General features: G+C 42.5%; 3 protein-coding genes across 4 annotated transcripts; all 3 read right to left on the bottom strand.

Moving 5' to 3' along the window:
* Nucleotides 1–2132: 2132 nt before the first annotated feature.
* On the bottom strand, nucleotides 2133–3009 carry LOC119657732 (putative per-hexamer repeat protein 5). The gene is made up of 2 exons (XM_038064775.1): nucleotides 2878–3009; nucleotides 2133–2821 (listed from the first exon to the last, which is right to left on the bottom strand). Exons 1-2 carry the CDS (start codon nucleotides 2933–2935, stop codon nucleotides 2151–2153), a joined length of 729 nt encoding a protein of 242 aa, XP_037920703.1. The 5' UTR covers nucleotides 2936–3009; the 3' UTR covers nucleotides 2133–2150.
* A 35472-nt stretch (nucleotides 3010–38481) lies between these two features.
* On the bottom strand, nucleotides 38482–56657 carry LOC119658468 (putative per-hexamer repeat protein 5). 2 transcript variants are annotated; one of them, XM_038065886.1, is made up of 2 exons: nucleotides 56487–56657; nucleotides 38482–39199 (listed from the first exon to the last, which is right to left on the bottom strand). In XM_038065886.1, exons 1-2 carry the CDS (start codon nucleotides 56542–56544, stop codon nucleotides 38556–38558), a joined length of 702 nt encoding a protein of 233 aa, XP_037921814.1. In that variant the 5' UTR covers nucleotides 56545–56657; the 3' UTR covers nucleotides 38482–38555. The 2 variants fall into 2 exon arrangements, with proteins under 2 accessions (XP_037921814.1, XP_037921813.1); XM_038065885.1 differs by lacking the exon at nucleotides 38482–39199 and adding an exon at nucleotides 39364–40226.
* A 10266-nt stretch (nucleotides 56658–66923) lies between these two features.
* LOC119657491 (putative per-hexamer repeat protein 5) lies at nucleotides 66924–67747 on the bottom strand. Its single transcript, XM_038064414.1, has 2 exons — nucleotides 67608–67747; nucleotides 66924–67551 (listed from the first exon to the last, which is right to left on the bottom strand). The coding sequence occupies exons 1-2, from the start codon at nucleotides 67663–67665 to the stop codon at nucleotides 66992–66994; spliced, it is 618 nt and encodes a 205-aa protein (XP_037920342.1). The 5' UTR covers nucleotides 67666–67747; the 3' UTR covers nucleotides 66924–66991.
* Between the last annotated feature and the right edge of the window lie 4342 nt (nucleotides 67748–72089).

Below are 72089 nucleotides of genomic sequence, written 5' to 3'. Positions count from 1 at the left end.
TTAACTGTGTTAACTGTTTGTTTCCAAAGAATGAGGATGGGGAGGACAGAACAGGGGTCAATGAAGAAACAAGATTTAGTGCTGCTATCAAAATCGTACAGCATTCTTCCGATGGGGACCTCTGTTTTCCTGTCGTCCAGTAGAGGGAGTTAAGCCGCAAAACTGCAAGGCTGTCTACAGTGCACGGCAAGGAAACCTTGGCGTGAATGACTTAAGTTCAGCAACAGCCAGATGCAGACGTCGGTGGTGGTTGGTGGAACACGGAAATCTGAAGTCGTACGGAAGGTCGCGGAAATCTCACAGTTGCCAGAGGAATTTATATCGTATCAGAGTAATAATCTCGGGCGAGTGCAATGCAGACCACATTGCCTCCTACAGGGTACTGTAATCCTGTGGTGTAACGTCACGATCTCGAATGAAGTGCTCTAACACACTTTAAGGCCCTGATTCAATTGGATTGTTGCGCCAACGATTGTTATTCCCGAGTTATCACAATCTCGGCAGATGCGGATTTTACCTAATACTAGCACTAAGTACCAAGCATTTAGGCTCGGACGATCCTACCTACTAAAAAACTAAAGGGGCGCTGGTGGTGGTGGTAGGTTAATGGGAGAATCCGTCGAGAACTCCCCGCAGCATCGAGCACGTATGTAAAATGGCGTACTTCTGCATGGTTTCAACCAGACTGTGCGAAAGTCCCAGGACGTCAAGGGAAGCCATGAGGGATTTAGGTACAATACCTGTAGCAGACAATATTATGGGAATTACAACCACCCGCTCGAAATGCCAAATTTTTTTGATTTCCCGAGCCAATGGCTCATAGTTCACCTCCTTGTCCACGTATTTCCGTTCAATGTTGCTATTATGGGGAATAGCAACGTCAATAATATACGCGGACCGACCCGTCTTGTCAACTAGCAGTACTTCAGGCTTATTGTGTGCAGCATGGCGATCAGTCAGAATTCTTATTATTATAATATCCAGACGCAGGACGGTACGTTCTGACGCTAACGGATCTGGTGCGGGACTGGAGGATCTTCGGCCAGAGGAAAGTATCCTTGACCGTGAAAGCGGCTAGGATGTCGGGCAGACACTCGGACTCATTTCGTGTGCCACGTCGGCAACGGAGGCGAGCTTGTTCAAAGTCTGGTTCTTGTTGAGTACGAGCATGCGCTGCCATTAAACTTGCAGGAAATCGTCGCTGACTCGCGAACCGCATGTCACTGGCTGTATTTTACTAGCTGGATTCAGAATAGGAATTATGAAGATGATTCATGCCCCTCCTGTCATATGGAAGCGGAACCCACTCTCCACTTTTTATGTGAATGCCCCGCCTACGTATTGAAACATTTCAAACTCTAATTTAAGTGCGTAGCATCATCTTCACTATAGGAAATTATCCTATACAAAAAGCTGCCTGAGGTGTTTCGTTAGACGGGCGATTTGAGTGCTCAGGGGTTATGCCTCTCATCCAATTTGAATACACATATGCCAATTATGAGACATTCTTCCCTATCCTGCCAGGCCCAATAACCCTATGCTACCAGAGAATCATCAGCCCAGATCAAAGAGACGTCACTTTAGGCAAATCGCAACAGATCAGATTTTCTGCCTGCCGCAAACGAATATGGCCATTAGTTGCACCATCTGTTCAGCGGCTTCAAAGACCGCTGTGCTTTGTCCATTTTCTGAGTGGTAGGTCTAGCCGCTTCCACCCTCGATATTTAAAGATCTACTCTAGCCGGTCTTCTGACTTCTTGACGATTTTTGGTTTACCTTAGTGATCTCTGTCTTGGAAGCAAAATATGGGAATAGCGATTCTTCTTACCAATTCTTAGGAAAGGTTGGTTTCCAGGGGAATATCTGTAGGGGGGTTTGGAATTTCCAACCGTACAAATAAAAGGTATGGCAGATTATCATTATTTAATTCACAAACATCGCGTCGTAGCACACTCAGAGGATGTCTACTTCCACGGCGAATGCCACACGTCAATATGATGAATTATGAACCTAATTTTCGTGAAGGGGCTAGAATTAAATTTTAAAAGTGAGAACTGACACGTTTTAACAATCACTCACTCATCTTTTGAATAAAATAAAGTAAAATATTGTGGAAAACTCCATCCATTTTATTCTTAATTTAAATAACTTTAGTTTTTCTTTTCTTGCTTCTTTTTGGAAATTCGAGGCTTCCTGCTTTTGGTACTTTTCTTCTTCATATCGACGTATTTTGTTGTTGATTTTTTATTGTTAGATCTGGCTAAACCAAGTCTGCGCCTAATCCCCCTACGTCTCAAAGGTCGTAAACGGCGACGACCCTGACCACCAGCTCCACCAGTTCCACCAGTTCCACCAGTTCCACCAGTTCCACCAGTCCCACCAGTTCCACCAGTGCCACCAGTACCGGTTCCGGCACCAGTGTTGGTCGCAGTTCCCGTTCCTGTACCTGTTGCAGTTCCTGTTAGAGTTCCTGTTGCTGTTGGAGATCCTGTTCCTGTGTCTGTGGGGGATGTGTAGGTTGGACTCGTAGGTGAGGTGGGGTAGGTAGGCGAAGTAGGACTTGTTGCACCTCCGGTTCCTGTTCCTGTAATTTGTCCTGTCAGAGTACCAACAAGAGTCGGTGCGACGGTGGTGCTGGTTGTGAGCGCCCGTTTTATATTTATCAAAGCTTGTAAGGCGCCGGTGCTAAAAAGAAGTCGTGGTGACCCACCCTCATTTGATTTTTCCGCGGATTTTCCAGGAGATTTCACAGGAGGTTTCACAGCGACTTTTCCACTGGTTGCTTTTCCATGTCCTTTCACTTTAACAATTTTGTAGTGACCTGAAGATTAAAATAGAATTAAGACCTCATATTACTAGTCCATCACCGTTACGAACCACCGAGACATTCAGCAAAAAATATTGCCACGATAAGGATGAGAAATAGTTTTTTCATCTTGTACTGAAGGAAGCGGTAGTCCCTCTTCGCGACACTTTTTTCTTGCTTGCCAAAACCAAAGACAAATCTTGTGAGACTGAGCTGGTCATCGGAATTCGTAAGCCTTTTATGGGCAAAAGATTCAATGGATCTCACAGAAAAGATGATATGCAAAATTAGATCAATAGTGTATAATTCGAAATGGCACATACAAGCAATACCTCACAATTAACGGTATGAGTGGTAAATGATGAAAAATAGATGTAAAGATTGTTTGAATAGTTAAGGGGCCAGCTCAAATTCGGACACCGAAAAAAAGCTGAGCTAATATTAATGAGCGGTAAGGGTATGAGGTTATATGTACTCGCACATTCCGTAAAAGCATATTTTCTGGAAAAAGTTAGTCGCAATCCAAACGAATTCGCATTGAGTGAATGTTCTTTTTTACACAGTTAAGGCAATAAATTAACGCAAATTCCAAACAAACATCTTCACCCAGAAATATTCGCATGTCCCCTTGGAAATCCATGGTTCATGGTTCGGCATATCTCAAAGAACCCAGTACCATTCTTAAATTTGAATCTGCTCAGTCACAAAATCGTCGTCTTGATAAAAGATGAAATGATGAAATAGAAATCTCTCCAATGAGCACTTTTAATGGACAAGACCCAAAATCACGTTCTTGGGCTAGCGTTCACCATATCCACTTGCCATTTGTATTTATTTTACGCCTGATATGTGGCGAATTTGAATTGAACATAAGTAAACTAGGCGAAGTGACTGAAATTGCTGAGTTGCGGTCTCAGCTCCCAGGTCAAAGGCAAACTGGAGATACTTGACTTGGTCTGATTTTAATTAACATCCCAAGTATGATGCATGCATCTGGATACAATTTCTAAGTCAATATAACTTTCTTTCTAGAAAACGTAAGTGGAATCATAATTATTTATGAAAGCGAGCGAAGAATGTTGTTGTTTACAGTGGCCTGGGAACCCACTTTCTTTATAGCTTCAGATTTGGCTTCCCGGTTGCCAAAACCCCCAATGAACTTTTATGCATCAATTAATTTCATTATAAGTAATTTCGTGATTGACTCACTTTGTTGATGTTATGAATTCTTACATTAGAAAATAATTCATATATACATATACATACATAGTATTAGCGAAATGAACAAGCTGGAATGGATATTCGGGCGATTTTTTTGCGCTTTAAATCCTCCTATTGTCCCCTTTTACTGAACGCCTTCAGTTACATTTTTAAGGTAAAACAAAACCTTATTAAAATCGGCTTGTCTGTCTGTCTGTCTGTCACACACATTTTTCTCGGAGACGGTTGTAGTAATTTTCTGTAGCTGCGACTGTATGGTGCCTAGGCTCCGGAATACCCTCCATTCCGATATTTGTTCAAATAAAGTTAATAATAGTATATTACCATAATTTTCAGTAATTGCCTGCCGAACCTCTCTTAGGTTAGCACCACGAAGCAGCAATGTAGACTATGATATGGAGCATGATCCTACCAAGTTTGGTGGAAATCGCACTATTACTAAGAAACTTATAATAGGGCAAAGTTGTCACTTCTTTGCAAATTCAAAACTGAGTGTCAATACCACTTGAAAGTGGATATTCTCACATAATATATGCATATATTAGTCCTACGTACTAATGGGACAAATACACACTCAAATGCCTTTATAAAAGAAATACACAAAACCTTTCATACCTGAAAAGTCCAGCTTCCGGTTTCCTGACTTGTTATCAAATTTATAAAGTGAAAACATAACAATTTATTGTATTAGATCGTTGGTATTTAGAGGTGGCGAGGAAGCAGACGGGACAGCAAACCTGTTGGTTGATTCATCACTAAATGGACGAGGAGAGTCTCCAAGTGGTGGCACCGGGAAATGTTGTTATCACATTGAGTTGCTGGTTGTGATGCAGTAGGCAAATGCTACGGGGTCTTGGACTTATCTGAAGTGGCTCCGGTGTCGAAGCTTCACCAGAAATTATCTGGTACTATAAGAACCGGGATAGATTCATGGGGTCGTGTTTGCGCCCATATCGATGGCGGAGCTTCTTGTGATTCCGAGCGTGTAGTTCCTTGTAAGTCAGTGTAATCTGGTAGCGCTGTGGCAGTCACCGTGGCATGGAACATGGAGGTTTTCACGTACAACCAAAAGGACTTCACTACCCAAGATGATTGATTGATTACTAGCGTACAAAAATACGTCAGCATGTTATCGGTGAGTGAGTTTAGTTTCGTACAGGAACTGCAACTCCAAGTACTTTGTCCTTTTGTTAGGTCCATTGAATGATCCCTAAAATCGTTTATTCAATGGCCTTCTGCTTCTGACGTTCGCACGCTTTTGAGAATCTAAACACATCTTCCAGCCGCAAATACTGCGCAAATTTGTCGCTGATAAAATAATCAATGATCCCACCATTGCGGATCCAGAACCTTCACGGGTCAGTCTGTCAGCCTTCACATTACAAGTGATGTTCTAGTACCCCGAGATCCACATCAGGAATTTTTCGTTCAATGAGCCAAGGTTGGAGTCAACTTCACACCAACTGACTTGATATGCGTTGTTTTTTATTGTGGAGAACGCTGCCTGACTGTTGAAATAGATTTTAATGGTTCAATCCCGTCATTTCTGTCGCAAATATTCTTCTGAATTAAAGTGGCATTTATCATTAGGAATAATTCATTTTTCTGGGAGGTAGCCTGATGTCTACATAATCGGGTTTTCCGAGGACACCACTGAACCGAATCCGACGTCCATGACTGACTACTCGGTGAAGATTATTGAGTCAATAATCCCTCATAATAACAACTCCGCCGAAGCCGGACCCAAGCCCGGTTGTGAAAGGAGGAGGGATGGATAGCTTCAGTCTGAATGGCTGTACGCCACCGCAGCGTCTCAGGGGGTAGGCGAGGAAAGTGCAGGAACTTTGCAGTCTTGCAGATTACTCACTAAGGAAGCTATCTCAACACCTGGCAGCTAGGGATAAAATGCACCACCAAAAATGAGAAGAAGGAGAAATTTGAGGTCCGGTTCGGATAACCGGCGGGAGTCGTCTGACTTGGTGACTGGGTCGGGCTCTCGTAATGGACAGCACGGCGTCGTAACCGCTAGTCGTGGGGGGGTTCGACGTCTAGGCGTCACGACGACCAGGAGCGCAGCTCCGCCTGCTGCAGCTGTTTCGCCACAATCTGTGGCGACCACTGCAGCAGGTTCGCGTAGGAAGCGGATGAAATGGACTGAAGAAATGAACCTCTTCATTATCCGCTCCTACTACGAAATAACGGCGGGGGCGGGTACAACATCTTACCGCCCCTTGTTGCACTAGAGATTCGTCGACCGTTTCCCGCAATTCGCGCACGTGACTGTGCAGCGAGTCGCAGATCAGTACCGCTTTATTACTCGCAGCGACACATTCCCGCCACCATCAGGGAGCGTGTTCGACTTGAAGTCATCGGGGAAACTAGTGACCGAGAGTCGATGGGGGCAGAGGCGGCGGCATCAACAACACCACGCCGCACTGCAGGTAACAGTTTCAGTACTCGCCGAAGCACTCTTCTCCACCGTCCAGCTGAAGTTTCCGCTGAGGTTCGGGACGAATTCCAAAGAGCGTGTATTGAATTCTCGGATATGGATCCTTTGCATAGACCAGGTATTCCCAGGCTCTATGCATCTCCAGCAACTCCGGGAATTCTATCTCAAATCAATGATGAGATTGCATCTCGACTGTGTGCTGATATGCCGCTGCTGCAACTACAATCACTTGTGTATTGTGGTGCAGTTGCGGCTATCAGATTGCACGGTCAAAAATTCGCTTTCGTGTTATTGGTTTGACTGACAAAAGAGATCCACCATGGAAAATTCGTCTGGAACGTCGGCGGGACTCACTAAGGCAGGACATTGCTAGACTGATTCAGATCAGCACTGGCAATGCCAGCCGACGGGTGAGAAATAAAGTGCAGAGGGTTTACCGGAACTATGCCATCCCCTGTGAGACATCCGTTGTTGAAATTCTGGACACACTAAAACAGAAACTTTCTGTCATATGCAGTCGGTTACGACGGTATGGCGAAAGTTATTCCAGACGTGTCCAGAATGCAACATACGCGAGGAACCAGCGGAGCTTTTTCAGATCTCTCAACGAATTCCAACAGAGCGCCCAGACAATACAGTTCTCGGTGACGGAAGCGAAAGAGTATTGGGGTGGACTTTGGGGGTTACCTGCCCAGCATGCTGAGCATGCTGAGTGGATCACCGCCGAAGGCACCCGCCATGCCAATACACCTGGCATGAATTTTGCGGATGTTACCGAAGAGGAAGTTCGACGAGCCATAAACAGCTGGAAGAACTGGAGAGGTCCAGGTCTGGATCGCGTGCAGGATTTCCGGTATAAGAAATTTACCAGCGTACACAGTCGGTTGGCACGCAGTATAAATGAGGTCATGAATCGGCCGGAGGAATTTCCACCTTTCCTCATTGCGGGGATTACCTACCTTATCCCTAAGAAGGACACGGTGCAGGACCCCGCAGACACAAGACCGATCACTTGCTTACCAACCCTCTACAAATTCATCACGTCCATTATTAGTAGAAGGATCAATGCGCACCTCGAGACCAACAACATTCTGTCCGAGGAGCAGAAGGGCTGCCGAGTTCGGTCAAGGGGTTGCAAAGAGCAACTTATTATCGACTCGGTAGTTGTAGGACAAGAAACTAGAGGCCAAAGAAACCTCTTCAGTTGCTATATCGATTATGCCAAGGCTTCTGATAGCGTTCCGCATTCCTGGCTAATCGACATCCTAGATCTGTATCGCATTGATCCGAAATTAATAAAGTTCTTGGCGACAGTCATGGAAGGGTGGCATGCCATCTTATCAGTCCATACATCTGAGGGTGCTAATACCCCAGAGCCCATCCGTATACGGAGGGGCATCCTTGAGTCCCCTTCGGTTTTGTATGGCACTGAACCCCCTTTCATGGCTACTGAATGATGCTAGAGGGCATGGTTTTGCAATAAAGTATGGCCTACGTGCTAAGTGCGAACTGACACATTTGATGTACCTAGATGACATCAAGCTGTATGCTGGTACTGACGACCATCTTAGAAGTCTGTTGCGAATAATAGATATGTTCAGCCGTGATATTCGGATGGAGTTTGGATTAGAGAAGTGTCGAATCCAAGCCATCCGCAAAGGTCATCACGAGCCGCATGCCGGACATAACATTGGTGACCTCCACATCGAAGCTATGACCAAGACAGACATCTACAAGTACCTAGGAATTCTGCAAGGAATCCATGCTCGAGTTGGTGATCTGAAAGATGCTCTGCTGTCCGAATTCCTGCGACGTGTAAAGCTGGTGCTGAAATCGCATCTCTCGGGGAAGAATAAAATAAGCGAATGTGTGCATTCGGAATATTGCCGTGGACGAAGACCGACCTGGAAAGCGTCCAGCGGCAGGTACGGACAACTACGTCTAAATTCCGTCCACTTAACTTGAAGGGTCGATCTTTCAATCCTCTGAGTGGGGTGAAGTCGGACCAAGAGCGGATCGATGAATGGAAGTCGAAGGCATTGCACGGTAAACACGTGAATTGTCTTTGGCAGTCATTTGTCGATTTGCATTTGTCGAACAGATGGCTGTGTGCTGGGGAGCTCTTTGCTGAGACGGAGGGGTTCATGTGTGTCATTCAGGACGGCGTGGTCGCCACCCGAGCTTATAAAAAGCTCATCATGAAAGAACGGGTGGAGAACGACCAGTGCAGAATGTGTGGTTCGGCGTTAGAGACGTTGGACCATCTCATTTCTGGCTGTACTGCTATGGCACCGGTGTAATACATCACCAGGCATAATGCTGTATGTAAGGTTATCCATCACCTTGCATAACCTTGCATACAAGCATGGGCTGATCACGAGAACATGCCCGGTTTACCGATATGAGCGCAAGCAGTACTTGATAGTTCTGCTTACAGCATGTATTGGGACCGGCAAGTTCTGACTGATCGCTACCTCTCGCTCCGCGTATATTATTGATGTTGCTATCCCCCATAATAGCAACATTGATCTGAAATACGTGGAGAAGAAGGTGAACTATGAGCCATTGGCTCGGGAAATCAAAGAAATTTGGCGGGTGGTTGTAATTCCCATAATATTGTCAGCTACAGTTATTGTACCTAAATCCCTCAAGGCTTCCCTTGATGTCCTGGGACTTTCGCACAGTCTGGTTCAAACCATGCAGAAGTACACCATTCTGCATACGTGCTCGATGTTGCGGGAAGTACTCGACGGATTTAATAATGCACTGGCAATGCCTGTACACGGGCGAAGGACAAAGTGCAGAGGGTTTACGGGAATTATGTCATACTCAGTGGTGCAACCCTACATACCGTAGGTGAAAATCTGGACAATCTCGTTCAATTGCGATTGCGCCAGTGTGGCGAAAGTCAGTCCACACGTGTCTTGCGTACGCGAGCAACCAGTGGAGCTTCTTCTGATGTCTCAACGAATCCCAACAAAGCGTCCAGACAGTACAGATTTCGGCAACGGAAACAAAAGTGTGTTTGGGTGGAATTTGGTGGCTACCCGTCCAGCATAACAAGCTTGCTGAGTGGATTAGCTCGGAGAACTGGACGGGTCTCCGTCTGGCTGTTTGGTATAAAAAACTTACTAGTATACATGATCGGTTGGCACGCAGCGTAAATCGGCCTGGGGAATTTCCTCCCCTCCTCACTGCGGGGATTACTTACCTTATGCCTTATCGATAACTTTCTTACCAAGCCTCTATAAATCCATAACGTCCATTATTAGGCCAACAACATTCTGTCCGAGGAGCAGAAGAGCCGTCTAGTCGTGTAAATGGGTTGCAAATAGTAATTCATTATCGACTCGATAGTTGTATGACAAGAAACTAGAGCCTAAAGAAATCTCTTTAGTTGCAACATCGATCACCCCAAGACTTTTGATAGCATCCCGCACACTTGGCTATGTCCGACATCTATATCGCTTTAATATCGAAACTAATAAAGTTTTTGACGACTGCCATAGAAGGGTGGCACATCACCTTATCAGTGCCCTCATCTGGGGGTACCAATACCTCTAAGCCTATCCATACACGGGGAACCATAGTCCAGGGGGATTCGTTGAGCCCCCTTTGAGTTTCTAATTAGATGACATCGACCTGTCTGCTGCTACAGATGACCACCTTAAAAGTCTATTACGAATAGTGGGTATGTTCAGTCCTGATATTCAGATGGAATTTGGTTTAGACAAATGTTGAATTCAAGCCATCCGTAAAAGTTATCACGAGCTATATGCCAGACATAGCTTCCACATCCAAGCTATGACCGAGACAGACTTCTACAAGTGCCTAATGGTCTTTCAAGGAACGCATGCACGAGTTGGTGATTTGAAGGATGCTGTCCGAATTCCTACGATGTGCGAAGTTGGTGCTGAACTTGCATCACTCGGGGAAGAATAAAATAAGTGCAGCCAATTTATTTGCTATCTCTTCACTCGCACATGGATTCGGAATATTGTTGTGGACGAAAATGTCCATTGGCGGATAGGGACGGCGGATCTCCAAATTTTGAGAGCGAATTCTGATGTGGAGCGGATGAATCTACCTCGGGACATCGGAGGTAGAGGTGTGATAGACATGGTGGTACAACACCACCGCCACGTTGACTTCTCCCGTGCTTAATTTTACCGTAAGGAGTAGGTGACTCCTTTGTATACGGCTTTTTGAAAGGCAGATTATGGGATGACTTTTAGGCACTTCTCTTCAAGGATTGATCTTTCAATTCTCTGAGTAAGATTATGTGTGTATGCCATCATAGAATAGCGTGGCCGCCACCGAGGTCACAAAAATGTCACAATGAAAGAATGGGGGAGGAGGGAATCAGTGCAAAAGCAATGACTGTAGACTTTAAGTAGATAGAATCGTTCGAATCTAAAAGCTTCGCATTTAATACTATTATAAAGTAAAATCCGGTATTTTCCGAGATTGTAACAGCTCAAGATATAATGTTGCACTGTGTCAGGGAAGTTCCATTGTGTAATATGCCTATTAACTACAGTATGTTGATCAAGCTTATCTCCGATAAGAATGTCCAAGTATTTAGGTCTCACATCTATTATTAAGTATTCTCCCAGGTGCCTTCACCTAGTTTCCCAGACACTATCAAAGAGCATGTATGAAGGTTTCGCCTCTCTCCTATTTTGCACACAGTGTCCGTAGATATACATAACTTCCCCAGGGGAAGCTGCAGCTCCGAGCACTCAGGCCATTGTTAGGCCCATTCTACTATCCCCGTAAATCGCCTATTCAATGGCTTTCCGCCTACGGCGTTCGCAGACTTATCGAATCTGAGAACATTTTCCAGAGGTAGAGAGTGCGCAGATTCTTCATTGAAGGAACCCTTACCAAGGTGTCTTCGTCTGAGATCTGAGGAGGCTGGGCAGCTGCATATAAAGTCTGCTCATTCTCCTCACTCACCACCCCAATCTTTTCAATATGGGAGTTTAAGGTGCAGTGTCTCGTTGAAAGCCCTACTAGGGCCTTCTTAAGGGACAACAAAAATGCCGCTATGGTGACTCCAGGTTCTTTCAAAAGGATTTTCGCCTGCCGGCAAGAGTTCAAATTGCTGCCCTCGGCTGCGTGAATCCGTGCAATTTCACCCTTCAGAGTTGACTTGGATGGCCGGTAATGCGAAGAGCTGTTTCGGGCTCCATCATTGTGGATCCAAACCCTCAGCGTCCTAGTCTGTTAGCCTCCTCATTACAAGCTATGTTCGAGTGCCCCGGCTCCCACATCAGGAATGTTTCGTTCAGCCGGCCAAGTTTCAGCAGCACCTGATGACAATTCCTCACCAACTGGCTTGATATGTCGTTACTATTTAGTGCTGATAGTGCTGCACGACTGTCGGAAAAGATTCGAATGGTGCGACTCCTCCATTTTTGTCGCAAACATTTTTCTGCTGCCTGGAATATGGTCATCATTTCCGAGGGGTCGGGCCAGTTCCATGATCGGATTTCCGGAGAACACCCCTGGGCTCGATTCGCCTTCCATGACTGACCCGTCAGTGAAGATTATTAAGTCTGTAATCTGAAAAGACTCATGGCCATTTATCGACCATTCTGCGCTTTTGGTGATTACGACAATAATCGGCCGGTATCAGAGCTACCAGATATTTGTCAAGGAATTTCCAAATAGACGGATGACTGTATGATTAGCCGCATTTCCAATGGTATCAAGTCTATATGTGTCGTTGGCTGCTCTCCGTTTCACCGCCAAGTGAATGCGGAGGTGGATTTAGGATAGCTTCATGTGCCGCAGTCGGCGTAGTTCTCATTGTTTCCATAATACTTAGGCAACCGAGCCTCTGAATCTGCGTTAGTAGCTTCCTGCTGCTAGCAAAGTTCAGTCTCGGCCACCTGACGATACACGCATACATAAAAATAAGTTTTATTATAGATGTATACGTCCAATGTATCCGTTTTGGTGAAAGTCCCCAGGTCTAAGATATATCGCAGTCTACATCACCATAGCGATCTGCAGGATTTCTGATATGGTTCCTCGATGTGGTGCTTTCACGTTAACTTGGAGTCGAAATGAACACCTAAATACTTGACTGTTTGTGACAGCAGGGTTTCTGGCACTGCTAAGCTGGGTAGCGTATAACTACCCCACTTGATGCTCCTAGTGAACGTAACTAGTCCAATCTTCCTAGTGTTCAACGTGAGTCCTTTGTGGAGGCACCAACTGTGGATTTCATGCAGAGTTGTATTCAAGCAGTCACACACTGTGTCGGAGGAGAGAGAACTCCTCCCTGTGGGCAGCCTCTAAGACATCCTGCCTCAATAGACTTCCCGCCGACCAGATTAACCAGATTAACAGAGATTCGATTCCATGCTGTCTTGCCTCTTCACAACTTGCCGCGAATGAGGCATAATTGGAGGCACCTTCGATGTCTATGAATGCGCATAAGGCGGATTTCTCTTCGGACATCGCCTTTTTAAATTTTGTGGTGAGTTCATGGAATGCTGTCACCGTGGATTTGCCTTCATAGTAGGCATGGTGCCTATGGTGAAGTGGCTACTTAGGAATGTATCTATTCCTTATGGACCGATATACTAGTATTTCTAGTCCTTTTAGTAGAAAGGACGTTAGACTGATTGTTCGGAAGCTTTTTGCGTCCATAGGTTTGCCTGGTTTGGGAATACATATTACCTTCACATCCCGTCAGTTAATTGGAATATAAGCGTGTGCTAGGCATGGTCGATATATATTTCGAATATGTAGACCCAGGGCATCCATTCTCTCTATAACTAGCGCAGGAACGATGCCATCCGGACCTGCAGACTTGTATCTATGGAACGAGTTAAATGCCCATTTTACTTGCTCCAGTGATACTACTTTGCATGCGAGATTTCATTCTGTAGGTTGAGGGATGTATGCACTTGTCGGCCCCGATATGAGATTTTGAATGCCGCCTGGAAAGTGCACATTAAACAAATGGTTTGCCATTTCTTCATCGCTTTCTGTGTATCTCCCGTTCTGTAAAGTTAAATAACCCAGCTTCTGGCTACGTTCTTCAACAAGGATCTGCTTCAGCTTTAAGGTTGCCTCAAGAGAGTTAGTCAATTCGCGAAAGCTTCTCCATGATGATCATCATCATGCTCTTCTCTAGAGCCTTCTGTACCTCTTTATTGCAATTCAAGTCAGCGGATGAATCACAGTTCAGAGCACTGCTTTGCCAAATCCAACCATGGTGTTTTACCTTTCTTTGGCGTTTTGAGCGTTGGGGCGTTGTGATCAACTGGGTTGTTTTCTCAATTCCAACAATGGGTTTGATGCACCTCCAGGGATTATGACTCGGGCGCTCAGTTCTATTTTATACGTCGCCCAATTTGTCTTGCGCGGATTCCTAAATGAAGCGGGTGGAGGTGGATCTATGTCCATTACGAAATCAATGCGTCTGTGATCTGAGCGTGTGATATCGTTTGATACTCTCCACTCTCCCACCAGAGTTGCAATGTCAGGGGATGCCACCGTGAAGTCGATGACCTCTCGCATGACCACATTGAAGAAAGTGAGTTCATTGCCCAAAATTAAATATTTGCAGATCGGCTCCTACCAGATACTCCAGTAGTCTCGATCCTCTTGCATTGATGTTAAAGCTTCCCTCGCATATGTGGTCAGCGTTGACATCCCACCCTGCTATAATCCCATACCTTTGCTTTTGGTATATTGGATAGCTTTGATGAATGTTTCACTGGGAACTTCTTGTGCGTCATAGGAGAAATATGCAGAGAACCGTAGTATTTCTTTATCGCCCTGTTGACTTTTTATGGTTAGTTTAGCCGGTGTGGTGTCGCCACCACATAGGTCGTTAACAAACATAGGTCGCTAGCCTGAAAGCATTTTGAGACTGCCATGTAAGTGCGGGGTTGATCACTTCCATTGGTATACAACAAGTCAGCATGTGGGAAGTTTAGGCGCCTGACTACCCCACCAACAACCCACGGTTCTTGTATGAGGTGTATAAATGTCTTGCAGGTATTGACTGATAAATGCAGTCGCCGCTTTACAATGCTGCAAATTTATTTGGGAAATATGGCATCTTATCTACGCCTGGGATGAAGATGTTATTAAGCCTTAGTAGCCACTTGGCTGTCGGTCAGAATAGCAATATTCTACTCCTTATAGTACCTTTGGAGGTTGTGCTTACTCATTGGCTAAAAGCACGCTTTCCTTGGAGTGAAGACCCTGACGCAAGGATTCGTCAGTGCACCTCAAACCTCTTATCGAGATGATGCCTCGTTGCCATACTTTCCCTTAGTATCAGTAATTTGGGACCGCCTAGAAAGAATATCATAAGGCTATGCTGCTCCTTGCCACCCTTGACCCCCGAAGCATTTGAGTTCCGAGAAGCAGATGTTCCCTGTTCTCCTGATTGCCAGTAAATGTCCCATCTTCTGCCTTCAGACAGACAGAAGATATTGCCTTGCCTTTGGTTATAGCTTTGTATAGCCTAGATGTTTCTATTGTTGGTTCGAACCTTCCCAAGAATTCCCTGAAGCTGTTTCGTTTTGCTACCCCGGTCATATTACTATACGTCGTTAGCGTATTTTTGTACCTCAGCCAGTCCCCCAAGTGCCTTGTCTTCTTTTTGTACCACAGATATTGCCCTTATAGACTTTTCAGGCTAGATCATCCTCATCCATATGAATTAAGTGACCCACCCACCGTAACCCATTGAGCCGGATTTTATCCACAACCTGACTGTCATGGTATCGCTTATAGATTTCTTCGTTATGTATGTTACGGAATCGTCCATCCTCATGTAGGGGGCCAAAAATTCTTTGGAAGATTTTTCTCACAAACGCGGCCTTTTTCGTGCTAAGAAGTTTTTTATTATTTCAAATAATTAATCGCTGGAAACACCGCATAATTACACTCAGTTAAGGTCATTGTCTTGTACAGTAAGAGCTTTGACCCTATGGTGGAATAGGCTCTGTTGGCTGCCAGCAACCGTGCGCGGATTTATCGTTTGCAATTCTCGACCGACTACATCCCCTATCTTTATTCTTACCGTCTGACCAGTGCGGTCGATCTGGATGAAGGCAGTTTGTACGTCTCGGGTCGTTATTCCCATGATGTCGATATCGTCAGCATAGGCCAGCAGTTGGGTGGACTTAAAGAGGATCATACCTCTTACATTTACAACGGCATCGCGAATCACCTTCTCCAGGGCCAGGTTAAAGGGGACGCATGATAAGGCATCCCCTTATCGTAGATCGTTGTTGATGTCGAATGGTCTTGCTTTTATTTGGCGTTGCTATTCTACTTATTGTTAAGGATAATTCCCCTCTTTGAAAGGTGTCATTGCATTCCAGATTTCGTGATTTACGTTGGAATCGCAGTCGAGAGGAAGTGCGCCTTCCTCGTATATATTTTAAACTGCGTTTAAGAATGATGTAAGCTCTTGGGTTTTTACAAAAGCAGTCCTAAATTATTTGCATATTTCCTTCCTGTACAATCTGCCTACGATGCACCCACGGTTTTTGAGGCAGGACTATTCCAATATCATTCTTTGAAATTGGCCTCGCACTTACTGCAGATGCAGCTTTTACATGCTGGAGTTTAGGGAAATTTTATTGTTGGGACCAAAGAAATTGTATTGCTACCAGGTCCTTATTGTCAGATGTCTCATTTGACACTTCATTAAGCAGCTTCCATTGGATATTGCCCATGGTGCGGTTTAATATATTTCAGTTTGGTTTCCGAAAGATTACCAGACTTTATTACGCATCTAGTTTTCTACTCTTCCCGCATTTCTTCACTTAACTACGTTATCCTATCCGATGCTATGTCCATCCTCTATGATTTGCCGTATTATCATCGACTCCATTTCTCTCGCGCACTCTTCCCAGGGTACCGAAACCAGTTTTTCAGTTTGGCTTGGATAGCTCTTCCCATAGTTTGGACATGTTTGTGCATTATATATGTATTCCGCTGGATTCATGCTTCAATTTTCGGTCTTCAAGAGATCCCAGTTTGGTTTTGATGTGGTATATCCTACTCCTTGACCATATTCAACCTTAATCATCAAGTTTTGAGAAAGTCGTAAAGTATGTAAGAAATATTTTTCTTTTTATTTTGAGGTTATTGACGAGGGATATTGCCACCCACACTTATTGATGTTTAGCCTTTTTCTTCCTGAGATTTTTAATGATGATAGCTGGAAATCGTTGGTAACTTGATAACTCCTTTTATAATTTTCTTTTGCACTGAGGGTCACTGGCACTGGAGGTGCACTGGCATCATGGCAAGGAAAGGATCCTTTCCGAACTTGTTCATTGTATGTGGATTAGTTTCAAAAAGATCGTTTCCGTTTTCTTCTCGAATAATTTTTAAATCTGAAATGGGAGTTCTCCATCATCTTAAATTTCTATCCTAAATTTCGAAGGGCCCTGTTTAGAACTTCCAGTATCACTTCACTTTGTCACTTTAGGGACAATGGTGAAAATGCACATCTACATACTTTACCCAGACTTTAGGAACTAGACCTCATTTTTAAGGTTTTGTGTAAAACAAAACCTTATTAAAATCGGTTTACTGTCTGTTCGTCACACGTATTTTTCTCGGACAGTATTGTAGCGATTCACAGCAAATTTGGTGGAAAGGGGGGAACTGTGAACGCTCACACATCGTTTTACGTAGAATTTAAGGGGGGTCCCCACGAATGTAAAAAGGGGGTGTACATTTGTTCACCAAATATAGCCATGTGAGGCACCAAATAAAAAGTCTCCATTAGTACTTTCCGAAGCCGATGTTAGTTTTGACATTTGTTGGAAAGGTGGGGAGTGCGGAGGGTTTAAAGTGATCATTTCTTTAATTACCCAACGGAAAAATCTGAACAAATCAAGAGGCTACTACTATATGATGCCTACGCTCTGAAATACCCTCCATGCCGATATTTGTTTGAATAAAGTTAATAATAGTATATTACTATAATTTTTAGTAATTGGCTGCAAAACCCCCCTTAAGTTCATCCTAGAACCATGAACCATGCAGCAATATAGGCTATGACATACAATTGGATCCTATTAAATTTGATGGAAATCGCATCATTATTAACAAGGTAATAATAGGTCAAATTTATCGCTTCTTTGCAAATTCAAGACTTTCAATGTCAATATCATCTGAATGTGGATATTCTCACATAATATATGCATGTATTACGTGCTAGGTACTAATGGGACAAATGCACACTCAAATATATTTATAAAAGAAATACACATACAAATCTTTTATACCTGAAGTGCCCAGCTTCCGATTTCCTGACTTATTAAATATATTTACAAACAGATCCTTAAGAAATATGAGAGACCTCTGGTTTCTTTGCAAGAATTTTTGTATCATGCCCTGCCCATGTCATGCATATCCCGTCAAGTTTGATAAGCAAGTAGGTTTCCCATTTCTACATCAAGAATGTGGGTTTTTTGTTTACTAATCGGGATGTTAAGAAACAAGGTTTCCACGTCAAATGACACCAATCGTTCATCTGGTGATGGAACGTCTAGGTACTCGTATATCTCTTAGCTTCTTGATGAGGTCCTCTCTATTCTCTGAGGGTAGTCCACCCATTTCCAGCAACCACTTGGCGCTCTTTTGGATGGGTTAGTTTTTAATTTCCCGAAATTCTTTTCCAGCTTTGTGGATCGTAGGTGGATCCTTTATTCTTGGTAGTATGAGGTTGGCAATCCTTCCTTTAATTCTATTTCTGCTCTTTTAACGAAATTTGTATGACCGGCAACCATGCCATCGAAGACGCCTCTCTCGCAATTTTTTCATGATCGGTGCAACCCCATATCGATCAGGGATATACTCAATTCGGATGTGTTCAAGGCGTGTTACGCCACTAGTCCAACGCGATATCTTCGTGTCCATTACTGATAGATACCGCTCATTGTCTTTTATAGTTGCCCAACACCCAGAACCATAGCGGGCGACAGAAAGAACGAACGAACAAGGCGACGACAGTTGTGGACCGCCACTTCAAACTTGTGCTTTAAGATTCTACGGGATAGATCTTAAGGTTGTTGGGCTATACGGGTCAACTTTAGTCTTGCCCTGCCTGATTTCACAGTCAGGATAATTCTGTTCTTTTTCCAATTTCGAATGCAGTGCGCGATAATTATCTGACAACTTACCTGTAATCGCCGAAACGTTCGCGTCGAAACGTTATGTACTCTTTGCAACCACAACCAGTGCAACGTCATCGATGAAGCCCGCCGTGATGATGGGCTCTTTGGGAACCGGAAGACTATCGTTGTATATGATATTGGAGCTCTGTGGCACACCCGCGGAGATAACGTGCTCCTGAAGTCTAGCATCGGTGCCATAGCAGACCCTCCGTTCTCAGAAGCAGTTGTCCAGAAGAGCCTGTGAGTCGTCCATCACAATTCTCCCCCACGGGTTTAGATCCACCTCAGAGCAGAACTTCGTAGAGCATTCCCTTTTGCACGGCTGGATGGCTGAGCTTGAGATATTTGCGGGCTTTTTGCACCTGATCGATCCTACCCACCTCTGGGCCGTTCATCTTCCTCGGCAGGCTACCCGAAGGCCGGCCAGTTCGCTATTACACAAGTATTTGGGTTTCCTACTGGGGAATGTGCACCTTCTAGGTAGGACGCGTCACATGCCTTAGAAATGTATTGTGTGGCATGTATAGCTCTTACCGTGCGGTCGCCAGCCTTAGTAGGTTCGTTCAGCCACACTTCCATCGATGTCTACTCATCCAGTGCTTTTGCGGCCCATCCTGATGTCGCTCTCCGCTCTCCGCTAGCTTTGTGTTTGCTATTTGAATACCTTGTAGCTGTCTCCTAAGTACGAAGTTAATTGCCTCGTGATCGCTGTGGACGCAGTCCTTGCTAACGTGTCAGACCATACAATGCGGCAGGGAAGGGCAAAGGCAAAGGTCAGGCCTACGATAGAAGTAGGTCCTTTCATAGTCTTTGTCCACGCGTTATTCTCTCTGCTTCCCACATTCAAGGGCATTAAAATCACCGGCAATCACCCTCGTCCCCTTGCGTCGTGAATAAGGTTGTCAAACATGTCTTCAAATTTAGACAATGTGAGACTCAGTGGGGCTGTACACGTATACGCCACTTTTTTTAGCCCACACTGGCTCACTCATGGTGAACTATATAGCTTGCCCATAGCGTCGTTGCACGAGTCGAGTCTATGTCCCATACGCTTCCAAGATGGTTCTTTGTGAGTAGTCTGCTCAAGTAAATCCTGAGCGACCTTGTAATGATTGAAGTTTACTTGAATGAACCTGATTTCTTAATTGCAATTAACACCTTTCGGCTGTATGCCAGTTATCCCTTCCTTTCTTTTCTTCGCATAATATGCATTTGGGGTGCCTATTGCATTCCTTGGTAATATGGTCTTTCTCCTCGCACCTTTTCAATCAATTCAAATTTTTTTCAGCAAATATAGTCATGCGGGGTATCAAATGAAAAGTCTCAATTAATACTTTTCTCAGAATCTAACCAACAGAAAAATTTGGAAGAATCATCAAGCTGCCACCGATATCCGTTCAAATAAAGTTAATAATAGTAAATTGAATATAGATTTGCAATATTTCCCTTAGATTGAGTTCAATGTCTCTTTGAAATCTGTAATGTCGGAAATCAGTTTTTGATCTAAAGATCAGTAAGTAGGGGCGCAGTGTTCCACTTTTAGTGAGGTTAAGAGGAAGCCCCGGTTATTCGATTTAGCATTGGAGTTCCCTACTACTAAAATCCCTTATCTACCAACCTTGAAAAAATCTATTAGATTGACATGTATAGATGGCAAACTTCATGGAACAGTAAACGAAAAGAACTACAGTGAAACCTATATTTATCGGGCAACTCGGTGCACGTCGTTTTGCCTGTTATTCAGAGGCATCCGTTAAATGGAGGTGCCACATATATGATGTAATAAAAGGCAGCAAAAAAAGTAAACAGTCCCAGCTGGGGATTTTCCGAAATTCTATTTAATGATTATGTACTTCCGAGAAAAATGGAAAACCCGGCGCCTGTTGTCCATTATTGAGAGGTAAAAATACCTGACATATTGATGTCTATTGGTGTCTGCCTCCGTTATTCCGGGAGTCCGCTAAAAAGAGGAACTGTTTTATTAAAAAACATATCTCTGGGTCCATGCAACAGACATTGTCTGGTATCAAGAGGAGCCCGCCAGGAGAGGTTTCAAGAAATCCTGCCCGTCTTGCAGGGTGATAGATGGGGGGACTTTCGTATGTCAGTTTATCACATTTCTGACCAGGATGGTTGTGCCACCATGGGAATTGACCATGAATTATTGTGGTATATTTAACCCCTAGCTTTGAAAGAATTTTTACTCTTTAGACGGAAGTGGTATGGATAGGCTACATGCTCAAAAAGCCGAAAGAATACTATTGGCAAGCACTCTGTGCAATGACATTCGCCTTCACTTATAGGTTGCTCTAGAATTCTGTGGCGTGTAGTTGTGAAAGAGAAGTACAAACTTTTTGGAATGTCTCGAGGGCAACCGATTGCCACGGTGTGTACTCGTTTTTGACATGTTATGTCCTTTAGATATGTGCACTAGAAAGGATCATTATAAATTGTATGTGGAGTACTGCACCAAGAATATAAATAAATAAATAAATAAAAGTGTTTGTAGTATGACCAAAAGGATATGTCATCGAAAAAGGTAATTCCGCCACTTTACTGTAATGCCATGATGAGGAGGGCGGTGATAAACAGACCATTCTGAGTGGCCGGTGAAGACCAAGAGGGGCGAGCTACCCCATAAATCTGAAAAGATGACGAAATTGACCGTGAAGTTCTGCACGTCAATATTGAAGGTCCATCGAAGTACTCCGTCGAAACGTGTTTGCACCCCGTGGTGTAGCCAGACTTGGGAATGTAGTCCGGGGGGGGGGGGGGGGGCTTCTTTGAGCAACTCGATCCCTCATGTGTCGTTAGACCAAAAATCCACGTATCCACTCCGATGGGTGGCTCCGCCCAAAACCTTGGAAAATAAACAAACCGGAGGATTTGCATGCATTTATCGAAATATCATTATGCGAGCTAAACTAGAAATACAAAAATTAGAAAGAAATAACGGCTTGACCGTGCACGTGGTGCCGTAAAACTCTTGACTTAAGTGCCGCGATCCAAACGGAGGATCCACGACGAATCTCATACTCAACCTTTCTTCTGCCTTCGATGTATGGTAAGGAGCGGCCTTCAAGGTTCCTGCACTGCCTTGGCATCTTCCGGACATTCTAGTGGAGGCTGTCCCTTTTCTACAGATGAATAGAGTCGAATAAAGTCCTCAAATCAAATGTTATCGAAAAATAGAGAAAAGAGAAAGTAGAAGGGAAATAAAAATTCATGCGTAAGATGCTTAGGTGAAGGGATAATAAATAGTGAAAGTAATAAATAATAATAAAACCAAAAAATTTAACGGATTTTCATGCCAAAATACAGAGCCCCCCCCCCCGCCTGGTAAAATTTGAAAAGTTAGAGGTTGTATACAAATGAAGAAGGGGATGGGAATTGTGAAATTGAGAGGGGTAATTGGAAGGCTAAGGAGTGTAAAAAAGAAATGTGAGAAAAAAAGGGAATATTACACATTATTGAATGCATTCCTTTGCCAGATTGACCTTTAAAAGCGGGAGGCGCCAAGCCGCGGACACTACATCACATATTTGTACGTTAATCCCAAGGCTGGGGCAAATTTGAGGGAGCGTTATCCTTAGTACAATAAAATGATCATACCTCAATTAAAATCAATGAAATAATTAATGGGTGCTATAATGCCATCATGGTAAACTCTTCATGATCTCTCCTAGTGGTGGATCTCCCTACAGGCTAATGAGGACATCCCCCAGAAGAGATGCGCAAGAGGACATTGTCAATAAATTAATCAATAATATTTCCGTTTTGATGCATATTTAAATTCTTCCAGTTGTGCGCTAATCTTCTACCGTCCCAGCTAATTCCCCCTTAATTCTTGAAGAACATTTTGTCTTACGTGGGCGGTAGCCTTAACAAGTACACTAGGAGTTAAAATTCTACTAGGCTACTAAGAGAGCAAGTTCCTTAACAACCACCTGTATTTGTACCTACAGCCAATCTGAGTGAAGGAAGTAATAGCCTTGCATTTTATATGCAGCTTATCGGACTTCTCCATAATTAAGGGAAACACAAACTTTCTTCATCAAGGAATCTATTCTGTGACTTCTTTTAGGAGTTATCACTAGATTTAGTCAGCGACCATATTAGGCAATGGGAATATTTTGAATTATGGTATAACTGACAAATTTCCCAGTGTAGATCTCATTATTTTTTAAACCTAAGTGAATTATATCTGCTATGATCACGCCCAACTCCCTAGTAGAAGTGATCGTTGTTATTTTTTGTTTGTCTCCTGGGACTCAGGAGGCTAACAGTCCAAACAAGACCTGATACTACCCACGACGTACACCAATAGGACTGATGGCAGGCACTTAGCCTATGTTTCCAGAAACACACTATCGTTTATGGCCAAAACCAGCCAAACATAAATTTATTAAGTTTGATTCCGTTTTTAATTAGCCTACACACTTCTTAACACACAAGAGTCATAGCCTGCCCGAACAGACTGGTGTTGCGAGCTTATGAGGTATTTGTCATCAATGTTTTGTTTGATAATACTTAAGTTGAAAAAAATAATTCATGCGATGATGCATGTTGTGTTTTTTAGTCATTATCGTAGTTGACAATCAGGTGAGAGTGAACACTGAAGCCATCCACAACACAACCCTCCGCGACACCTATAAGAGGGAAATGGATGCCGCAATAACTGCAGTCAACAGAGGACCTGAAGATGAAGCATCAACTAATGATCTTCACAACCACCTGAAGAACGTTATCATGGATACGGCCACAAATATACTTGGCCCCAGCCGCAAAAGGAGTCGGAACGGCTGGTTTGACGATGAATGTAAGCTAGCAACGGAACGGAAGAATGCCGCATACCGAGTAATGTTGCATTCTCAAAGAACGCGGGCACGCGCAGAGACTTATCACGAACTCCGTCGAGCGGAGAAGCGACTTCACAGACGGAAAAAGGAAGCCTGGGAGAACCAACAGGTCTGTGAACTAGAAAAGTACAGGGAGCAACCGCACCAGGCGCGGAAGTTTTACCAACAAGTCAGCAGGATGAAGCCTTATACACCTCGATGCTCATCCTGCCGAGACAAAGAGGGAAATCTGATTTCCGACAGAATGGGCATATTAGAGCGATGGGTTGAGTACTTTGATGAGCTACTGAACAACCAGAACATCGGCGAGTTGGAGGTCCCGGCAACCGAAGACGACGGACAAATACTGCCACCACCAAGTTTACGAGAAACAGTCCGTGCAATTCATCGGCTAAAAAATCACAAGTCGCCAGGAGCCGATGGAATTACAGCCGAATTGGTTAAATATGGAGGCGACCAGTTACACCAAGTGGTTCATCAACTTGTGCTTAAGGTATGGGACAGCGAATCAATGCCTGACGATTGGCAACGAGGCATAATCTGTCTCGTACACAAAAAGGGAGATATCATACAGTGCAGCAATTATAGAGGTATCACGTTGCTGAGTACCATCTATAAGATATTCTCCACTATCTTGCTAGGCCGGATAGCCCCATACGCCCAGAACATCATTGGCCCATACCAAAGAGGCTTCACTCCAGGCAAATCAGCAACAGATCAGATTTTCTCTCTGCGGCAGGCGATGGAAAAACTGTTGGAATATGGACAATAGTTGCACCATCTGTTCATCGACTTTAAAGCCGCCTATGATAGCATAGCCAGGGTAAAACTGTACACGGCCATGAGAGAATTCGGTATCCCGACGAAATTAATAAGACTGACTAGGCTGACCCTGACCAATGTGCGAGGCCAGATAAAAGTAGCAGGATCACTCTCAAGACCATTCGACATCAACAACGGTCTACGACAAAGGGATGCGCTAGTCCGCGCACGGTTGTTGTCAGCCAACAGAGCCTATTTCAGCTTACAAAGACTGTTCCGCTCGAAGCGTCTCACCATAGGGTCAAACCTCTTACTGTACAAGACTATGATCTTGCCAGTCCTCATGTATTCCTCGGAAACTTGGGTTCTTAGCAAGAAAAATTGCGAACTCTTGGCCGCGTTCGAGAGAAGAATCCTCCGAAGAATTTTTGGCCCCCTACATGAGGATGGACGATTCCGTAGCCTACACAATGACGAAATCTATGAGCGATACCATGACCGTCCGGTTGTGGATAAAATCCGGCTCAATAGGTTACGGTGGGCGGGTCACTTAATCCGTATGAATGAAGATGATCCCACCCGGAAAGTCTATAAGGGTAATATCTATGGTAGGAAAGGAAGACGAGGCAGACCCTGCCTAAGATGGAGCGATGGTGTTGGTCAGGACGCCAGACAGCTTTTAGGGATATCGAATTGGTGAACCTCGGCGCAAAACCGGCATGTCTGGAGTTCCTTATTAAGGCAGGCCTAGACCGGATACCGGTTGTTGCGTCGTTGATGATGATGATGATGATGATCGTAGTTGATAATGATGACCAGGATGCATTATAAGTTTTAGTACACAAAAAGATGAGATCCGGGAAAAACTGGATGCATTGTAGAAGCTTCAGTATTCCTTCGAGTGAACTAAAAGATTGTCTGCTTCCTCCTTTCGAACAGACCCCAGCCCAGACCAGAAAGCGGGTAGCAACTGGAAGCACGATCACATAGAGACTGCTCAGTAGTTTCTAAGGTATCTAACACCGTGTGGATCAGGTACGCGACTCTACTAACCATTGGAGCGCTTCTTGTGCTTCTTGCGGGAAGTTATTTTTAGAATATTCTGGTTCCTTTCACATTCCTCGTTTTTTTCTGCCTAAAAGAATATGTCTCCAATTAAAATTACATTTAAGAAATGCTTGCATCTAGGGTATCTGATGTTTGTGAAAGCCTGAAGTGTTGTGGTCTTATCACTACAATTTCACCGCTCAAAAAATCTAAAAATAGTGAAAAATCAACGTTAAGTTTTATCTGTTTTTTGTTTGCTCACATACGATGGCTTACCTGTAAGTTTGTCATAAACAAGCTGACTGTTTTAGATACTGACACCGCTAGTTTGTTTCGATTTTTCTATTGACCCTCAGGTAATTATCCGTCGGTTTCCAGTCTTTAATTAATTGCGCAGCCAATACATTTAAAATGCATCATGAATTACACCAATATGTGTTTACAAAAGTCTTCCTCGATTAGACCGAACTCTAGAATGGAATAAAAAGTCTGTTCGTAATCATAAAAAGCACATAAATCAGGGGTAGTAGTATGTTAGTCGTTAACAATCATATGTCGATTTTACGGAAGCTCTTGGGTGGGGCTTCAGCACCCACGTAAATCACCCCCGTCGATGCTAACTTCCTCATCAGACTGCCTATAAATTCGAAGTAAAGGTATATAAACTTTAAATAATAAATAGATAAGGTGACAATGCAGATCTTACCTTCGTCACGAATTCATTTGTAAACTAGCAAACATTTTCCGCATCTCCGCATTTCCGTTTTTACTTTTTACGTGTTCTAAATCATATTCAATGCGGCTGCTTATCCATCTCATCTCTTCGAGAGTTTTTCCTGTCTTTTTCCTGTCATTTGTGTCGTTTTCTTGTATTTTCCTGAATTATTATGAATATTAGATTATAAAGCAAGTTAAAAATATAACCTCAGTCGAGTACCGACCGTGAACCGGCATAGCATGCTGAGCCAAATTTTCAGTGCAAATCGAGAAGCCAATCAACGAAGCCGGAACCCGAGGTAAACTGCGTATTGGACGGCAGACTAAAAAATCGACCTGCAGAAAAAAGTTGGCGAAATTTAGCAAATTACTGAATTAAAAAAGCCAGGCCAGTCTGCAAGTTGGAGGAGACCCTGGCTAAGAAAAAGTTCCTGGAACAGCTGGTTGGGGGACTCCAAGCAACGATAGTCTCCCAGGAGGATGCACTCCGGAATACTTTCGGGGAACCATTCTGAAGGCAACCGCCGATTTACTGTTTACGAAAACCCATCCACAACCGCAGCAAAGCCAGCAGTCACTGCCACACCAGGCATCCCAACTACGCTAGTCGGGAGCAACACAAAGGTGGCACTCCACTGCTACCTTTTTGCTGCGTCACATGTGGCGGCATATACGCGCCTGGTGAGTTCTCCAATACGCTGAACGAAAGTCCTAAATGCGTGAACCGGGGGCAAGCCACCACCCTGCCAACTACCGGAAGTGCCCTAACTTTGTCCATGTTATGGCAAGGAGGAACGCTCAAAAAGGGGCCCCGCCATCGCAGACCAACCCTGCTCAACCAAATAAGCCGTAGGTAGGGTGGGGGTCTTCACAGTTGGCTATTCTTACATAGATCTAATGTCGTCAAATCTTAACCAGAATTACATTGAATTTATCATTGTATCAACTTGTTTACTACGGATATACGGTACCGTACTAGTCGTCTAGACATGCTCCAGAAATAGCACATTAAATGCATTTGAAACGAAATACCAAGTATGCGATAAGAATAAACACCTGTAGGTAAAATTGGATTGCGGATAAGATACATGAATATGATTACTCTATGTGAAAATGATATTAACGACACCAGGGGCGAAAGTCATCAGAATAGAATTAACTTATACACTTGTACATCTCATCATCATCATCAACGGCGCAACAACTGGTAGCCGCTCTAGGCCTGCCTTAATAAGGAACTCCAGACATCTCGGTTTTGCGCGGAGGTCAACCAATTTGATATCCCTAACAGCCGTCTTAGGCAGGGTCTGCCTCGCCCTCTTTTTCTACCATGCATATTACCCTTATAGACTTTCCGGGCTGGATCATCCTCATCCATACGGATTAAGTGACCGTCATGATATCGCGCATAGATTTCGTCGTTATGTAAGCTACGGAATCGTCCGTCCTCATGTAGGGGGCCAAAAATTCTTCGGAAGATTCCGCTCTAGAACGCGGCCAAGAGTTCGCAATTCTTCTTGCTAAGAACCCAAGGAATACATGAGGACTGGCACGATCATTGTCTTGTACAGTAAGAGCTTTGACCCTATGGTGAAACAGGCTCTGTTGGCTGCCAATATCTGTGCGCGGATTTCATTGTCGTAGCTGTGATCGGTTGTGATTTTTGACCCTAGACAGGAGAAATTATAAACTATATTAAAGTTGTAGTCTCCTATCTTTATTCCTCTCGTTTAACCTGTGCGGTTTGATGTTTTTGATTGGTTGGTTTTTGGTGCTAATTATGCCACCATGTATTTAGCCTTGCCGTCATTGATGTGCTGGACGAGATCTCGTGCTAATCGCCGCTGGCTCGATCTGTCAACATAGGTCACTAGTTTGGTGGACTTAAATAGGGTCTTGCCGCTTGCATTTACCTCAGCATCGAGGATCACGTTTTCCATGCCAGGTTAAAGAGGGCGCATTTAAGAGCATCACCTTGTCTTAGACCGTTATTGATGTTGAATGATGGTGCTTGTTTTTATCTGGCCTCGCACATTGGTCAGGGTCAGCCTACTCAGTCTTCTTAATTTCGTCGGAATGCAGACAGCGATCAGTAACACAGTCTTGTATTTATCAACAAATAGTTTATCCAACGGTGCTCATATCTCGCCGTAGGGTTGTCAGCCTTACTCAACCCCCACCCGGCAGGATCAGTTCGCACAATTTGTCCGGTTCTTAGGTGCGGGAGACTCGCCTTCATCCTTCTCCATCTCCAGCTTTTCGTTAAGAAAGAGCTCCTAGAGGTCGCCACTTGGACATGTAGATAGGATTTGGTAATAAAGTTGTTGGTGTTGGTTCAGCAGGCGTTTCCCAGGTTTTATGCTCCATCATGGGTACCAATCCACGTTTCGCCTTGGGACCTATACTACCCTTTGACCACCTTTCTCGGCGAATACAATTCGCAAATAGTGCTCCTGTGTGAAACCAACTTGCACTATCGCCATGGACCCTCATTTCAAAATTTCAACCTTTTCCAAACCGAAAGACACCGCAATACTGCTTCTACTACCTCCCACATCCCCCTAAAGTCATGGAGTATTGGATGCAAGACGAAAGACGATCGGTAGGTGAGTGGTAAGTTTTTCCGATCACCTGCACCGACATATGTTTGTTATGTTACGTATATACTTGCTAAAAACACTAAAGAGCCCAGGAAAGTAGGAGCATAAGATAAACCTGAAGATGTTCGTGGTGAATTAACAGGCGCATCACTGCTCCCTATTGAAAGCATAATTAGAACCGTGATTGCGTTTGCAGAACGTATATACATATGTTATATTTATACGATCTTATAAAAGACATTTAAACCAAATGCCTGAACTTCACTTTAAAGGCTTATTAGATTGAACGAGACCGATCCAAAGAAAGCGTCTAGAAGCGAGATTGCAGACAAAATAATTTCAGTCTAAACGATGTTTCCAGAAAAAGACCTGCTGTGTTCATTTATTAGTCTATTCCGGGTTATTTGCTTGCTGACAGATTAGAAATCATTACGTTATGAATTATAATCACAAAAATCAGTTAGCCTCCTATCGAGAATGTTCATTATCTGTGAAAAATCCAGCTTACGAAAAGTAACTCTCCTCCCTCCTGTATTCAGTCTAAAATATTACCCCCTTTTGTTTCTGGATATGGCTTAGACGTTCCACAAAGCCTGTAGCACTTTGGCAAAATATCTGCTACCTTGAAAAAAAAATTGTCTTTTACATTCAGAGGTCAAATTCGAAACATATCCGCTTAATTTTGCACCAAATTTGGGATGAAATTGCGTCACGCATTAGCGCAACCTGGATGAAATGGCTTTTCACAACTGGGGTTCTTTGCGGTCGACGTATCGCCGAACGTAACGTCGAAAATTTACTGTCACAGAGATCCTTGAATTGCCGCCGATGTTACCTTTATTATGCGCTGCCCTCCCCGGGTCTCATAGAGTAGGTCCTTTAAATAGTCCCTCAACATCTGCTACCTAAGCCGGGAGTATGGAAACGTTTTTCCAGTGTTTCAAGCATGTGGTAGCAACTTGCAGAATCGAAGGCGTTTCTTAAGTCTAGGGTTAAAAGGAACACCACTTGCCGACAGTGGCGACTGTGTACCTCTCCCAGTTTTACCGCTTGGACTACCTCGCCAATGGCTTCAATTGTGGAATGCTCCGCTCTAAAACCATATTGTGTTGGTGACAGTAGTCTCCTTCAGCACGTAGTCAGTCGTGGGTTGATGAGCTTCTCAAGCAGCTTCTCTGCGGTGTCCAACATACTTAGCGGACTATATGTTCTTTGATTGGACTAGCGATTCAATCGCAGTTCTTCGGTCGGTGAGCCTGGGTCTTGTCCCTGACTTACGCGCCTTGAAAGAGCTGCGTAAAATTTTGCAATTTTGACTTCAAAAGAAATGTACCACTAGCCGTGAAATCTTTCGTTAGACCGCTAACATTAAAGACTCCGCAGCGGAAGTTACGTGAGGGATAGTGCCCTCACAACCAGGGCTTTGGAATATCGGAGTCCTGCCAGTATTTAGGACAATAAGTTCTGTCCTGGCGGCTCCGAAATCTGTGTACCTCGAGAATCTGGTTGAGGCGTACCCATTTGAGGGCTCTAGCGTTGAATTTTCCTCCTGCTAGAATTCTGCCTTCCTTGTTTCTTATCTGGTCCTCCATGGCGTCGAGCCTATTCCGAAAAGCTTTCAAAAGTTCGTTCGGTGTTAGGTAAACGCAGAAAAACGTCGCTTCCGTACAACGAGCCCAAACGAAGCCGTCTCCTCGGCCATCGGCCCGCAATACCAGATGAATCAGCATACCACGATGGTGAACTCCTATCTCGGTGCTCCTAGCTGACGAGCAACAAGTCAGCTCTTCTTTGTTACACTATCTGCCCCATTATGTCTATCCACGTTTGCCTGCAGGATATGAATTATGATGCTTGGCTTCTCGCGTTCTGTAATTCTTCTTTGAAGTCCTGGCAACGCCCTGAACCGGAAAAATGAGCAACATCTTCTTTCTGCAGACCGTGGTCCTTGTAAAAGACTTAACACTTTGTGGACCCAACAGTATTCGCTTCGTGCCTTAGTTCGCCACATTTGTAACACAAAGTGCTTTTGTCCTGGCCCTTACAAGTATCTCCTATATTTCCGTATTCCCAGTACTTAAGATAGAGGGTTTCTTGCAATGGAGATGTTGACCCGCAATCTTCTCAGGAACACGACAACCGCCAACTTTTGTCCTCCGGGGTTGACAAATGTAACTCCTACCTTAAGGTTATTCACATTCGGGTAATCCGTTTTTATCGCTTTCGCCACCTCTTCTATGTTAGTGAGACAATCCAGATTCCTTATTTCAAGGATGCACATGTGTTTTAGGTTATGAACCACTGTTTTCGTGACTAGAATGCTCTGGACTGCCTCACAGAAAGTACTCTTCTTATCGGTCTTTGCCCCAAGTTCGACAAATATAGCGCCAGTTCGAGTTTGCCGGAGAGATTTAACATATACCCTAGCGTCTTATGGTTTGGCGCTGTTGCGAACTCATCGAAGAATTTCCGCGAAAGATCTCCCTTCTTTTGGCTTAATGAGAATGGTCTCTAATTGTGGTTTCCCCTTTTTCTTTTTATTTGGCACTGATATTACCATGGTAGCCGACTCCGTCTTTGCTACAGTGGAGCCACTGCTGACGTTATTCAACTTAGGTTGTTGTCGCTAAGATTTTTCTTTCTTTCGATGCTGCTTGGTCCACTTGGTTACCACCTTGCAGAATTCTTCTTGCTGCGTCCTCGCCGCCAGATCCACGCTGTTTTCCCCCGGTCCCCTTTTGTCGATTGTTCGTTCCCCCTCTGCTGGTCTGTTTTATGCAACTAGGGGCTGCATTAGGGATGTTCTTTTTCCTTTGTTCCTTTTCGGCGGCTTTCCAGGAGTTTCGTTGGTCTCCATTATGTTATTTTTGACATCCATGGAGATATTTCCCTGGTAGCCGCCTTCATTTTCCGTAGGACCGCCTCGTACTTTTTGAGTAGATTCTCCTCCTCCATCATTGTCTTTCGGATGAAGACTTAGATTCCCGCCTGGATGGTTATCCTTTTTCCCCGACGAAAGAGTGATAGACAGCTCGATGTTTGCTATCTTTTCTCGTGACCCCTTTTCCGAACTCGAATTCTGCTTTTTGATCGCTAGGATTCTTAGCCTCTACAGTATCACTCCCTTTTCCCCTTCCAGTCGCTTATGCCGTTGGGGCAGTGGTCTTTTCTATTTTTGTCAGTAGGTGACTGTTATGACTCGGCGCTTTTTGCAAAGGCATTTATAGTGGAATCTTCGGTTCTTGCTGCGAGAAGCAGTGAGTGGGGTGTATTTCTGCTCGTTCTAAAAATATCGGTTATTGGCGATTATGTCATCGTGTTTGTTGCTGCTGTTGTTGTGTTGGTGTTGTAATCCTAATTTGGGTCACAGTTGCAAGCCGCTATCTCCACTAAAAAACATGCGAGCAGGATGTCTCGCATGGATTGACACAAATCCTTATTGGAGTTTGTATTTAGAGCCGGGATCAAGCGCTAGCCAGGATTCCATACGAACGTAGTTCCAGCCCCGCCAATGTTATAATCGGGACGGAGCAAGCCGAAACATTAACTTGAAGGCAGTTTCCACGAGATGTCACTCTCGTCTACTAAGGCAACAGGATCCAACAGCTGTTAGCTCATGTTCAACATATTCCGAATCGCTTGCCAAATCATAAATCAATCTCGTGCCAGATCGTCTTCGTTGGGATGTTAGTTCACAAGTGGTTATCCGAGGCTACTAGCTGGGAGGTGTAAGTCGATTCTGTTTGGAAATAACAAGGATCGTTGCCCTTCAGCAACTTGGCCCTGTCTGTCCGAACCCGTTTAGCAAAATATATGTTGGGGATAAAGGGAATCCATGAGAGAATTCGGTATCCAAAATTAATAAGACTAAATAGGCTGACCCTGACCAATGTCCGAGGCCAGATAAAAGCAGCAGGACCACTCTCAAGACCATTCGAAATCAAAAACGGTTTAAAACAAAGGGATGCCTTATCATGCGTCCTCTTTAACCTGGCCCTGGAGAAAGTGATCCGTGATCTTGAGGTAAATGCGAAGGGTACGATCCTCTTCAAGTCCACCCAACTACTAGCCTATGCTAACAATATCAACATCATGGGAGTACAAACTGTCTTCATCTAGATCGAGGAGGCGGCGCGAGATCTTGGGCTGCACATCAATGGCAAGACAAAATATATGGTGACAACGTCAGCACCAAAAACCATCCAGCCAACAACATCAAACCGCACTGGCCAAACGGGAAGAATGAAGATAGGAGATTACAACTTTGAGACCGTTGAAAATTTCTCCTATCTAGGGTCGAAAATGCCCAGACCGGTTGATGCGTCGTTGATGATGTTGAAGATGGAGTTGAAACGATGTTATTCACCGCGTGCATGGCGGTTCCAAGTTCCAAGCTTCCCCACAAAATTCATGTCGATAGGTACAACTGTTTCAGAGGAAAATACGTGTAACAGATAGATAGATAGAGAGACCAGTAGACTTGTCGAACATAAAATACAAGCAGTTCTGATCAGGAAGAAAAGAAATTAGACAACGCCTAAAATTAAAGCTAATTGACTGTCAGCGAGCGCTTAAACACTTGGGAGTAACGGTCAACAGGTGACTCAATTTAAAACAGCAAATTGAGTGTGCGGCATCTAAAACGTCTTCCATCGCTCTAGGATATTACCGAACGTTAGTTGTCCAAGACAAAAATGGCGTCTTCTTATTTCGAGCGCGGTGGGAATCTATTGCAGAATGCAAAAGAGAGATGAGTCCGAAACTGGTGGTTGGGCATACCGCATCATTCCGGACATTCAAAGGTGGATTGGATGTGGCATGGGAAACTAACTTACGAGCTACTAATCGTCCATACCTACAACGATTTGGCTTCGACGATGACAAGATGTGTTGAAAGCCTTGAGAATGTGAAGCTTGTTGTATTATATTTCATTGCCCTAGTTTCACCAGCCATGAATCAAGATACGAGGCTGTCACAGTACTATGCTGCTTCACACCACCTGTTGATTTTTCATTATAGCTCCTCTTATGCGCAGATATTTTCGTAGAGTACAGTTATTGGGTGTCAGACCTTGATTCTCGGTTTGTTTAATTTTTGCGGGTTAGGATAAATTAGTAGCATTAATTTGTTATGCCTATATCAACTGAAGCCTATACGCCTCTCCTTTTACCATGAGCGGGCTAGGCTCCAGGACGAGGGGTCCTAATGCAGTGGTAGACAAATTGCGTATACTCCCCCTTGTGCTAGTGTTCCGTACGGAAGCACGGGCTTCATCATTATTCGGTATATCCAGCAAACTACCTGCGGTTTCAATCCCTCTCTATTCCTGGGTTCCTTTTTGTGGGGAAATATGCTTGCTCCTATTCATTACATATACAGGCTGTTCATTCCAATTCAAGTTCATATCCAGGCCTGATTTGAAAGCTGAAGCCGCGCATCACAAAGGGATGTTAGTTTGAGTTCATCCAGCTTTCTCTTTTTCATGAACGTCAGGAAACTGCTCTTGTAGGGATTTCCATCAGAACTATAATACAATAGACTTTGTCTCAATTACCGATAATAGCTGATAGATAGTCGTCCCATAAGAATTTCTCGAGTGATAACCACACTGGTTTCAAAGCATGGAGGAAGATATAAGTTAGACTTATTAGCTTATAAGCTTTAGTCTAGGTTTTACTTTGCCTTGGTTTTCCAAGAAAGGCCATCCTAACTGACTTCCTAGCTACCGGTATATAGATCAGTGCAACACTGGTTTCCGATATTTAAACTTGTTCTATAAATGGGCTTATACCGTTCAATTGAGTTTGACGCGCATTGCACCTAATTAAATATCATGGTAGAGATTGCGAATTTCCAGTCTTCTTTCCTTATCCAGTTGCTCAGAATTATTTTATTCAGCTTCTTTTCAATTTCAGAGCCTGTGGTTTCTGCAAGGATTTCAGGGGTTTCTCTATAAATTTGGTTGTGCTCAGACCGGGACGCTTCAGTATTCCCACGAACCTTTAGCTAGAATTCTCTGGAGACTCTCTGGAAATGATTCCATTTCCCTATTGAATCTCATCCCTGGATCCCTCTTGGTTCTCCGGATTTCTCGCGAACACATCTTTGAGCATCTGTATATATCAAAGTATATTGGTAGCTATTCTAAAGATTGTGAAAATAGTATCAATTACCTGTTCTTCGATGCGTTCCAATATTAGTTTACCTATTATGACCGCATTTAAGGCGGATGTTGTTTTTCGGAATACTATCGTTCAACTTTTTCTTCTACTTTCTGGGAAATCTCGGATTCCTACGAGTTCCGCATAAATGGAGCTAGCAACTTCGCCGGAGCAGTTTCGTGAGGAAGATTGATTTGATAGGGTCACACTAGACCTGCTCTCGCGGCCACCTACGAATCGGAGATGCAAATGGTTGTAATAAGCGAAACCCATACTAACACTAATAGCAATGCATGACCAGCTAATTTAACAGGTGGAGTGTATGAAATAACCTGCAACTGTCTTCGTATGGGCAGAAGCAGACAACATATTGCTGTTCCTCTTAACGGTGCCTGAGTTCGAGTGAATGCTGGAGATATTGGTCTTAAAGCAAAAGGACGGAGATAAACAGTCGTTGCAGTGATTTGAATGCTTGGACTGCTTTTTGGAGGCGTTCGCCCAGTTAGACATCATATTGGCTAACGACGATCAGGCTGATACTCACCGGATAAGAAGGTTCAATCAGGTTGCAGGCTTGAATTTTTTAATTCGGCATCAGTTGGTGGTGTGTCTTGGAATGTTACCGAATATTACACCCAGGGCAATCACCTCCGATCTTAAGAAGGAGCCAAGTGGTTGAAAACCCATATATCCAAGAGTGAGAAGCACGTTAGGTTGGTCCGGAAAAGCAATTGACCAGCAAGTATTTATGGAGGGGTTACTGGATCCGGATTTGATACCAGGTATATCCTCGCTTGCATAAAAGGAAACACATGGTGACAGCATGCGACTCATTGATACGGGGACCTTACACTTTCCCCAGTAAAAGGCTTAACTGCTGGTGGAGTAGTGAACTCGAGCCACGTAGTTCAGAAATCAATGGACAAGACTGCCTAGAAGGTAAAGCAGCCTGTTTAGAGGGGAGTTTGAAAAGACCTTAAGCTAGATATACAGCGGAGCAGAAGGGACGGCCGCAAACAACTCGGAGCAGAGGCGAATATAAATTTATGGATAAGCGCCTACAGGGTTGCAATAGATAGATTAAAAGGCTAAGCTACTCCGTAAATTCCATGTCCCTGTGCTAGCATATCGGAGGCGCAAATCACGAGTGCATCCCCGCGGTGAATTCACCTCTGTTGGCGAATTGAACGGCTGCAGACATAGTTGAAGGCCTGACAGGAGGCTGGGACAAGAAAATGTCAGCAGACAGACACTGAAACTCTCATTTGTCGCCAACGCGGGTTCTGCTGCACCATAAATTGTTTCGTGAAACGTTATTTTCTTTGCTAAACAAAAGGAATTCAGTCCAATTTGTCCCATAGATAGATCTAATTTAAACTAAATAAAATAAAATAAAATAAAATATCTAAGAGGAATAAAGTCTTAACAAAGAGAATTATTAGTTTCATCAGCGACGGCCAAAGTTTCTCCTTAGTGTTTATTTTCTCGGGAGAACACGCTTCGTAGCAGTTGCTGTTGTAGACTGGGAGACCTTGACGATATACCAAGTAAAGTCCATAAGTTGGCTGTTAAGTCGAGTCGGAGATATCTGTAGAATTGCTTGAAGCATGTTTGTTGGCTAGGATCTTTCTAGTAGACTCCCTGGTGACCCATTCTGCTACAATAGAAAGCGTTTACAGGCTTATCAGACCGTTGGCATCGACTCAGCTTCAGTTGAGCCAGTTCAACAGAGAGTTCAATTCACGAAGAGAGCCGTACTAGGAACTATTACGCAGTGATCGCCCTTCATGTGCAACGTATATTCAACTCTGCCAATTGGAACCTCATATGCAGGTCTTTAGCAAAGGCTGCTGTATCCAAGTAGCTTCGTTTTTTGACAACTGCCTGACAGGAAAAAGTTTCTGGTACGACACAATCAATGGACCTAGGCGATATATTGTCTTTAAGAGTGGCATGTCTTTGCACTGGGATAACTATTGTGCAACACCATGTATCAATGTCCTCAACGTTCCTGCTCCTTGGTGAGATATGGCAGTGGGTTTTGCCGTTGACATAGCGGTAATTTCAGAACTTCTCACCCCTGTTGAGTTGTATTCATCCGAAGCAGTCCACATTATACAGAAGTAACGCTGTGGGCAAAATAGAGGTGGTGTTTATCACGAATCGTTGTAAGAACATGGCTACTAGGATAATAAGGAAGGAGTCTTGTTAATTTGGACTACTAATACCAGCACAGACCAGACAAGGATAACGCCAAAAATGAAAGGACTGTGATGCATTCATAGGCTAATTATAGCTAGAATGGTGATCTCTATTTTGTTCTATGCAGCGACAGTTTGACGAACTGCACTGCATACTAAATGCAAGGTTCAAAAGATGAGTGCGTCCTTAAGAGTGTGCTGTGGCTTTTGAACCGTTTCAGATGAAGCGGTCTATGCGATAGTTGGAATATTATCGATTTACATTTTGACTGATAATGTGAAGCGATTCTCCGGTGGGTTCGGTTCCTCTTATCACCATCATTATCAAAGGCGCAACAACCAGTAACAGGTCTAGGTCTCCCTAGTAAGGAACTCCAGACACCCCGGTTTTATGCAGAGGGTCACCAATTCGATATCCCTAAAAGCTGTCTAGCATCCTGACCTACGCTGTCGGTCCATGTCATGCAGGGTCTGCTCCGTCTTCGTTTTCTACCATAGATATTGGCCATATAGACGAGGGTTGGATCATTCTCATTCATACGGATTAAATGACCCGCTCACGGTAACCTGTTAAGCCGCATTTCATCCACAACCAGATGATCTTGGTATCGCTCATAGGTTTCGTCGTTATGTAGGCTACGGAATCGTCCATACTCATGTAGGGGGCCAAAAATTCTTCGGAGAATTCTTCACTCGAACGTGGCCAAGAGTTCGTAATTTTTTTGCTAGGAACCCAAGTCTCCGAGGAATACATAAGAACTGACAAGATCATAGTCTTGTACAGTAAGAGCCATGACCCTATGGTGATTTTCGACCCTAGGTAGGAGAAATTATCAACTGGCTCAAAGTTGAAGACTCATATCGTTATTGTTTTCGTTGCTCTAATTGGTAGATGAGAAACAATGAAAGGGGGATGATGATGAGAAGAGGTGAAAAAGACTTGACGGACGCATAGATCCATTACCAACATCGAGGTGCCAACGCAAAGAAGCCCTGTGACGTAATATTTATGGGGCGATGGTTCGGAGGGGAATAGGACAGCAGTTAGATGGAGGAGGTTTAATGGACAAAAATTCCACATGATGAAACACATGTATCAGTGTCCTTTGAAGCTTTCCACTCTCGGATAAAAAACAGGTAAGGGTTTTATACAAAGCTTTACAGAGCCGACCCTATGTACTATCTTGGGATCAAAGAGTTTCCCTATAAAGATACCTACTCATTATATTGAGTTTACTGGAACTTAAGATATTATGGTATGACAGTACTTCACCATATTGAAGTGAAGTTCATAAAGCGACGTCGAGTGTTAAATAAAGTTCCGAGCTTTCTATTTTCGACTTGTTTATTTTTGCCACCCATGCACTTTCCATGCTACCTAAAGATCACTCTTGCAACCACGCTACTGTTTAGTTAAGATTTCATCCCAAACTTTCTCAGAAAATATTTCAAACAAATAAAGGCTGGAATTTTACGTTCTCATTTTATTTTGCCTTTTCTAAATACGTTCAATTAATTAAACACTAAATGGAGTTGAATATTCAGTAAGATACTTTCAGAATTGGTTCCTATACACTCGTTGTTTCTTCTGATTCTTTTTGGCTAAAACGCGTCTGTTACGAGGTTGAAGCCGTTGTTTGAACTGTTTTTGTTTCCGCTTTTTCAAAGTGTTCTCGACGTATCTGCCTGAACCGCGCACTCTCTTCTGACTTTTTCGACCTGCCTGATTATTTCCTTTGACAGCATTAGATTCGACATTTCTGTACAAGGGAAATCGAGCCCCGGTTCCAGTTCCAGTTCCCGTCACCGTTCCGGTACCAGTTCCCGTGCCAGTACCTGTACCAGTAGCTGTGCCAGTGCCTGTATTTGTACCTGTGCCTGTTCCGGTACCAGTACCCGTCGCTGTCCCTGTTCCTGTTCCTGTCCCAGTGCCCGTATTTGTGATGGTTGCTGTAGTTCCGGGAGAAGTGGCAGTCCCTGTGCCAGTTAGGGTTCCCGTGAGAGTGCCGGTAAGAGTAGGTGCGGCGGTGGTCGTAGTTGTGCCCCCTTTGATATTTAGTAGGTTTTGAATCATTCCCGTACTTATGAAGAACCTTCCTTTGTATTCATCGAGGTCAGCATTGGTTTTAGTCGAGTTTGCTTGCTTCGCTGGTACTTCTCCCGCATCACGCCCCAGCTTTATGTACCGAATCTTGGCAGCTATAAGATTAGAATATTATGGTAAAAGTTAGCCATGTACAAGCAAAAAAGTTCAAGTCAAAGTTTTTGCCATTTGCTATGTGTTCCTCATCCTGTATGGGTGGTATCTGAATACTGTATCAATGCATATTTCCGCAGGTTGACAAGTAAAATAAAAGTCGTAATTTATAGTAGCTATCGACCTTCAGTTTATTGTTCTTCAAAATAAATTAAATAAGTTAAGTATAAATTAGAAATGGACTTTAATTACAGGTAAATGTTATATCAGGAAGTTAGTTTCTATTCAGGTGTTGCTGCTTCTGGCTTTTTTTAATCAGAACACGTTTACGATTTGGCTTCACAAGTTGTTGCTGCGGTCGTTGCTGGTGAAATTGTTGCTGCTTGAGTTGTTGCTGCTGCATGCGTCGTTGCTGGAATTGTTGTTGGTGCTGTAATTGCTTGCGCTGCTTACGACCATTTTGCTTTGGTTTTCCTTTAAATTGCATCTTCTTTTGACCTTTTGGTCCCCGTTGACTATTTCTGCCCTTAACATTTCGTGGAGCATTTCGATATAATGGAAAACGCGCACCACCTGTACCAGTAGTACCACCTGTACCCGTGCCTGTACCCGTATTAGTTACAGTACCTGTACCAGTACCCGTGCCAGTACCGGTTCCAGTAGCAGTGCCAGTTCCAGTTCCTGTTCCTGTTCCCGTCCCTGTCCCCGTACCTGTTACTGTACCAGTGCCAGTGCCAGTTCCGGTACCTGTACCCGTATTCGTTAATGTTGCCGTAGTGCCTGGTGACGTTTGCGTTCCAGTTCCAGTAAGTGTCCCAGTGAGAGTTCCAGTAAGAGTGGGGGCCGCAGTAGTTGTTGTTGTTCCACCCTTCAACTGAAGCAAGGCCTGTAGCATGCCTGTGCTCAGGATAAACTTCTCTTTGTATTCATCAAGCTCAGCATTACTTGCTGCAGCTGCTGCTTTTGTTGCATTCTTCTGTTTCAGTTCGCCAGCATCACGCCCAACTTTGACGAATCGAAGTTTTCCAGCTGAAATATGATGGGTAAATAGTATATTCGGGTATAGGTAGTGTTTGTGCAAAGAAAGAAGTGTTTGCCATTTCGTGTGTGCAATATATTCACATTGCCCATGCCAACAAGGTGTAAAAAAAGTAAATAAGATCGACCGGACCGACCGGAATATATATTGCAATTGTAATGTACAAAATTCCTGAAAAATATTGTTGAGTAGTCCACATCCCTTACCCTCGAATATTGCTTTGACGTTGAGAGATAGCTGGTAGCAGTTCACGGTAAAACTACGAGGATCCAACGCATCAATATTGAAACTAAGGGTTTCTACTCTCCAGGTAGCAAGATGCCGCAGGATTCGAATTAATCCGGGTCTGAAAGTTCACAAAGTTTGGAAGCTTCACCAGTTTCATATTCCCCCATGAAGAAATCTGTGGAAGCCATGACCGCTATTTCAGTGGAACGCCTGCATTTAGTGCCAATGGAGCAGTATAACAACTCCCATAATGGAAGAAATTGGAAATCAGGCTACAGTCGTCCTTCTCCTCGCATCATTGCTTATATCTTCTAGAAAACGGGAAGAGGAATGAATGCCAGCAGGAAGCTTCTACCTATACTAGGAAAAGTGGAAGGAAGGACTACTGGTGAACTGGACGCAATTGGTCTAATACTGGTATGATAAAGTGAATCCATGCGGATGTGCACAGTGAACCTGAATAGGCTCCTAGCTAACGGCAGAAGGAGGCGCGAGAGAAGGCGAATCTCCTCGGGAATGAGGAGATGTGCTTCCTTACATCGCCAGCTGCGACAACAGCCAGTGAAAACGTACACATAGAAACGGCGTCATCCGCAAAAAGTAGAAATAAGCTGGTAACCCCAGTGAGCCTCATACTGGATGCAGCGGACTCTTCGGTCAACTGCTGCTCTTTATCACATAAAAGACTACACTGTCGTCTAAAATGCAAGAACTAGCGACTCTGATAATTCATCCGTAGTCAAGTACTCTTGAGCTCTTAATAGATTTTGTTGTGAACACCCAACATAATTGTCAGGGAAATAGTATATGAAATTATAGAAGGGAAAGCCACATGATTTCATTATTTCAGCTGATCTTAAGGCAGTAGAATGTGCGCCTTAACGTTCATGATCCACGAAGAAGTGAAGTAATTGCCCTGACAATTTGTAGTTCAAAATTGTTAGAGTTGATTAGGAGCTGACGGATGATCAAGTCTAACTGCCAGACCACCGTTAACTTCAGTTTGCCTATTACGAGCAGGAATTCTACGAAAATGGATTGGTTGGAACTTAGTGAATATCTTGGCGATCAAGTACAGGTTCTTAGACGATTACGGACTCCTTTGGCAATAAAATCTCAATTAAAAATTATAAGTCACAAACGTTTAGAGTGCTTTTGGTGGGTGTGTCCTATTGACCAAAATAAATGCGGAAAAACGGTTTACTAGCGGAACTGAGAAAACACAGGAAATTAACCAGACGACTTCTGAATAGCGTAGGCAACGCAATAAAAATGAAGGGTAGTTAATAAATGGGAACTCCTAACATGAATTCACGAAAATTGTTAGAAGTTCGAAATGAGAGAAACTTGAATGCGAAAGAGAGACTCTAGAACTGTGCAGAGCTTTTAAACGGATGAGTTGGCCAAATTAGACTCTTCTAGAACACCGGGTATTAATTGCGCAAATTCAAAAGTTGAGGGTCTATACTACCCTTTGGGATGTACGTAATCGTGGAGAACTGGCGACTGAAGTAAACAGTTGGGATTTAGTGATTTCTACAGGCCCCTCAATAAGAAAGTGTTGCAAGGGATACTAGAAAAGTGTGAAAAAGTAAAAGCTGTTATACTTTCCTTCCAGTATTTAAAAACGTTTGGTACGGATGGCACCTATCTAGCGCTGTTAAACTAGTATTAAGAGAACTTAAAACTACTTGTAGTAAATATCTTCCAGGCGAGTCTTGTTCTGGGTACCTCTTGCCAGTATATAATTTTCGTACCAGAAGTTTAGCAGACAAATCAGCATAATATTATGGTCACTGAAACGTTTAGAGAAACTGGTTGAGCGCCAAATTCGCGACAGGCAGGGGCGTATCTTATTGATAAAAACCAATATGGTTACCACCATGGAAAGTTCTGTCAATGTGTTTTTCACAGTGTTGACTTCTACTAAGTTTAGTATATTTTGAAGTCCATCAGTATTTCAGTACTTTTTCTCATTCAATCGGTCCAATATCTGTCTGTTTGTCCATCTGCCTTTCTCTCTGTGTGTCTGCCTGTCTGTCATACGCACCTTTCTCAAAAACGGCTATACCGATTGACGAGGAATATGGTGGGAACTGTGATGCCCACACATATAATAAGCTTAAGGGGGGGTTTCAGAATCGACTTTATGTCCTTACGAAATCTGATGACGGTACGTAAATAGTGCATTAATGAATACTTGGCGGCAGTCCGCTCTAGGCCTGCCTTAATAAGGAACTCCAGACATCCCGGTTTTGCGCCGAGGTCCACCAATTCGATATCCCTAAAAGCTGTCTGGCGTCCTGACCCACGCCATCGCTCCATCTTAGGCAGGGTCTGCCTCGTCTTCTTTTTCTACCATAGATATTGCCCTTATAGACTTTCCGGGTGGGATCATCTTCATCCATACGGATTAAGTGACCCGCCCACCGTAACCTATTGAGCCGGATTTTATCCACAACCGGACGGTCATGGTATCGCTCATAGATTTCGTCATTGTGTAGGCTACGGATTCGTCCATCCTCAAGTAGGGGGCCAAAAATTCTTCGGAGGATTCTTCTCTCGAACGCGGCCAAGAGTTCGCAATTTTTCTTGTTGAGAACCCAAGTTTCCGAGGAATACATGAGGACTGGCAAGATCATAGTCTTGTACAGTAAGAGCTTTGACCTTATGGTGAGACGTTTCGAGCGGAACAGTCTTTGTAAGCTGAAATAGGCTCTGTTGGCTGACAACAACCGTGCGCGGATTTAATCATCGTAATTCATGAAAAAATGGAGAAAATCATTTCGATTTTTTTGGTGAAAATTATTTCATTTTTTTTGAACATCTGCAAAATTGTTAATTTTGATTATTTTCAGCTGCATTGAGGTTCATATTCTTATAAAATAACTTAGTGATGTAAAATTATAAACTTTCCGGTTTCAGATAAAAATTGAAGTGGTTACACGTCCCGCAGTTGGAGAACTTCAGTTACGGCGTCCAGCAGAATATTGTCAAGTAACTCTTTTATTTTTGGCTTAAACTTTTCAAACAAATTTTCCAAAGTTGCTTGGAATGTGACCAATATAATGTCCAAATTTGATTGAATTCCGAATAATTCTTCGTACGACAAAAGCTCTTAAAAGTATGTGAAAAAAGGCCTTCCCCTTTAAGGGGGGTCATATATTCAAAAGGGCGGTGTAAAATTTCTTTTCATCGAATATTGTGATGTTGGATATCATATGAAAGGTTTCGATTAGTAATTTTTGTGTGGTCGAAAATGATGATTTCTGTAACGGACCCATTCTGAGAAACTACCCAACCGAAGGTGAATATAATTTGCAGCCACTCATTGCGGAATTTCGCAGTTCGAAGAAAATGCAACGTCATTCGCACTTCACATAAAACTCTGTCCGAAAACGCCACGATATTTGAGGAACATTCATGGATATACTTAGAATATTTTTCGATAGATTCGTATTCGCTCCGTGGGAAGAAAACCGTTCATTTCCGAAAGTAATCGAGAAGACAGCGGTTTATAAAAATTTTGAACTTTTGGTGTTCATTTCTGTGGTCTAGTCAATACAATATATTTAGGCTCCGTCAGTGAGCGAGCTAAAAACTCGCGACATACATGCAACCGGCAAGCCTTGTGGTGAGAATCAGTTGAATTGGAGCTTCAAAGACACCAGAGTGAATAGATTGGTATTTATTGAATAGAACATGAAACGGAAGTGTACTTTAATGTCTTGTCCTATAATTCATTACAAAACCCCTCCTTAGGTATTGGAGAACCATTTGTTTTCTAGTAGAACAACAACAGGTAGTACACTTCCTTTTCGGTATGAGAATGGTCATGTAGTTACAATGTCCAATGCCGACTCTATAAACTTTATTCTAGTTAAACGTCTGCAGCAGTTGGTTGAACTCGAGGTCCCTATACGGCATATCTCCTTAAAAATTATATCGGAAAGGCATTGTAGGAAGTTAGGAACGAAACGTCCCCTTATATGATTCAATACCTTTCTAATTCGAAGCAGCCTTGTCTTACATTTAAATTGAAGTTCAATTTTATCATCATTGACGGCGCAACAACCGGTATCCGGTCTAGGCCTGCCTTAATAAGGAACTCCAGACACTCCGGTTTTGCGCCGAGGTCCACCAATTCGATATCTCTAAAAGCTGTATGGCGTCCTGACCTACGCCATCGCTCCATTTCAGCAAGAACCGGTATCCGGTCTAGGCCTGTCTTAATAAGAAACTCCAGACTCTGCGGTTTTGCGCCTAGGTCCACCAATTCGATATCCCTAAAACCTGTCTGGCGTCCTGACCTACGCCATCGCTTCATCTCAGGCAGGGTCTGCCTCCTCTGTTTTAGTCTCATCATTGTATCGTCTTATATGTGCTCAAATGTATGCTCTTCAACTTCCTTTTTCCTAAAACAATTTTTCGCAGTGTACAAACAATATTGGCAAGCACATTACACGATATACATGGGTGTAACAAATTTTTCAGCAACAAGAGAGGCAATCATTTATTAATTTTGTTCGAACCTGAGTAAGCCCATATAAAAGTACCATTTAGGGCCTTTCTATCACATTTTTAACACCATTATTTTTCCGCTTCCAACAACAGTAGTCATTTCTTGTGTTCCTAGATCCAACAGTGAAGACTGAGTTGCTGAGCAGCTTTTGATTGCGTATCTTTCCACGAAATCATTATGCTGCAAGGGTGCATAGGGCAGATCATAATTTAGCTGCATAAATGTATAGTATGCTTACTACTGATTGCTCTGTGCTAACGTGGATGTTAACCGCTTCTTACCGAAAAAAGGCACAACTTAATGCATGCCCAACGATATGCCGATTGCATGGTAGTGCTGGCTGTTGAGATCTCGAAAGGTTGTGTGGAAAGCTGAACCTTTCAACTTCTAGAAAAACTCCAGAGTAATTAATCTGGGTACCTGGTATCACTGGCAACAATTAGATTATCAGTAGCATTGGCACTACGCGGTTGTACTTTGTTCATTTCTCGGGAGATGACAAATGCACATCGCAACATGAAGGATGTGTTCTATAGTATATGAAATATACTGCAGCCTTGGAGAATTTCCCAAGAAGATGACTTCCTTACAGCCACGAGAAAGCTCAGCACGACAGATTGCAACTATTTCTGTATCTAACGCGAAGCATGTTGTCAAACATCATAATAATAATCGTCGGCGCTGCAATCCATATTGGATCAAGGCCTTGAAGTGTGTTAGAGCACTTCATTGAAGACCGTAACGGTACACTACAGTACACTGTAAGAGGTAATGTGGTCAACATTGCGCTTGCCCGAGATTACTACCCTGATTTGACTCAGGTACTCATTCACAGCTCAGCCGACTAGTATCCGGCATCAAATCACGATACAAATCCCACTGCCACCAGTGAGATTTGAATCGCGACCTTCCGTACGTCAGCTTTGTGCTCTAACCACTCAGGTATCTGGACAGCCAAACATTAAAGCCGCTGTAAAATACTTGAACGAGGATCGATGAGGGTGGGAATTATATGAGTCCTCCATATTGTTTATCAGGCAGTTGGTTCCGAGTATTTTTTGTTTTGTCAAAAGGCCTGACGAAATGAACACGGTAACGAACAGTAGTGATATATGCTGTCATTCAAATTATTGCGTTATTATGACCGCGGTAAATTGGTGGTATGGTATCTTCTATGGAGGCTTTTTTTAATTTTTCATGTAAAAGGAGCACTACGGTTTCATTTGTACATAGTTTCTAGTGTATGCACATTGAGTACGTCCGATCTTCACTTCAATATGATAGTGTATCTTAGTATTGCAGTTATTTGAAGTGAAAAATGCAACTTTGATCTAAAATAATTGCGCTGATAATAGTAGAATAAGCCACCAAATTCACTAGTATAATGCCCCATTTCATGGGCTATGTGAGATTATATGGTGATAAGGTGAATTTTGGGATAGGTTTTTGGTTTTACAAAAAGTATACTTTCGTCAACTTAATTATTTGAGCAGTCGTCGGAGTTGGGTCCTAGATATAATGTACGGAAATCATAATTGGGTTCAGATTTTTCATTTGGATAATTTGTGGCTATATGTACTTAGAGCAAAACTTAGAAACAAGCCAACCCACCCCACCCCACTGGAATATATTTGGCAAGAAAAAATTTATATGACCTTGTTACCTGCTTGCGAAACCAACCCCCTCCTCCTTAAGTTCTAAATCAACTTCCAAAAATGTCATTTACTGATTGCGTCGATGTTCACACTTCCAACCTTTCCACCAAGATTTATGTCAAAGTATGTTGTGATGAAAGTACGTATGAAAGAGAGACAAACAGTAGATTTCCACAAAAACTTAAAAACCATGAGAAAATCTGTTTTGGAAGGCTTTATCTAAGTCAAGTTGTGCGGCACGTTAATCCCCACTCAAGAGGAAGGTCGAGATTACTCGGAACCGTGGGGTTCAAAACTGCTATTTACGTTCATGCTAGAAGATTCCCCACTTTTCACAAAGAATCGTCTGAACTTTGGGTCCATCAAGATACCACTTCTTGGACTAACAAATTAAAACAAGTTGAAAACTGGAAGCTCGGCGCTTCAGGTATGAAAGGTTTTGTTTGTTTCTTATGAAAGTATATTGGAATGCAGAACTATCTAGGGGCTAGGTAGCCCGTAATATATATGCTTATTTAGTATATTAAACTACTCGCTTTAGTGTGATACTGATATTTAGAATTTTGGATTGTAGTAAATTTATACGGAAAAACAACTTTGAGCTACTGTAACTTTATCTGTAATAGAAGGATTTTGGTCAGTGAGTGTATAGGGCTAGTTACATGATTCTTTTAGATTTTTCGGCTAATCAATTCAATTTCAATTCAGTTCATTGATCATCAAATTTTGTGTCAATAAGTATCGCCATTTCTGAGCAAAGTGCATGTATCAGAGAGACGGACAGTCTCAGGGGGGACCCGAAGCTAAACGGCTTGGCAGACAATGTTACAGGAATGAGAAGAACGCAGAACGGAGAACTATTCCTGGAGCTTCGGATGAAAGGACGCTCAACTATTAAAACACGGTTGGTAGATCTTAGGTGAGGAAGTGATGGTGAGACAGTTAACCCGTGGGAGACTTCAACGCATGATCTACCGAGTGGGAAAGCAAGGTTTCTTATAAGGGTTCTAGCTAATACCATAAGCACCTATACCTTCCGTAAAGAGAGAATAGGTTCAGTGGTAAATATTACCTGTAAAGGAGAAGAAATTACGAAGAAAGGCGAAGTAAAAAACTAGTCGAAGGGATCGGCGGAAGGCCTGAAAGTAAACGGAATTCTTCAAAGAACTCTGCGAAGCAGCCGACATCAAGTTGAAAGGAAGCAGGGTCCCGCGGATAAAGTGACCATTTTATTCCTACAACAATGTACTATTGGAGCGGAAAGAGAGCACCCCACAAAGGAAGGAAAGTATAGTAGAGGATTTTCCTTGCCAAATGGTATAGGCTGAGAAGCAACCAGGCTGGACGAATACCGAACGTGGTTTTGAAGGCGGCGATAAAAGCAAGACCGGAGTTGTTCATTTCCAATACCTTCTTGGAGGAGGGCATTTTCCCGATTCAGTGGAAAAGACAAATGTTGGTGCTGTTACTGCAGAGTGATAAATCGCCTGGAGAGCTATGACGGTGTTGTTCTATTTGTTTGCTGGATAATATTAGAAAGTTGGTGGAGCGTATTATATGCAACAGTCTGCTCCCAATTGAAAAAGTCATGTCTACACAGCAATACGGTTTTCGCTGGGTAATCAACAGTGGATGCTATCAACGCAGTAGTCAATCTGGTAGAGGATACAATTGCAGCTGTAAGGTGGCAGGGCGGAACAAAAAATGCTCTGCCACCATTGCCTTTGACGGAAGGAATGCTTTCAACTCAGCGCAATGGCAGCATATGATAAGATCCTTAAGCCAGCTGAATATGCTCGTATATTCAGCTAATCATCAGCAATTATTTCGTGGATAGAAAGTTCCTCTATAACACCGACGTAGGCCCAGTTGAATATTAGATAACTGACGGTGTGCCTCAAGGATCAGTGCTTGTTCCACTGTTCTAGAACGTGATGTATTATCATGTGCTGCGCATCAAACTCCTGCGACAGGTTACCCTTATAGGCTATTCAGATGACATCGCAATTGTTGTAGAAGACAAACACATGGAGGATGTTATCTGGGTATGGAAGACATCGGTTAGGCTGATCGAGGATTGGTTGGTATCACATGGATTAAAGTTGGTGGAGTACAAAGCAGAGGCTGTACTGGTTAGCAGCCGTCAACTGAAAGAAATTCTTCAGTTTCGTGTGGAACAGCATGTGATAGAGTTCAAACCTTTCATTAAATACGCAGGCGTTATGCTGGATCATCGATTGACCTTGAGGGAAACTTGAGCTACGCAGGCGAGAAAGCAAGGAAAGCTGCGCTAACTGGAATGGCACCCAATATTGGAGGACCCAAACCACCGAGGAGGCTGCTGCTACCCAAAATTTGTTCATCCATTTTACTGTATGCAGCACTCCTTTGGACAAAAGCCCTTGATGTTCAGGCGTATATGCGAAAATTATTTTCAGTATATTGTCTGTGTGCGTTAAGAGTGTTGTTAGTACATTCCGAGCAACGCCAGACGAAGCAGCTTTCGTAGTCACGGGAATGGTGTCCATTGATGTTGTGGGTTAGTAGATGTCAAGACCGTGCGACTGGAAAGCACGTAGTGACCATAATGCTGAAGATCGACGATGAGAAAAGAGAGCACGTATGATTAGGATGGAGCAGCAACTTTGGGATAATTCTCACAGGCCGGGTCCAAATTGCCAGCTTTGGATTATGCGCAGACATGGAAATGTGCACTATCACTTGACGCAGTTTCTAACTGAAGATGGTGGATACCGGGGGTAGTCACATCGTTTTGTACATGAAGATTCTTCCTTCTGCCTGTTTAGGCATTAAGGTACGAGGACTCGGAGCATATACTCTGCTTGTATTCGAGATTTGCAAATGAGGAGGAACAGCTTCAACTTCTCTTGACAAGACCTTTACAATCGGAGACAATCATTCCGCAAATGGTCGAATCCCAAGAAATGTGGAGTGTAGTTAGTGGCCCCATAAGCTGGGTTCACGAGAAGCTTCGAAGGTTAGGCGCTTACGAAAAAGTGGCAGGGTGGGAACAATTCTCACCCTAGGAGTAAGCTGGTAGTATTTTAACCTGACCTACGATGTAATATCCCTAGATAGCGCCGTGGGGTATAGCGGGCAAGGAGAGGTGGTTTTAGAGGGTCAAAGTCCCACAAAAAATAGACGAACAGACAGGCAAAACAGACATTGAACCGCTTTGCTTTGCAAACAAAACCTTCAAAACTAAAGCACAGTCTTAGTCCGAAAACTGAGATTGCAAAGAAGTGAAGAGTAGACGTACATTACCGGGGACCAATTTTGACGATTTTATATATGTAACTCAGGTAATGGAAAATGTGAAAATTCCAAGGCGAAACTTCTGGCTGCTTTGATCTCTTTCGAGGAAATCAATACTCCACATGTTCTGCAATCTTATCCTCCAACAGTTCCGCAACTCTGTGGGGAATCAGAGTTGGGATCTTGTGCTGAAGTTCACTTTTATCGAATAGTTGTTAGTGTAAGTCCACTACGTCATCGTAGTAGATGGAGAATGCATTGCGAATTCCATTGCAAATGCATTCCAAATTCCATTGTAAAGCTGTATTATCGAAATGTGGCAAGGTTTCAAGTAGCAATATCTGAACGCCTGGTGGCAGTGTGGGACTCTACAAAGACTTACTGAAGGCATAGAAGGTAACAGCGAGCTCAAAACTTTCTGGCAACAAGTAGTCGAGATTGTCCCCAAAACCGGTGTAAGGATTCCAAGTCGGAATAGCGGGAACTATAACAACGGATTTAGCAAAAAGGTTAGGAAGTTTATCAAGCAAATCATCTGGACGCGTCCTGAGTCGGAAAACTAGAAAAATCCACCCACATCGAGATGGTGAGAGCTACTGAATAGGGCAAAAACGTGACAGTATGCCAAACAGGAGTTTCGGTTTGAGATTCCTTGCCAACCCCGGTGCCAAAGTCTCAACTATATTTCGAGCAGTGGAGAAAACACTGCCCCTTACATGCAGATTATCAACTATATACTGGTAACAATATACTAATTGCTACCCGAGGGAGATGTCCTATAAGCTATTATTGAAGCTGATTTATTGAAAAGCTTTAAATTAATTTTAGATATATCATAAAAAGGCCATTGATATAACGAAAGCTATTAGAGGTTTGTGGATTTACACAGTTTCCATCATCCTCTTTTAACAGAACACACAGCCCACCATAAGACAAATTGCGCCTCAACAGATGGGCAGCGTACAATCAACCAAATCTACCGCATCGTGATCAGCAGCTAATGTAAGAGTTGTAACCATAATAAGATTCAACTGCCTCTTTCAGACCGAGTTCAACACGGAATCCCTGGTTAATGCAGCTGTCGTTGGACAATGAAAGAACTATCTTTCTGACGAGATGGCCGAAAAAGTCAACTCTTTTGGTGTGATTCAGGTTGTCAGTCACACCTAGGAAGTTCATTACGCTGCTTAAATATGGAAGTATGTACAGAGGAGTAAAGTCCTTGATGATTACTGCTTGTAGTGCCAAATATGATGCTCTCTCTGCTATCGAAACAAATTCTGGCAGATTCAGCGTAGTTTGGAGGGGGAGTGAGAAACGCAATTTAACTTGGTGGTGGTCAGGAAAACAAAAGATGTTGCGGATAATAACGAATTCAGAACTGTATTCCGCCTAGCGAAAGAACTTACAAGTGATCCCTAATCTTGCGGCGGTAGAATCTTCAACCATGGTGGGCGGCTGTGAAGCTTGAATGGCACTTCACGACAATTCGTATAGCATCGAGTGGAGTTCCAATTCAAGTGGCGGGACATTATTCTATTGTTCCTCCAAGCAGAAGTAGAATCAATCCCGCTATCAATGCATTCAGGCGGAATAAAACCTCTAGGCTCAACATTTCCCCGGAACTGTGTGATGCAACGCTTGTAACCTCGTCAGATGCACTGTTTTCACTCCTTCTAAAGTGCTGACAATTGCGATCTTCTCTGTATAGTGAAAGCTGGGAATGGCAAGTATGATAGAGAAGAAGGCCACCCGTTTTGAGTTGGGGTATTTGCGTGCTTCCTAATATCTTCAGGGTAAGCCATCAACTTTGCAGTTACCCTGAAAATATTAGGAAGCACGCAAATATTCCAACTCAAAATAGGTAACCTTCTTTAAATGTAAGATTCATGGTGAGATCGGACAACACTACATTCTGTCAGTAATTCTTTTGTTTTTCGTTATAGCTTACGTTGTCTATATTGTCTTGCTTGGAGGACATGAACCATTACTTTTTTCCTAAAATATTCTAATCACATTACTTACACTTACTCTCTTTCTGTGCATTGGATCTTGGCTTGATTTGAAGGGTGAAGGACGCGACCGCAATAAATACCAACAAAACCGAGGTGTTTGCTTTGACAAATCACTCTCATCTTATCGTAATTTGTGTATCTGGATAGCGCTATTTCTGCTCACCATTGCGTCAAGCTGAGTAAACTAAATAACATGTGCGACCAGTCCGTAAGGATCACGAGTAAGTCACATATTAAGAGGAATTATAACTTCGCTTTTTCAATGCCATGCATTAGCCTAGTGTGCCTAGTGAAAGGACTGTTTTGGATAAGCGGAAAACAGGGAGAGGAGCGTCGCCAGCTGGGGAACCCTGACAGAAGATCAAGCACCTCCCCAGAAATCGGCAGTAATTGCTATTTTTGGTCACTTTTGCAACCCGTTCGACTCAGCATCAATCTTATTAGCTCTGGCATATGCATTGGCACTATTAATGCAACTTTAATCAAGAGAATTATTTCCATTACTTTTTACCAGGATAAGCATAATAAGTTCTTATTATCTCTTGATTTCTATTAGCAGAATGGTAACATGTTTGCTATGCTGTAAGCAACGTAAGTTAATAGGCTAGATTGATGTGGAACGCGAAAAGACACTCGGAAAAGTGAGGTTTATTAACTATCTATAGAATGGAGAAGAAGAGGGTAAAGCAAAAAAAAAATCGAGCATTCGAGATTTAGAAGTTATTGAAGGATATCCTTCTTATACGTTGGTAAGCCGTAAGCTGCAAATCCTGAAATAATTCCTGGCAAAAACATTGAAAAATGCTTGTCAGGAAAGGGCGTAAAATCTTCCGAAATTTTGCGTCGACTAACTGCCCAATTGGTCGAAAAAACGCTTTCAAGGACACAAGTCTACCGGTGACACAAACAATATTCCAATGGCGAGTGTCAGTACAAAATGGGAAATGGCGACCGTGGACGGGTAGCAGTAAGATGAAATTTTTTCAATCCGTAAGATGATTGAAGGGGTCAGCCACCTTCCAATATTGGAAATTGTTGTACTAGTCAGAATATGCTATGGGATGCCGAAAGGCGTCGGCAGGACCAGTTCCTCGCCTCCTTAAGAAGATCAGAAAATAAACCGTTTTGATTTTTGGAAAGACTATTGACACGACATCTAATAGAGGTGGATGGTGTGATGGGATGAGGTGTGGGTGCTTCATTGACTTGTTGAAATAGGTAGGTCAGAGTGGCGAAAACCTCGAGAAGCGGCACCGCTTAGACTTGTCCTTTGGTTCGCTCTCGTATCTTATCATAACATGGCTAGGTTACTAATTCGCGTGAAGCCGAAAACTAGAGTCACCTCGGAGACCAATGAGTCGAAAGTAGGTTCTTTCAACAGGAAACAGTTATCAATGGGCGAATACAGCTCTGAACTAATGAAGCAAACCAAGAGAGGGAGACGGCAACAAAAAAAATACAAAAAGACTACAAGCTGTCTATGCCTTTCATATTGACGATACTAATATATGTTGGAAAAATTGGACCTAGAAAAAGCGACAAAAGGTCGATTTATATATTTGAGAGGAATATTCTGTAAGAGACTTCCGGACCAATAGAAGAAGGAGATGTTCGGCGAATAAAATGCAGCTCTGCCATTTGAAGAGAAGAACACCAAAGTATGTAAAGTTCTGTAAAATGAAATGGACCAGGCATATCGAGCGAATGCCGAACCAGCGCTAAGAAGACTGGCCCAATAAAACCGACCTAAAAGTTGATCTCAGATAGAATGGGAGGACTCAATCGACGCAGACAGTGAGACATTGCTATGCTTTTGAAATAGAAGATACCATTTTTGGGTCGATAAAATTTGGAAGTTTTGTATAGGGGAGAGTAAGACTTGTCAGGGAGTAATGTTGCATTTGCAGAAGAAAATCAGCCAATAGACGGCCTAGTTTGGGCCACTGTTGCAACGAATTTTTTGCTGTTAACAGAGGTTCAATTTTCAAGCATATTTTGATGCGAAGCTTTTATACTTTTTTGCAGAGTGCAAATAGTGTTAATCAATCTCAGAAACCTCAGATACAGAAGACCTTAATAACCCGAAAAAGGTTTATTATTAGCTAAGCAACATAAGTATAAAGTCAAATGGAACGAGAAATGCATTGAATTCTAGACTAGGCTAGGCTAGGTTGTTTATAACTGATTATATCATTCGTTTTTCTTAATTGTGCAGCACAGTCTTTTAGCAAGGCCATTTCTGATCAATACGGTGTTGGACAACTGTAAGCAACTTACTTTCAGAGGAGTCCCAAATAGTTCGAAGCTTTTAAACTCATGAAGCATAAAACTAGGAACCGCTGTGATTACGATAAGTGGGATTGGTGTTCTATAATTAACTGAAAGACTTTCACTAATTATATTACATATTAGCTGATTATCTAAGGTAATTACAAAGCTAACTTTTAATTATTTGTAATTTCTTTGTATTTGGGGGATTCAAACAAGTCAAACTTTAAGGAGCGCCTTTTGAAAAGGAAACAACAAACACAAAGAGCACCTAAGTACCTGAAAGTAGTATGTGCTGAGCATTGACTAGTCTCAATAGTTGTCTTGATCAAGGCGCAATTTTTCAGGCTTGCACCGACTGCTGCCAATTATTAGTTCGAATCTAATCGACTCATGTATCATGGGATCGGCATCAACGAATTCTCGATCCCTGGCTCCCAAGACTATGACGCCCGCATAAGTTCAGATATCGTGGTTGGGTTTACTGATGTGAAGATTAAAAAGTAGGGTCGATGGTTGCACATCATTCACCCCAATATCGACATAAGTAAATTGTAGAAAGCTTAGGTTCCTTCCACCACATCGAAGATTTGTTCTCTAGCGACACTATCACGGTCTTATGTGCAATAGTCTCAGAATCAAAGGACTCGAAAGAGTAGACGGTGAAGTCAAATATATTGAATCGAATGTGTGCCGGACCATTTCAATGCTAAAACTTTTGGAGTTACTATGGAAGACATAGTCATAGTGCAGTTTCCTGATTAAAGGACAATGCGCTTCGGAATTCTAAATTTTGGATATTGCAGCTTATGTAATTAGAATATATTGCAAATGTATGAGTTATGAAGGAATATGGCGCTTACTCAAGCAGCCTTCGTAAAAATTCCAGACATGCCAACCATTCCAGCAGAAAAATTTTAATCTTCAAAATGAGGGCTTCTTGAAACGCACTGCATTCTAATTTTATCAGCAGAAAAGCTGACTTAAAGGAACCTCTGCGAGTGAAAAATATTAAATTTATTTTCGTAGATTTGGTTTCGATCTTCTAGGTAGCAACTCTAACATCCTTGTTTCGGTCTGTACATAGTCTTTCATCATCGTATAGCTATAGCAGTCATATAATGAACCCTTACATCTGATGACAATCAGAGTCCCGAAAGATTTGTTCGAGGGAAGCAAATTTGGAGCGTTCTAGCACTTGAAGGCAGCTTTACGGATATATCAAATTCCCAAACTAGATTTGGATTTAAAAAATCTAGTTCATTTTATTTAAGCAGATACTGTACAAATGCGGTGCAGTTTTGTTTTGATTTATATTATTGTATTTGGCAGAAGCAGAAACCCAATCTGTTAGTTATTACAGTTTATATTCTTAATTTCTAGCTAACGGCCAGTGGTGGCTAGTAGTTAGTATTAAGATTCACTTCGCTGCTATGAGGATCAACATCTTTTCATCCTGCTTGGCAATGATTTATTCTGTTGTTCTGTTAATAGCTTTGTAGTAGTAGTTTTCCAGGCAACAGGTCGTAGAGAGAACCACATATTGTTGAGCAATAACCAAATTAACTTCTATTCAGTAGAAGAATATTGAGTAAATCTAGTCTAAACGGATAATAGTTAATTCTATTTAGTAACCTTCCACCTGACTGAAAAGCATCCTTATTAATACCAAATCATCAAAAAGGAAAAAGATCCAAGTAATTCTATTCTCATTGGCTTTTTTTGCTATTTCAGGGTTACTGGCCTAAGTCTTTCGTTTTGTGAATTGAAATTTACCGCCGTTTTTTTGTCAATATGTCTTTTCATCGTTAATTACTTAGAAAAATTTTCAAGTTGCAAGACCCTTGATTCTATTTTGAACAAGCATTTTTGACTTAAGTATTGTTTTCGGTTTTAAGGACACGTTTTCAACCAGATGATGAAGGAAACTGCTTTGAGGGTGTCGTGACTTTCAAAATAATTAACAAATTAGTAGAATACTGCAGTTTATGTTTTCATAATAGATCCCTTAAAGTTCTGTACAGGTTAACCGTGTATGTCCTCAGAAATTGCACATTATTAGGATGGCTTTCGTTAAGAATGTTTCTATGTTCGTTCTGGAACTGGAGTTTATACTAAACAAGCTACTTTGGCACAACAGCATTGAAGAAGATATTAAGAGATATTGAATAAAGATAACCGAATGAGGAACACATATTTATATCAGTGTCACATTTAAATATTCTATAAAAAAAACCAGGACTTCTACAAATGGCAAAAACTTTTGAACTAAAATGGCACTCATACCTCCTAGCGCTCCAGAAAGGCAAAGGAGAATCATAAACGCTGTCAGATACCGCTTCATTTTGATGCACTGCACTCAAAATCCACCGAAATATGACTGAAGGATATTCACACCAGAACCACCGACTACAGGCCTATTTCATTACTTCACCAATAAAGTGTAAGATTCGATAAATTTGTTGAAACTGAAATGTTTTCGGAACAAACAGAGCCTTTTATTATCGACGATTTTTGGGGTCAATGGTATGAATGATGTGCAGAAAAATCTACCGGTGGTCATTAATTAGATAGAACAGCACATGGTGGAATAAATAGACAAAAAATTTCATCAAAAAAAATTTCTTAAAATTTTAACAGGAACAACGGTATAATGCTTACGAACGTGCGGAGAAATTGCGGAAAGATTCGACTGGTACTTGAAATAGAATTGCAATAGAGGAGCATCGTGATACTTAGGATGGCCTGCCGTCTGGCTCTTCCAATCACTTGAAATTCCTTTTGAAAAAGACAATAAGTATGAACTTCAAGTGGTCTGTATCCGCCACATAAAAAATGATTGCATCTTTAATTGTTAGATATTGAGGAAAGGAGGGAAGATTTGCATTTATTTCACTTATTCAAAAGAGAATAGAATCTCTCATATGGAAGAATCGAAGCTGGATTTCTTTCCAGATGAACAGTCAAATTCGACAGCGCTCCTCTACCTAGCCTTAAAGCCTTCGAGGGAACGCAACAATACCACACGCTTTGGCGAATTATTGTAACGCCACACATAATCTTGATTGATAGGTATTAACATTAGGAAAAGTAACTTGTTGTACTGTAAATGATCATTCCTACGAGTATATGTTACCAGTGGGGAACATTCAACTCTCCTTTCTGACCTATAGGCTCAACTCAATCAACCGATGGACCTTTGTGGCAGAGAAGTTCCCATTAAAAGAACATAATGATCGCGGGTTACTAGCAGACCAACTTTTCATATCTATCACGATGCTCCCCCATTATCTAAGATTGTAATTACGAGATATGAGTGCGTACCTTTCAATTCAAAAACATGCCCGCCGAAAAAGTCAATGCACGATCAGTTTCGAATAGTATTGGTTGTATGGCTATTAGTCATAGTGTGCCTTGAAGAGGGTCTGAAATACAAGCACTTCTTCTTAAGACGTCTCTAGCTCCCAATTCTAAATTTTCTTACTTTTAGTTGGTCTTTCACTTCTCCATGGTTAATTGTATTTTCGATTTAGCATTAATAATTTGAAGAACATGCATGGTCTTCTACATTGGGTGGACATGGTTCTTGCTTGCGTGCGCAGTTGGACATTAGCTTCGCAGCCTATGAGTGGTTGAGGAAAAGTGTTTGCCGGGGGATCTTTGCTTCTCTGCTAATTTTTTTTATCTGTTGCTTCTATCATCGAATCTGCGTAATCAAAAAAATATACAATCAAAAATTCGAACAGTTCATATCTTACATCTATTTTGAATCTGACCCATTTAGTTATTTTTAACTGTCTCATCAGGTTTCGAGGAAGTTAGAAAGTGTGGTACATTCCTTATTAAGTACAACTGGAATTCCCACTACAGTTACCCATCGGTATATTTGGAATTTATTCTCAATTCGTCTGTTTTTTTTTCTAGTTGCTTTGATGTACTTTACTGGCAACTAACGTTGTAAACTAAAAGAGCGAAAGTAGGATGACGTCTGAAAAAAATTAGGTTGGTTTTCTGTCTATTATAGCTTTTTTGCTATCAACGGGCATTCAGTTCTGCTATCTTCAGAATTAATGTTACACGAAGGGTATGCATATTTGAAGGAGCGAAAGTACTGAATAACTATTCTAAGGAGTAACTTCTCTTTACAAACTTCTTTCATGTACATGGCTCCAAAAAAATAGCACCATGTGTTTTGATGGTTTTGAGAAAAATAGCGTAGTTTTTACTGCCCCAGATTTTGCGTTCTTTGGGCTTTTTACCTTTTCTTGTCGGAAAAAATGGTGGAAGCGGCTTATTAGAATGAGGATGCTTGTAAGAAACTACTATATAATTTCGCGGAACAGGGCCGGCCTTCGCAAGTAGTGCCCGCCTATCAAGTCCCCAGCAAAGGTGTTATAATCCTTCACTCAACGATCAGCCGGGAAAGTTTCAATCATTTGTTTTGTGTAGATCAATCCGTGAGACTTCGATGATGTACTGAGGGAGGAGATGCTTCTATTGCAGTTAATCCACGGACAGTATGGCTCCGCATTTATAGTGTATGCCAATAAACTTCCCATACTTATAGCTCTTTACCTCATATGTAATCCGCTTTCCTGATCAGGATGCCCTCTAAACGTCCGTAGGTATGACACAGGCGGTGTATATAGAATGATTTTTAAGTAAACCTCTGTTGCGAAGTCGGTAACCAATTCAAGGGGTATGATCGGTTTGAATAGAACTGGAACAACTCTGCGGTTACTTTTTGTCTTTGTTTGAAATCTCCACGCTTGCGGTCAAAGATAACCTTCTGTTAGCTCTTGCAAACTTGACAACTAATGCAATGAAATGTTTCCCCATCAACTGCTAGCGGTTGAAGACTTAAAGGCCCTGAAAAGCATATGAAGAAAGTTTTCTTAAAATTAATGCAGGAAGAAACGAACTTTCTGATAATTTTGATCAGCCGCGGAAGTGCGTATCAACATCCTCCAGAATTTCGGTTCCACTACTTTGCAATCAGCCAACTTCCAGTAATAACATATCCCATGATGCACTTTGCACTTGCATGTTTGTAGTCCCTCCATCATAGGTTTGCTCTGAAGGCCAGCTTGAAGATTTGCTGACTGATATTATACAAACAGCTTCTTAAGCTGCTTGTTTGGCTCGGTGGCCAGTTCACTATTTCACTAGTCATTGAGTTTTTACTACTGTCATATACTTTTGGCGATGCATTGTGTTGTATGGATAGCTCTTTTCATGGAGGCGCCTGCCTGGCTTGGTCTAACCACATTTCCATGGAGGTTTCCTCTTTCAAAGTTTTGGAGACCAATCTGACGTCCTTTTGGGTGTCAGGTATGAGGTTTTCCTACCCCGTGGGTGTCTGTATAGTTAAAAATTGATTACTTAGTGATCGCTGTACACCTACAGCTCTCTTACAGGCTAGGACATATCACGAAATGTCTTTACACTACTTTTATTGCATTCTTTTCTTCGCCACCTGACTCGAAGGCCCAAACATGGAAGCCATCGGCCATCACCTTTGGATTTCCTCCCATTGCATAGATAACAAGGGTCTCAAGAATGTCCTTAATTTAAAATATTGTTAGGCTTGCTGAAGTTTACAAGTTGTCTCTTCCATCAGTCGAATTTCTGACCCAAACATTACTGGCACTTCTAATGGACATTTTCAAATCGGATTCGCAAGTGATCTGCCTGCGTGAGCGAACTGAGTGGTCTTGATTCAGATTTATTTGAATTAACTTATTTTTTTCATTGCAGTTTATACCTTTCCGAATTCCGCCCATTTGACAGTTTAGGCAATATGTTTGTTACCACATCCTCTTTTCCTTCGTACAATTGAATTTCAAGTCTTTGTGCAATGTATCCTTCTTTCATCATCGATCAATGCTGCTAATGCATGCCTTCACGAATTTTCTAAACAGATATAAGAAAAATTTCTTCGTTTTGCCTTCCTTAACGTGCGGGCAAGGATCTTGCTCGCCTGCTCGATCTGAATGAAGGTAGTTTGTATATTTCGGGTTATTCTTTCTATGGCGGCAGGACGGTACTTCGCAAATTTACCTCTGCACCACGCTTCACTTTTTCCAGCCCCGGTTTAAAAAGGGTGGACGATGGGGTATCTCTTTGTATCAGACCGCTATTCATGTTGAATGGTCTTGAAAGTGAACCTGCTGCTTTTATGTGACCGCACACATTGTCACGGTCAGCCCAGCCATTCCTATCAATTTCGTAGACAAAACGAATTTAGTCAAGCCTCTAGGGTATGGACCAAAGATGTGCGGGGCATATGTGGCTATCCGGCCTAGCAAGATAGCGAAGAATATTTTATAGATGATACCTAGCAACGTGATCCCTCTATAATTGCTATTTTGCGTGATATCTCCCCTTTTATGAGTGGGACAGGTATTGCCTTACTACCAGCCATCAAGCATTGATTTGCTGTACCACCACTGTAGCATAAGTTGATTAACCGCTTGGTGTAAATAGGCGTCCCCATATTGAACCAATTCGGCTGTAATTCCATCGGCTCCTGGCAACATATCATTCTTAAGCCGATGGATTGCATGGACTGTTTCTTCTATGCTTGGCTGTATTCGTCCGTCGTCTTCAGTTGACGGGACCTCCAACTTGCCGATATTCTGGTTATTCAGCCGTTCATCAAAATACTCGATCCATCGCTCCAACATGCCCATTTGGTGAGAAATCAGATTTCCCTCTTTGTCTCGTCAAGATGAGTATCGTCGTGTGTAAGCCGCCTGGTCCGGTTGGTCCCTCTACTTTTCAAGCTGACCTGTTGGTTCTCCCATGTTCCCTCCGACGAAGTTCATGATAGGTCCCTGCGTGTTTCATCGTCCTTTGAGAGTGCAAAATTGCTAGGTATTCGGCATTATTCCGTTTCGTTGCTAGCTTACATTTACCTCCGAACAAATAAACGAACAAATTCCAATTTCCTTTCATGTCAATGATGTTCCTCTTGCAGCCACTTGCTGCCTTCTTGAGTAAAATAGCCCAAAAATGTCCTTAATTTAAATGTATACTAACTATTTTAACCTAATTATCTTAATGACTGGGCCTTGGTTGCATCTTTTTGCATATTCCCGTTGCGTTGCCTAACTCTGTATTCAACCGGTGCTCCTGAGGTCCTTTTCTAGTGAGAAACTCTCACTGGGGTCCAATTTGTTGTGCTTGACCTCTTCGAGCACCGTTACCCTCTCTCTTTCATGGTCAAGTTCTACAATATGTCGTGTAACTGCAGAATTGATATGTGTGAAGAAGCAAGAGGAAAAAGCGGCATCTACGGGGTGTCTTGCAAAGATTGCCAATGTACCTAACCTTCGTAGGGCAAGCCAAAGGGCTAATCAGCACTCAGGTCAAGGAACATTCAAAAAAAGCTGAGCTAATAAAACACATACCAATTCTGTAGTCGCACGGCGGTGGTCAAAGAGGTCGAGCGCAACAAATTGAACTTCCACGAGAGTTTCTTCATGGCAAAAGAGCCTCAGGAGCACTGGGTGCACCGGAGCACCATAAAGAGAATATGCAAATTAAGATACAATTAAGGCCTAGTCAGTAAGTTAGCTCCGCCTAGAATTTAAAATTGCCGCTTCTTCCATACATCCTCTTTGGAAGAAATTACAACTTCAGCGACTTTGTCTCATAACTACAACCACTTTCCTAAGGATCCATAATGCCTATCAGGTACTGGTAGTTGAGAGCCTTTCCAACTACTGGAGAAGTACTGGTTACCCTGATTCTTGTGACATTATCGCCTAACCCACTAAGCATCAACCTTGTCCTTCAAAACGAGGTCATCCTTGCTCTCGATACTAATTACGTTTGGAAGTGGCTGCTTCACGTTTTCGGCTCGATAACTCTCTAAGTATTTGCTTCAAATTTCTGAGCTTTCATTTGCAAAACTCGATTTGACTTCCAGCTCTCCCCCGAAATTCTGCACTCATTGCACGGCCTTTATGCTCTACTTTCCACTTTGACCTTTGATGGAGTGGTTCGTCCTCTGCAAAGCTTACAAATAATACGCATGGGAGAAAATCTTATAAGGATCTCTTCGATAGATTCTTCTTTTATAATAATAATCCTTGGCTTAACAATCCAAATGGATCAGGTAGTCTAATACCGTCATAATTACCCGATCACAACCTGTGGTGGTATGGTCCATATTGTAGCTGAACTGTACAGCACTGATCTATGCGAAAGCCGGCATGTCCTCAATAGGTGCTAGTTGCTGAGCTGAAGTAAAGGTGAATCTTACAATAGCAACTCCTTTTTCGGTATTAGCACGACATTCAAGCTACAACTGACTACTATGGATGTACGCGCATCATCATCATCAACGGCGCAACAACCGCTCATTTTAACTCAACTATAAACAGTCCCAACCCCGTTTGCAGGAGTAGGAGCGAAGAGTTAGTATAGTCTCAATGGGTGTGTAATACTTAGGTGCCTCAGGGAGCAGGTGGGGTAAATACCTTTCGGATCAGCAGTATTTACTAGCAAACTTGGAAATCGGTGCTCTATTGAAGCAGTAGTTGGATAAGTCATTCATTCAAAGGCTTCCCTGCTTGCCGGAAAGTCGACTGAAAGTGATAGAGATTTGTAAACTAAACCCTGCATTTTCTTTATGCTTTGAAAATGGCTTCCATGTCTCGGAGGCAGCTTGACGATATGATATGATCTTTTGCTTTTTACAACCGTTTATGATTAGATTTGAATCTGGAGTGCGGTAATGTGCCTTTGTACTCTGGCAAAATAGCGGGAAGTAAGCGTGAATCTGGTGTCGGATTAGTATTTACCACATCTACTATACGCGACCTCATAACCTGAGAATCAGTGTGAAACAGAGTATTAACTGCGAGACGAGAGTTCGGGATGAGGAACGATAGGGAAAAAGGCTCGAAACGGTCTTGGAAATCGTAATGGGCATGGTAATAGCTTTCTGTAGTTTCCACCAAGCAATCTTTAACGACGATAAGGCCAGTTGGATTTCATCTGACTGGCAATGTAATTAGATTGACCAAATGTGCGAACCGAAAGTGGTATTGACACTGGCCTCGAGATTGTGACTTAATAAGACCCAGAGAAGAATATAATGGCGGTTAATGACTGCTAATGCTACCCACTGGGAAAGCCGTTCAAGGCTGCAACAGATTACGAGCCGTTTTGGAGGCAATTGAAAGCAAAAGACCACAGTGAGAAGGTTGCAAGGAAAATTGTCAGAGTTGATCTCAGTTTCATTTATAAGCCATAGTCTTCAGTAGGTAATGCAGGTCTCTTAGTTAAATAATGCAGTGATGACCGCGAGAAAGCGGGTTGAGCACTTGTTTGGTGATGAGACATGCACAATGCAAAGCGGCATAGGAGGCGAGGTCATCTGAAGGATTAGCCCAGCTTGCCAAGATAGAGGCATACGGGAGATGAGTACTACAATGATGTTCCCCAACGGAATTCCCGTATAATATTGTGTGGCGGGGTTGCATCACAATTTATTTTGTATTTCACATTCGTGTTCGTCTCTCGTTCCTTTTTCCGACCGATAGCGAGCTTCTTACCATGTTGATGGCTACTAATACCTTTTCGACTGCAGCCCATATAGATCTTGATTTTAGCATATGCTCTATTATGGCTTCGGGTGGTGTTAGGTTCTCCCCGGTTGTAGCTTTCAATGCAACTATTTGAACTTTCTCGGAGACTGTTGCAGCGATTGGCACCAAATTTTGTGGAGAGGTGGGAACTGTGAGCGCTCATGCATACAGTGAGCTATATCCTTTTATGGCGAATTTTTTCATCAAATATAGTCATGTGGGGTATCAAACGAAAGGTCTCGATTAGTACTTTCCGAAGTCCAGAGTCCTAGTTTTGACATTTTCTGGAAAGGTGGAGAGTTCGGGGGGTCGAAAGTCATCATTTATTTAACAGAGCCATTCTCAGAAACTGCCCAACCGAAAAATCTGGAAAAAATCAAGAGGCTGTCACTGCATGGTGGCTAAGCTCCGAAATACCTTCCATACCGATATCCCTTCAAATAAAATGCGCCATTAAACTTTTTAGAAGGTTGTATGTATATCTGCTGAGACTGTTCCCTACTTCATTATTGGATTTGCTGGCTATTCCGCACCAGGAGGTCCGATGACATAATCAGCCGGTACTCGATGCCTAAGCGAATTGTGATTCATCAGGATGCTAGTGTTACGGGAGAGGTGTTTAAATTACTTTCCAAGTTCTTAAACATAAACCAACTACAGTCAACTGCGTATCATCCACTGGCTAACGTGGAAAGGCAGCGTCTATGCTAGGAATGGACAATAAACCTCGTGATTTAGATGAGTACCTGAAAGGCACAATTGACCTATTTAACAATACTCTATATTCGTCCATTCGTTCCAATGCAAACTATGTCCTTGACTCAGTCTACAGTAACCAGCTATATTACCAGCGATCGCGCTGGAAGGTGCAGATGTCGATTAAAATAGCGAGTGGGAATCTTGGATTCCAGCCAACGAGGGGCGATTTGAATTGGTGCAATCTCGTTCACTTGAAAATTTTCTTTCTTTTTCCGGGGAAACTATGTAGAATTCATGCAAATTCGTCCAGTTGAAAGACAACTCATCAGAGGCTGTTTCATCACCCCACCCTGGAAGCAGCTTGACCGAAATGGTTACCGGGTGTTGTTTGCCCCCTTATATATATGCATGGAGAATCCAATTTAGGATGAGAAGACTTGAGTTCACGTTGCTCTCAGGGCAAAGGTTGCCTTTACCCTGGGGGAAACTGCAAGTCACCTATATTTTTTACAGACTTGGGTGTAATCGCAAATCGAGAGGCCTGTTGACGAAAACCTGTAGGAGAAATTTTCTTCGCGATTGGTTGGTTCCCTTGTGAGAATACCATGGGTGTGTCGTTACGTTTAAGCGGACAAAGAGACCTTCGGGCCTCAAATGTGGTGCTCCATTTCAACTCGGGTGCATGTACTCCTTAGCTTGGTAGAGATTTAGGTAGGAATCGCATCCATCTGTATGAATGCTGAACCATGCACTCAATATAGACTGGTACCGTTGTTTCTTTTCACAACGGGACTCTGAGTGTGGTCGCAAAATTAATCCTGGTATTAAGAAGACCGTGGGACTTAGGTCTAAACGAGTGGTATTCATGTAAAACCACCGAGACGTAACTTTGGATAATGGCATGAACGACTTGGATAAGCGTTCCTGTTTATATTGATGGATGACTTTGGCTGATCTAAATTTAAATACTCATGTTTAGTTTTATTGGTATAACGACCAGAAAATGGATGAGTTTTCCTATGGTTCCATCAAGAATGTTAACGGTTGAACTCTTATTCACAATGGCAAGTTAGAACTACGAGGAAGGAAGATTTCCAATCATCCGTAAATCCAGCAAATCATATATCTTTCTCAGCGAGGGAAAAAACAAGATGATCGTTTTTCTCGTTCTTCTCTGTCACAAAGATAAAACTAAAATTGTCCTGGAAAGCACACCTTGAAAGTTTGATCCCGAGCAGACTGGTTTCATTCTACGTCTTCCTGCACTAACTATATCAACAACCCTTTATTTATTTTGGAGTAGCGTTGGGATTTCACATTTTCCTTTACTTGCGTTTCATCAATTTCAAGAAGTCTTTTGATGGAGTCAGTAGGCAGTATATTTCGAAAACTCTATACGCGAGGGAACTCTCAAAACTGGTACATCAGGCCGTATATGATGGCCCAAAGTCTCATGTTCTGTCTCGCAATGAAATTTCCGAGAATTTGAAGTTTTGCTTTCTGTCGCGGATTCTATTCTCTCTTGCTATCGATGGCGTTCTCGATGTTGTTTTGTTCTGATGATGGGGAATGGAACGGAAGATGTTATCTTTTTTCAAATAACTCGATTACAATTAAGCGAATCATGAAACTTGGCCAAATGTTTTTGCGTTTGGAGAAGAGGGCAAGCAGGGTCGTACTGAAGACAACCACCAACAAAACTGAGGCTTCCAGTTGTCAAATTCCTCCTAATTCCATTTATGTGCTGAATCTTGATGGTGTCGATCCATTTGTTTATCCTGGTAGCGTTCTCTCTGCTGACGGTGGCAGCGAACGGGATGTTACCCGACGAATTAACAGCACTAGATCCACCACTGTTCTGAAAGAATTCAGATGTTCCAATACTAACATCATTACTAATGATGGAGCTACGTCAGCATGCGGGCCAGGTACCGACAGGCAAAATGGCAGTGGTAGCTCACACTTTAAGAAAGGCGACAATTCTGTTGAGGCTAATGCAGGTAATGGAATCCATTATCCCAGAATGGTTGACGAATAGGTCGTCCTAGAAACACATGGTGCAGAGCAGTATAGGAGGAGTATAGACTTTTCGTGAGAACCTGGAGAGAGCTGAAACACATTTTGGCGAGCCGTCAACGATGGCTCGTAGGAAGGTGCCCCATGTAGGCATTTTTATTGTCTTTCAAACGCTGTTAGGTCGTTTGGTTTAATACCATAACTAACAAGCATTGCTTACTAGTTTACTATTGAAAGACCACAAATAAATCCAATTTTTGAACAAAAAAGATTTGTACACTTGCACTGAATCATACTACTTAAGGCGATATATCATATAACACTGAAACTTGAAGTTGAATAAAGCTTGCCAATGTTATAACGTTTTAAATTTTGATCACTAAAATAAAGAAGTATTTGCCATTCGTCCTTTATTCCACTCATCAATTTACTGCCTTTATACACCAGAACAGGATTCCACAAAAAAAATAATTCCCTTTAACCTCGATATTTCCGGCTTTCTGTTACCATAACAATCCGTTTAGGAACTTCCGGGTCCTGCTTCTTCTCCTTTTTAGGTTTTTCTTCCTTCTTAGTTATTATCTTGTATATAATTTCTTTCTTTACCACTTCGTTCTGCCTTCTCCAAGGTCTCGGAGCGCGTCCTGTGTTTGTGCCCGTCCCGGTACCAGTTCCAGTATTAGTTCCGGTTCCAGTATCAGTTCCAGTGTCAGTTCCTGTTCCAGTTCCTGTGCCTGTTGTGGTACCAGTTCCGGTGCCAGTTCCTGTGCCTGTATCAGTGGTGGTTGCTGTTGTTCCGGTCGGAGTATTGCGATTACCAGAGACTGTTCCGGTTAGAGTACCTGTCATCGTTGGCGCCTCTGTACTTGTGGTGGTAGTTTTACTCCGTTTATAATCTAAATACGACTGAAGCATTCCAGTACTAATGAATTTTGGTTGGTAGTCTCTGACTCCAGCTCCATTATTACGAAGAGTATCCTTTCGGTGGCTGTTGCCAGTCTGTTTCGCAATCTGTATTACTCGATAGCGATTTGAAGCTGAAATAAGGAAAACGCTTATTATCAAACAAAGCAGATACTCAGAAAATAGTTACCTCCAATCGCTTCTGAAAGGAACAACAGAAGTCCCAATACTTTCAGCAAGGATAACATTGGTAAAATTATCTCGTCTCAAGCTAAGCGAAGTATTTCTATTCTCCAGTGGCTGTCGGACGCACCGTTGATGAAATTTCAACTACTGAGCATTCAACCGTGCCAGCCAGGCTTTTATTAACTGTCCCTGGAACATCTTGAGTTTTTTCAAGATTCTGCTAATATTCTTCTCATGATAAGTACTCCTTTTGACACACATAGCTATGCTTCCACCGAATAGAAGAATGGTCCGAATCGAAAACAATAGACGATGCTCAGCTTGGGTTATCTTCATAGAACATAGAAATTATGCCTCCTGGGATATTTCTACCACGCAACAAACTGAGAGGAGAACATCATAAATATGCAATTCGCCACTTCTGTTAGCACCTGGAGGTAAAGCACATTGTCAACATTGTGACTTGAGTAGGCAGCTATGGGTTAAAGTGCCAGCTAATTATGATTGTTCTGTTATGCGTCTTCATTATGTCTTGCCCGCAGCATAACGCACAGATTTTCAGTTTCTTGAACTCGTTGACCTACCTTAAAACAAGAGCACTTAGCACGCAAATGGGAAGAAAGCCATGGAATATCAGCCTCTTCTCATCTCTTCTAATTCTACTTCTCGATTGGGATAGTCGTTGATAGATGAGGCTCATTTTTACTAATGAAGCGAAACACATAAGCTCTGTAGCGTTAATATTTGGGAATATTACCTAGAAGTATTCACGAAATTTCACTTGAGTCCCAGCTGCCTATTGTAACAGATTTGCCGGGATTTTTTTACATACCTCAAAATGTGCCCATAAATTCGAAGATGCGATACTAAAGGCGATGCCCCCGCTACAAAACCAATATTAACACCGATTCCAGCATAAGTATACAAAGCTGAAGATTTTCAGATTCTTAATTTCAAGGCAAGGAGAGTATTTTGAAAGCATGACATAGGAAAATGCTTTTATTTCAGCAACTAAACTTTCGAATTTGACATCTTTTTAAGGTTTTGTGTAAAACAATCGGTTTACTGTCTGTTTGTCCGTATGTTTGTCTCTATGTCCGTCACACGTATTTTTCTCGGAGACTGTAGCAGCGATTGACACCAAATTTGGCAGAAAAATGGCAACTGTGAACGCTCACGCATATAGTGAGTAACATCCTTATACGTCGAGGTTAAGGGGGGGGGGGGGGGTCCCCATACATGCAAAAGGGGGGTGTACATTTCTTTTTTCATTAAATATAATCATGTGGGATATCAAATGAAAGGTCTTGGTCGGTACTTTCTGAAGCTGGTCTTAGTTTTGACACTTGTTGGAAAGGCAGGGAGTGCGGGGGTCGAAAGTGGTCATTTATTTAAGGGGGCCATTCTCAGAAACTGCCCAACCGAAAAATCTGAAAAAAGTCAAGAGGCTGCCACTATATGGTACCTAGGCTCCGAAATACCTTCCATATCGATTTCCCTTCAAATAAAGTTAATAATAGTTTATTATAATAATTTTGAGTAATTGGCTGCAGAACCCCCCTTATGTTCATTCTAACATCACGAAACTTAGGTTATATGTAGAGCTTGATCCTTCTAAATTTGGTCGAAATTGCACTATTACTAACAAAGTTATAATGGGTCAAAGTGGCACTTCTTTGAAAATTCAAGATTTTGAATGTCAATATCTCCCGAAAGTGAATATTCTCACATAATATATGCGCATATTATGTGTTACGTACTGATGGGACAAATTCATACTCAAATATCTTTATAAATAAAATATGCAAGACCTTTCATACCTGAAGCGTCCAGCTTCCGGTTTCCCGACTTGTTTAAATCATACAACAGGTAGCAGTTCCAGTTGCAATCTCACGACAATTGTAGTAAAATTCCAAGAAGAGGTCGCAAGCTTAAATTAAAATTAGTTAACTCTAGGGTTTGAAATTGTTTTATGCAATTACTGGGCGGAGTTGCAAGATTAGAATAGATCCCACATATTTTCGAACGAGAGAAAAGAGATTTCTTTCCTCCGGTGAACATCTGGGTTCGAAGAAAACTAACCAGGAACACGAAGAGTTCAAAGAATCATTCAGCTGGAAAGGCTCCTAAGGAATCGTTCAAAGCAGTTTCTAGTCTTAGGAGAACTATAGACAACTTTCCGATGCTATTGGTTGCCCCATGACTCATGGGAGAAACTTTGAGTGAACTGTGCCAACGTTCAATTATACCGTCCGCCGCTGAGTGGTAAGCCTCTTTGTAGTCCTTGTCTTCTTAGAGATGAGTGACTTTGGCGAGGAACTGAAACATGATGCTATCGATGAGTAACGATCACTAGTGATAGACTGGGAAAACAAAAAAATAAAATCCGCACCAATTTTACCGAAAGGAGTAGCTACAGTAGACCAGTTACTGAAACTGTCAATGTAGGTAAATATTGTAGTTAACCCTTTGCGTCTGACTTAGGAAGCGGGGATCTACAACATAAAATTCTCCTATTAGAAGTTAGCAGGGCCAAGAAATCTTGCTGCACTGATAAAGTGCGCTAGACCGGCTCATTGATCACCCTTGGCTAGAAGCATCCATCGATCATCCACCAAATCATGGAAGTAATTGCGTGCGCGTTACATGACCTATCAAATGTTGATTATTTTTTTGAGCATAGCAGTATTTCTAGGATCAGAAATGTAGCGGATGCGACGCTTTGCATCTTTCAGCGGATATCTGATGGACGCTGCAGATCTCTCTCTTTCGGCGTTTTTCTGTTTGCAAATTGAGAGATGGACTTAACATTCTGATCAAATTTGACCTGGACTGACTTCAAAATAGGGCCATCTTAATCATCTTAACCTAATACAAGCATGTCAATGGTTCATCCAATTGACCATATATTCCTCATATGCCTTTGCGGGGGGACCTACAGTCCCTTCAACAAATTTCTTTTATTGTCTCTATTGACTGGTGGTTTGTCTGTAAACGATACTCAGTTTATGAGTGCTACATGAGATCTGCAATGCACTTCCGCAAACTAGGGCCACAAAGAGCAAGATATGATTCACCCATTTAACCTTTGTTCTTGTCAGAGCCACACTTGTAGTGAATGTTTTGTCACAAGCACACTACGTGTACGTGTTTCTTATAATTGAGTTTCGCGTCGATTATTATTTCTAAGTATTTAGTGGGCAACTTGAAGTGGTGATACGATTTTCAATTTTAATACGGACGTAATTTCTTCGACTTCAGTTTTTCCCTCTACAAGAATCAGTCCGTGGCTTCTTGCGGAACAACCAAACGAAAGGCCACGATCTGCTTGTCAATGCTGGTACTAGTTCTTATATTTACTGCAAAATGGGGTGGGGGTGGGGCTAAAAAGTGGTCATTCTTCCACGGACCCATTCTTAGAATCCAACCCTCACTGAAAGTCTGAAAAAAAAACAAGAAGCTGCCACTAGGCCTCGAAATATCCTTCATACCGATATCTGTTCAAATAAAGTTTATATGATAACTCTTAAGGTCATCCTAGAATTGTGCAGTAATATAAGCTATAATCATACTTTATGATCCAATTTTGGTGCAAATCGCACTGTTATTAACAAAGATATAATAGGCCAAAGCTGTCACTTCAGTGCAAATTCTAAGGCTTTGAATGTGAGTATTGCGCTGAAGTGAGCATCCTCACATACATTACTTGCTGGGTCCATCCAAATATTTTTATGTAAGAAATATATAAAGCCCTCATACCTGGAGCCTCCAACTTCCAGTCTCTCGACTTTTTTTAAGGTTTTATGTAAAACAAAACCTTATTAAAATCGGCTTACTGCCTGCCTGTCTATCATTTTTTTGGCTGGGGGAAATCGATCATGGATACGCATCTCGAATCAAGGAGACGCATGTCGGGCTTTTACCCACTATAACCTTCAATATTCTTTCCACACTCTCCCCGCGAAACCAACTTTGCTTGGTGTCAATTGCAGCAGTTTCCCTTTTATTTCTCCGCTGCACTTCTGCTGTTTTAGCTGCTGGTGGATCCGTTTAACCATTGCAACTACCGCGTCCCATGCTTTATTTGATTGCACCATGTACTTTATCAGATTTTCCGCCGTTAAACGGGTATTTAACTCAAATTCAAGCTTTCTCCTTGAGCTTTAAAATCTTGGGCAGGTGAAGAAGACGTATTCTGAATTTTCAGCTGCACCTTCACACGTAGGACAATCGGGCGATTCATCTAGACCGAACCTATAGAGGTAATTCCGTATCCACGGTGTCTGGGTAAGAACTGAGTCAGATCGTAACTCGTCTCACCGTGGTTCTGCGTAGTCCACATACTTATGTCTGGGATAAGCCTGTGTATCTACCGACCATTCTCCGCCTGGTCCCATGCTGTTTGCCATGCAGCTAATGACCGCAGACGCTCACTTTGCTTATCTAGCCTCCTTTCCTGATTCTCGTCGAGACGAATTGCCTCGTC

Source organism: Hermetia illucens, chromosome 5 (genome assembly GCF_905115235.1).
Source record: "Hermetia illucens chromosome 5, iHerIll2.2.curated.20191125, whole genome shotgun sequence".
In the NCBI taxonomy this organism is placed as follows: Eukaryota; Metazoa; Arthropoda; class Insecta; order Diptera; family Stratiomyidae; genus Hermetia; species Hermetia illucens.
The sequence above is the reverse complement of the archived record's forward strand: the minus strand, read 5'-3'. Positions and strand labels throughout refer to the sequence as shown.

What these genes read in the sequence shown, in the direction of transcription:
- LOC119657732 (XM_038064775.1), bottom strand. Translation starts at nt 2,935, where the DNA reads ATGAAAAAACTATTTCTCATCCTTATCGTGGCAATATTTTTTGCTGAA. An exon ending in TTTTGCTGAATGTCTCGGTG is followed by an intron (nt 2,822 to 2,877) that starts GTTCGTAACGGT and finishes TTTAATCTTCAG; the next exon opens with GTCACTACAAAATTGTTAAA.
- LOC119658468 (XM_038065885.1), bottom strand. Translation starts at nt 56,544, where the DNA reads ATGAAGCGGTATCTGACAGCGTTTATGATTCTCCTTTGCCTTTCTGGA. An exon ending in CCTTTCTGGAGCGCTAGGAG is followed by an intron (nt 40,227 to 56,486) that starts GTATGAGTGCCA and finishes ATCATATTTCAG; the next exon opens with CTGGAAAACTTCGATTCGTC.
- LOC119657491 (XM_038064414.1), bottom strand. Translation starts at nt 67,665, where the DNA reads ATGTTATCCTTGCTGAAAGTATTGGGACTTCTGTTGTTCCTTTCAGAA. An exon ending in CCTTTCAGAAGCGATTGGAG is followed by an intron (nt 67,552 to 67,607) that starts GTAACTATTTTC and finishes TCCTTATTTCAG; the next exon opens with CTTCAAATCGCTATCGAGTA.